The following is a 72089-nucleotide window of genomic DNA, read 5'->3' as shown; positions in this document are numbered from 1 at the left end:
ATTGGCGGTCTTTCTACCGTCTTAGTTAAAGAGTAAGTTTACAGATGGAAGCAGGAAGGTGAATTAATCGACATGTATAAGCGCGCTGATAGAAAACATCGGAAATCAGTTCTACAGAAGCGCGCAAGGTGGAGGAAGGTTCAGGAAAAGGAAAATTGTCATCCACCCGAATCCACGTGTTTCGGTTTGTCGCTTGATTAGTCTTCACGCTGCGTGTACTTAAGCTGGCCCCCTCGTTATCTCAGATGGTTGAAAGACCACACCGGAAAGGCGTTGGTACTGGTTTTGATCCGCGAACCTGGATGAATTTTTCTTAATTGCGTAGCTTTCTTATATAAGCAGCTCATCTGAACACGTAACAGCTAGCGCCCAAAACGGCTATTGGGCGAAGCTCACGCGTTTTCTTTAGAACGAGCGGGTTTTTCATGAATACCTGAAGGCACAGGGCGAATATCGCAAAAGGCAGGTGACAGAGACGTTCTATAAAACAAGCCAAACGAGAGAAATGCAGCGATTAGGCTGTCTGAAGCAGGAATTTCGTCCTCACAGGCGTTAAAGATCCAGCTTTGGAAGCCTATGGAAATGACGAAACACTTGGCTCGATTTCTTAGGCAAAAACAGTCACTAATAAAACTAAGGCACCTGTCGATATAGAGGGTAAATCATCATCATCATCATCATCATCACCACCATAATAATCATCATCAGCAGCATCATCAGCCTTTTTATGTCCACTGCAGGACGAATGCCTCTCCCTGCGATCTCCAACTACCCCTGTCCTGCGCCAAGCGATTCCAATTAGCGCCCGCGAATTTCCTAATTTCATCGCTCGACCTAGTCTTCTGTCGTCCTCGACTGCGTTTGTCTTTTCTTAGTACCTGTTCTGAAACCCTAATGGTACAACGGTTATCTAAACTTCGCATTACATGACCTGCCCAGCTCCATTCCTTACTCTTGATGTCAATTAGAATATCGTAAATACCCGTTTGCTCTCCGATCCAAACGGCTCTCTTTGTCTCTTGACATTATGCCTAGCAATCTTCGGTCCATCGCTCTTTGCGCGGTCCTCAACTTGTTCTCAAGTTTTTTTGTCAGCTTCTGAATCTCTGCCCCATAAGTCAGCACTGGTAAAATGCACTGATTGTACACCTTCCTTGTCAATGTAGTATAAGTTCTATGTAGTCCGAAAAGATCTTTTGATTGATGCCTGGCTCAACTCTCCGCACTCAGCGTAGCGCTGTTCTCGAAAGCGATTCTGGAAACACAGTCCTACCATCTCCCATGGCACCTTCTTAATCCAAAGCTTGTCATTGTTGCACCGTCGGAAGCAGAGGCCCAGTGGTTTAATCGCACGCTCCTATCGCTGCATGTGAATCGGGCAGCGCTTTACTTCCACGGTCTTTATTTTTTTCAGCCAGACACGACTTAGTTCTACAGTCTCCCACCAGAGCACGGAAAAAAAACTCAAAGCTCAGTTGGATTATTTTTTTTTTACAGTGTTGCTGTTGAAATATTGTTTAATATATTGCTTTGGAAAAGTCGTAGCAATCTGTTGCATATTTAATAATTATTCGCGTTGATAGTAAGAGTGTGTTCCTTCGACAACATACCTAGGTACATACATGCGTCTTTGTGCTACGTATGTAAAAACATAAAGGCAAAGAAAAGCTACTTTGCCATTTCATGCGCGCAATGCACCTAAAACGCAGAATTTGGCCCCGCCACTGAGAGCAAGCAACATACGTTGCTCGAACGCCGCTTATACAGGCCTCTATGATTGCTTCAGAGAAGTGAAATAGCAAACGGGGGCCAAATAAAGTAAATCTATTCCAATGTGTTTTTATTCCAATCTCTTGACGTCATATTTACGTAACCGTCGACGCAAGCATAGTTCGGTGACCCGTGGTGTTGTTTACAGAGGTCAATGGAAAGCTCTCGTAGTTATAGGACGTCACATTGGTTTGCTTCTGGAGCGAATAGCATAGCCAACCATGGCACATTTTTCTTGTCTAATTAGCGGACTAGTGCAGAGGAGTACATAGAAGTGGAGAGTGTTTCAGTGCGGCCGAACTACCGCCGTGAAAGTATAGAACCGGACGTGGTGGCAGAGCCGGCGTCGGCGATTGGTCCGCTTCGTTTTGCTTAGCTTTCGCTTTGTGGTAGAAGAATGTGGGAACATGCTATGGGAGGGCAAAAATGCCGCTTAAACGAGCCCTAAGGATAATAAAGGTGGTAGAGCAATGTCGCGTACCCGTGGAAAAAGCATGCGGATCACAGGGTCGCCAACAAGACGGAATTTCTTCGTAATTAACACGCGTAAACGCAAACTAATGAGTGCACTAGAAAACTTGTATTGCCAAGTTTGGACTGAAGTCTTTAATTTCATTCTGCATTCACAGATACAGGAGGAAATGAGTTTTCTCGGCAATCCCTCTTCCGTACAATTTTAGTCACGCACGTGGGTGCCGAATTGGCTCGAATGCATCATCTGCCACTCAAGACATGTTATTATACGTATGTAAATCCTTTCTCCACTGCAGGTCCGAGCATCCAGTGCCGAAACAATCGGCGGGGAGCCATCATCTATTCATTTCGGAACCGGTGAGTCTCCAGCTATTCCGAAAAAAATTTAATTTTGTTACGTCACTTTGCAGTGGCGAATTTTTGTGGTTTTGTGACATTTCGGGACCAGCAGACGAAGTGGGCACATTCCAAACACATTTGACTAATAGCGGACGGCTGATGGTGAAAAAGGCGCAGAATCCGAAATGGGTATTTTTCTTTTGTTCGGTCTAATCAATCATAATACGTCATATGGGTTGAAGAGTATTCCTGAGATATCACTTGACAGACAATCGAAGGGGGGGTGGCCCGAAAAAATTTCGAGCAATCGTTGAGGCCTGATTGCAAAAATGGAATAAAATTATTTGGAATATTTTCGCGATATTGCGCCCCCTGATCTTTGGGTAGGTCAGGACCAACAGAAGCGAAGACAAGCAAAATGTAAGAAATAACAAATTTGTGCTAGGCATTCCTTTCACAAAAGGATTCATCCGACTTCACTGCCTCTTAGACGAACGATACAATATTTTACCTTAACGACTTACTAATTTGCCATTTCATTTGAAGAACAACCGCATCAAAACTTCGGACTGTAAAAATACCCTTGTTAAGACAAGCGCGGTTAAAACCATTGTTCGTTCAAAATAGTATATTTGAAATACAATTAGGCCTGTTTCTATCAAGAAAACTAAGCTTTTTCCACAGCGAAACCGACAAGAACGCCTCTCACTCGCTGAAATGGCGCAGACCTCAAATCACTGAGACCGCACTCGCTTGACTCTTTGGCAAAATCTCAGAGTTTAGGCATCACCCGGGCACAATTGAAATATCGCTGGCCGTGGTTTGGGATTGGCGGCTACTTGTGGGATCTAATACCAAAAAAAAAAAAAAAAGAAACGTGGAATTTACCAGGTAATCTTTGCCAACACTGCTATGATAGCCAGGTGCTAGCCATTTAGAATCAAAGTAACCAAGTTGAAACTTCTTTGCGGCCGGGCTTTAAACGGGACATACAGTGTCATTTCGTTTTGAATACTTGAGTTTCGAAGGGCCCTCGACGCTTCGGGGGGCGCAGAGTATGAGTCAGGGCTCACTTTTCCATCGGCATCCAGATGTATATATCTGCACGAGGGACTGGTCACTCAGATGAGATTCTGCATTTTTCCCAAGACTAATGACGGGGCAAATCAGTTGCGCAATATATGCCTCCTATAAGAGAACCTAATCACTCTGTGACGCGTTCTCCTGCGTGGCGCGTTTTCTTCCACTTTCTACTGTCTTCAGTGCAGCCACATTATAGGCTGTGCATGTGGCTGTTGACATCGGGAACCCGATGTCAGCCAAGGCACATCGCCTAGGCTGAGAAACACGTTTGCGGTTCCTTCATCGCTTCGTTCTACAGTCGGGTGGCTAACAACTTTGCTATTCTTTCGCTCCTTTGAGGACACAGTGACAGTGACTCGTAGCCTCCACAAGGCGATACTATCTTTGTAAGACCATCCTTGACCACCACATGGTCTAGCTACTGGTCTCACGGAAGACTACAGATTTCGAGGCAAAAGTGGCAACTGCGACTTTGGGCTTTCGCGTATTATATCCACGGCGGACCGACAACGCGCTGCAACACTTTCTCCATCGCTTCATTCTTAAGTTGGCGTGCTTGTTTCTTTCTTTTCCAAATATTTACATATCAGTTGTATGCTTACGGTATTTCTAAAATTAAAATAATTTATGGGGGTTTACGTGCCAAAACAACGACCTGATTATAAGGCGCGCCCTAGTGGAGCACTCCGGAAGTTTCGACAGCGAGGGTTTCTTTAACGTGCACCTAATCTAAGTAGACGGGTGTTTTCCCATTTCGCCCCCGTCGAAATTCGTCCGCTGTGACAGGGATTCGATCCTGCTTCCTCATGCTTAGTAGCCCATCACCGTAGCCACTAAGCAATTACGGCGAGTGTGTCGTACTTCTATTTCTCATCCTGCACGTCATAGATAAAAGCAAGCCTTTTATCTACAACACGTAATTTCGTACGAACTTTCACGCATCTATTACCCCTGTTTTATTGTGCCTTTTTCATGGTAGATGTATATGGGTCAGGTGTCCATAGACAAGCCACACAAGAATTCACGAAAGGTTAGCAATGGTGCTGTCCGCTTTATGACTGAATACATGCAGCCTTTACAAATATATCGTCTATATATCGTTTAAGTTGTAGACTTGGCGCAGCTTTTTTTTCTTGTATCTTTTTTTTCTAAGATATCAAGTTTGATGTTATTGAAAGAAAAGGCTGATTATGCGAACGAGAAATTTGCTCTTCACATTCCGTATATTTATACATTATCTTTCTATCTCCTAACAGCTTTGACTGTAAGGCCAAATTGCCCAGAACAGGGTACTAACGAACAGGCTACGTGCCCCTCTACAAGCTCCCACATCGGTATTTGACGAAACTGCTACAATCCCTTCGTGAACTTATATTTAACGTTGAAAGATTACGCTACATGATTACCTCAAACAGGCCTAGGCAGTAGTTCATCGTGACACCTTCACTTACACGAGCATATATGTGACCTACAATCACGGCGTCTCTTACGAGATAAGATGGCGTAAATGGGATACTAATAAAAGAGGGCGCACATTGACTGCGGTGTTTTAGCTGGACTGGTGTTTGGCCTACCTCGCGTGTAGCCTCCAAATGCAGCTGCTCGGTCCAGCCACGCCGTACGTGTCGCCGTTGCTCTCAGCCTTGAAGGCGTTCAGCATCGTCGACGCGCACGGCAGCGTGTCACGTGGGTGGATGCGTAGCCTGCAGCCGAAGACGTCGAGGCGGTACTCGGCAGAAGGCACGTGGTCGCACTCGATTAACCGGCCACTCATGGTCGCGGCCGCCTCCGCTCCAAGCATACTCGGATGTTGCGCACTGCGTTGACAACACATGACGACTCTGAACACTGATGTTGAACTGCACATTCGTCAAGCAAGGCTCCGAGGAACGCTGCAGCTCGTCTCACGAAACGTGTGCTGATTTATACTAAGTAACCAGCGCCTTCCGAATCGAAACACTAACGATGTGATCACCCATCCGGTTAGCAAGAAACATTGTGCTGAATACGCACAGTAATGTTAGTTATGAAAATCCAACTGCCATGTTTTAAGATACCATAATTTATTATAACTCATCCTAACCATACCGAAAAGGTTTTATGGATTGCAAAAACGTTATTCTGTGAGTTCCAGGAATTGGTCTTTTCCGATGTGTTTAAAACTTGTTTTTAAGGCACGATCGAAAAGTGCTCAAGGAGCGGTACTCAAGGTTAGCGTTCTTTTATTCGACTTGATTTATTCAGGCACGCCTTCATTCCAACCAAAAAGAAAACGAACAATAAAGAAATCAAGCACTTTTGTTGTGTTCAATTTTGGCATTCTCTTCATAAACGGGCAAAAACCTCAACTTCTACTTTTATTCCCCGCTTTTCTCTATGTGACTTAGTGTGGTGTCGGGAAAGCCACCCTTTGGAATAAAAAAATGTCTCAATGCGCGTTTCTTAGTTATTTAATTGCCGTTTTGATTCTTACGCAATTTGTATGGTAGCAGACGGCGGCATTGTATATAAACAGGAGGTCCAATTTAGCACGCACCCAAAAATGTTGTTGCATATGTTGTTCTCGTGGCTATTATTATTATTATTATTATTATTATTATTATTATTATTATTATTATTATTATTATTATTCTATGCAACCGTGCTAATTTCTTGGCCCATAGGCTGGAACCCTTCCTGAAGCAATTCTATCCAAACAAGTGATGTCATCTAGCTGTGAGGAGAGTTGAAATCAGCTGGGAAAGCAAACCTACGAAGGAACGAATGGATAAATAAAAATGATAGACGATATATTCACGCGTAGATGATAAGATACTCCCAATTTGCGGAGGGGTTCTCTTTGGCACATATCGTGTTCTTCGTTCCTTCTCCAGTCTTTTTGTAGAAGAATAGCAATAATTGCCCTTTCCGCAGGCTTTATCTTCCTTCTCCCAGACAAGTGCCGATGCGAGACATTGCCGAATTCGCACGAATACATTCGATGCCCTGAATCCTAACTCCTTGCTTGGCCTTGGGACGTGAGGATTAAGCGATGAAATTGGCTGTATTTACGGCATATAGCGAATATGACGGACTGAGTGAGCCCACATGTTCATTTGAAGCGTAAACGAGTGTACAAAGATATTTCAAATGCGTTCGTAAAAATTTTGCACACAGTTAACGAATTCTTAACTCTGCAGCAAAAAGATTTCTCCATTTTTTTGTATGCTGTTCCTGTTATCACGGTTACCTGAAACGGATATATCTGCCCTGGGAATTTATAGCTTATCTTAAGTTGTTCCAGTATTTACTATTCGTTTGCATTAGTCCAACCCACAAATTAGCGTTGTTTTACAGAGCAGTTTCTAAAATATAATCTTTATCCACTTTATATTTATCAGCGTTTACATAACCTGACCTAACTGCGATATCGTTCTCTTTTTTTTCGTTGTAATTGCTATTGTTGAATTTAACATGGACTACTTAATTTAAGAATCGTCCTCAGAGAGTCCGGAGATTCTAACGTTCTTCATTAAAATGCAACAAAAATGAAATTCCCGATATATTGCATTCAAAGCAACAAATACTCTCCGTTCCAATGAATTTCGATTGGATCTCCTCACTTTCGAAATGAAGGATTCCAGCAGAGACAATAGCGTAGACACCTAGAATTATATAAAGCAAGGTAACATGAAGCAGCTACGCATCGTCGTGAATTTCGCGATGCATATGGCGTTTTACCAGCGGCAATGCATCGAGGATAAAATGAACTTCTGCGGTTTTACGCGCCATAATTCCGATCTGATTATAAGGCGCGGCGTAGTGCAAGAAACTGCAGATCTACAGATTAACTCTACAGCCTCCAGATTAATTTCAACCACCTGGAGATTTTTACCGAGCACCCAATGCACAGTACATGGGCGTTTTCGCATTTCGCCCCCACTGAAATTCGGCTGCCGCGTCGGGGATTTGATTCCACTACCTCGTGCTTAAAGCACAACACCAAAGTCAATAAGCAACCAGGGCTGGTGAAAATGCAGACGATAGAACGCACGTCAACGTTACGGCTAATCAGCAACAGACGTGTCAAAGCAGCAACATTTGTGGAAGTTGCATACTCTTCCTCCGAAATTGACCACGATCAACGCATAGTTGCAGGTGCTGAATAACCGCACATAGATGTGTCGGCTAATCATGCGAGAGACTAATTTAAAGGGACATATAATGAATTCGCTTAATAATCATCTGGGCATTTAAACATTGAGGTCCGCTGGAATGTGAACGCAAGTGTGCAATGTGTGCGGCTTCCGACGCATTTGATTTCTTTAAATATCGTAAATGTTCTAATATTAAGCGTACTGTTATGAAAGTGAATTCATTCCAACCATACAAAAACCGTCTGTTAGCTTAACGTGTTACAACGTGTACAATCTCGCCCATCGATCGTGTTATTGCGCAATACAAGCTGAATAATGCGCTACATAGCCAATTGCTATATCAGAGGTATTACTAACTTGTGCTACTCTGTACTCCTCAACAAGTTACACGCCGTCTTTGTTTTTTTTTTTTTGCGAGGCAAAAGAATCCGTCAATTGGATTTTGACAACAGTATAGAAAGAAAATAAAATTTGTCCACTGTGGATGTTCGCAGTGGTCCTAATATATGATTTAGAAAACATCGAATTATTCGTTACCTGTATATTAGAAGGACAACGGTGACCCTCGAGGCTACCACCATCTGGTGCCAGGCTCCTTGCACGGTCCATGCTAGTTGCATGGTGTCACACTGAGCCACGGTGTCCTCGACGCCCATATCAACGAGCGGGTACCACTCGGTCCTCGGGAACAGCCTGCTGGGATGTCCTGTGAGGCTGCCGCAACTGCGTTCGTCGACCTTGGACCACGGCTTGAGCACAAGGTCCCCATCGTCTGGGAGGACGTCCTGGATGGCCAAGTTGCCGAACACGTAGGACACGTCATCCTTGGCCGCATCTGGAAGTGCGGCGAGTGCAAACGAGGAAGGCGTCTTGCGGGATGGCGTCTCTTCCGAGATGGTTGACAGGCAGCCTTGGAGGAGACGGTGGATTTCCATGCCGCCAGGTACACCAATCCCCCTGACAGGTAGCAGGACGATGCCGTTCCTTTCTGCGCTCGTTCTAAGTGCGTCCGCCACGATGAGCTGCATCTTCGAAAGCGCGAGAGAGATTCTCCTTCGCGCGTGGGCCTCGCGTGCCAGCGCGCGAGGGCGTGCCCTCCGTGTCGTTCTTCTTTTTCCTCTCTTCCATTTCAGAACGTTGCTTAGCGAGTCATGGCGCTTTGCTGATAAATTCTATTTTGGCCCACTCGCGAGCTCTAGCCGTGAGTGAAATTAGCTGAAATAAGAATTTTTAATAAGTTTAGATTTGGGCAATATTTGTTGTATTTAATAGATAAAGTTTCAGGCTATCTAAGTCGGGAAGCACAATATCAAAGTATGGCTGTGCATATTTCTAAACATGATTGATGAGAACGGGTGTGTCCGAAAAATATACACACGCAAGTTTTACACATCTATTTATTTATTTATTCATTTATTTATTTACGTACCTACTTCGCCCATTGGGCATTACAGTAGGGAGGACAGAGAATCAATATAAAATACAAGATTGCACACTCTTAAAAGGTTAAATATTTCAGACCATGGTTACAATACCAATCATACATGTTACATTCTGAGGGAGCGCATGAGACAGCACAAAGAACAAGTTTCGCCCAGGTAACAAGATACACTCATTGTCACAGCACGCTGGCTAATATTGCAAAACATAAACTTCAAAGAAGATTTCAAATGGCGAGTGCCATTTTATCTGCAAACATATGCTTGGAGAGCAGTGGGGAATGTGACATCAGAAGCAACTTCAATTAGCTCAGGTTGCAGCAGGTTCCATTAGTGCATTGTACGGGGAAGAAAGGAGTTTTGGTATGTTGTTGTGCGCGCGCATATTTCTTTTATCTTAAGTAAGTGGTCGCGGCGCCCGGATATGTATGTTGGTGGTTGTAGATAAGTCTCTTTGTTTAGGGGTGTGCGATTGAAGACGATATCTCGAAGGAAAGAGAGGCGGGAAACGACGCGGCGTAATGAAAGATCTTTCAAACATATGTGCCGTTTTATTTCTGTGATGCTGCTTGGAAATGAGTAAATTCCGGTTATGAAACGGGCCGCACGTTTCTGTATCGCTTCTAAGCTATTCACAAGAATTTGTGTATGCGGGTCCCACACAACAGACGCGTATTCGAGTATCGCGTCCCAAAATTCAATCACCGTAGGGAAAAAAGGGAAGCGGGCGTAGTATGGGCGTAAAACATATTGGTAATTAACACAACTGCTTCGTTTTCCTGGAAGTTGCACATACTCATATTTGTTGATTTTTAAATGTCCATGTAGTATACTAAAAACACTTTGAGACGAATTTTTTGTCTTCGTACTTCTAGTATTTCCAGTTCACAAGACGGCAACATCAGTGTGATGGAATCTAAACGGCGGTACTTTGAGCATATAAAGCGCGCGGCACGACGTTGAAGTTTTTCTAACCTTGTAGTCATTTCTTTCTGATGTGGGCTCCAGGGGTGCGATCGGAGATGGTTGTTCGGCGCGTTCGTTCGGTTACCGGCGCGCGCGATTGGCCTACTCCGCGCCGACGTCGCCAGCCGCGGGGCGCCGCCCCGTTTTTGGTGGCGTCAAAATGACGACACGCTCCTGTCAATCATCCGCCCACCGAGCATTTCGTCCGAACGCGACGGGAGTTGAGAAGTTTGGAGCGATCATACGGCTTCGCATGGCGCGTCTGGTGGATTGTATTGGATCCAACAGGCGGCCTTTTCGGCTTTCTTTCGGCTGCGGAATAGCACGTTTGAATCCAATCCATAGTTTAATTCGAGAAAATGGCGCTTCCGTTGGGAACTTTTGTTGTTGCGCTGGCGTTTCTAGAGGAAGGAGGAGAGCGGGTGGCGGTGCGAAACGCGTTTGAAGAAATGGCAGAAAGTGAATTCCGGCGTCGTTTTTGTTTCTCGAAACAAATAATTCGTTGGTTGTACAGATAAATCGACAACATCATTGGTGCCAGCGAGCCACTGGAATGTTGTCGCTGCCCCTTGAAAAGTGCGCCACTCCTCCCGTCGTTTTCTTTTTCTTTTTTCTTCTCGCTGTGCGCGACACCACCTAGGGACGACGCAAAGAACCTAATAGTTATAAATTGCAGTAGTGACACGTACTACTATTTGAAAACGTGTTTGGGCTTGAGAAGATAAAATAGGTTTTTTTAGGTAACGATTTCATTCATTTGGAAGACGAGAAACATTTCGTTTTGTAGTATACTGTCTGCAAGCAGACGACAAACGACGGAAGTAAACTTCCGGGGAGGTCACCGCTTCCTGATTGGCTGCTCTCTCCGCCCTGCTGTCACAAATTTTGCATACTGCAACTTTGTGACGTTGCAGCAACTGAACAGAACGCGTATCGAACAAAATATCTCCGATCGCGCCCCAGATGGCTGAGGCATATTCAAGTGAAGGTTATAAGAACATTATATGAACACTGGCGGAATAAGTAAGAAATGTATTTAATGCACTTGATATTGCCTTTTTCTTTGAAATGAAACAAACCGCATCGAAATTATTGTTGTGGTTGCCGAGTAAAAAGAAATCTGGTAGTTTCGCACGAGGCGAAGTTTCGCTCGAGGCGACTATGTACAGTACCGACCGCCTGTCGCCTTCACGATAGCGCCGGGGCGACCGCTCTAAGCCGTGCCATACGCAGACGCCGCCAGAGGAGAACGTGCCTTCTCCTCCCTTCGCCGCTCTCCCGGTGCCTTCCGCACGATGCAAGACGGCGCGCTTGCTCCCCGCCTTCCACCCTTGAACGAGTGAGATCGAGCAACCATCTTCGGCTAATCCTTGCACGCTCTCACTCGCACCTATAGAATGCAGCTCGCGGCCACGCCGTTATGGAACTTGCACTTTATACGGGATATCATGGCGAGGGTGACTGCGGAAATGTGCCTGGAAGTGTCTATATAATGGCTTTTGCAATGACACGATGAGGGCTCCCGAGCTAAAGCAAAGGGGCGCGTTCAAAGGGGCGAAATCGTCAGGGCAGTCAAATAATGCAAGATGTCAACGTGAATTCCTCCCTGTCTATCTGCAGACTCCGCGTAGCTCCTGCAGCCTGCACCTCTTTCTAGTGACTTGTATTGCTGTGTTATTCTCGTATTGTTCAATTGTATCATTCCCCATCCAGAAGGCAAGAAGTGCCCACGCGGGCACTACGCACACATTGTTGTGCAGGAGAGCCCGCCGTCTGCTTCATCATGATCATCATCATGATCACCATCCAAAACATTTATTGGTTTCTATTTGCAGGGTCTTTTGTGGCAGTCTTTCAGGGTCTTTTTTGGCTGTCTTTAATGGGTTTAGCAGGGGTGGGACCCTTTTCCCAGTGCTCCAGCGGTTTCGGCAGTCCTGCGTGCTCGCTGCACAAGACCAATTTGGCCCTAGGAGCAGTCGCCGGCCAGGGGAGCCTTCTATTGCTCCCCACTTGGATTTATGATTTTGGCGACTGCTGTCATATGTTGGCATTCCCCTGTGATCTGATATATGGTGGCCTCCGGGTATTTAGCTGCGCATCTGGCGAGGTACACGTTTAACTGGGCACATTTAAGTTGGGCAAGGTTCCTGTCTGGAGCTGTCTGGAATCAGTGACCTCCGCCCTCGTGAATTATTTATGTGCGAGAGGATATCCTATCCTGGTTCCCCTGCAGTAGTGTGCCAACAAATCCGACTATTCATGTGGAACAGAAGGTCCACTTTCGAGTGTATATCTTTCGGGTACTCGCATTGTATACCGTTGAGCCACCCTGTCCGTCTTTTCATTCCCCGCTATTCCTGCATGCCCCCGCACCCACAGGATGTTGTGTTGGATCAGCTGTGGCTGTGTTGTGGGGAGTGTTACGCCACCCCATAGCTCGAGGAGCACACGGAGTGCGCGGTGGCCTATTCTGCTGTTCAGCAAATGTCGGCAGGCGTCTTGTGAATCAGTTGGAATGGTTAGGGATTTGCCGGTTCTGAATCCATCCGCCGCAGCTAGAGCGATGGCTCCTCAGGTTGAGTCACGCTTGTTCAGTTTATATAGCCGCTTGTAATTTCGGAAAGGCTTCTGTTGATGACCATGGCCATAATGCATCCTCGTTCGGAATATTGTGCGGCTGCGTCCACGTATACTACGTTGTTTTTGGTGGAGAACGTGCATTTAATGTCAGTGCGTTGGATGTCTTCAGCTGATGTGGTGTCCGTTGGGTTCCCTTTTTTCTTTAAGTATGCTTGCGAAACTTTCGCAGAGCTTGTAATAGAGCTTACAAAACATATTTCTTGTTGAAACTTTTTGCACGGCATATCCACTCCGTGGAACGATAAAGAAATGAAAGAAGGCTCCCCACGATTTGACCACGTGAGTCTGTCTTTTCCGTCCGCCCATGAGGTGACGTGCAAGTGATGTTAGCCAATAAAACTAGACGCGTCCCTGGGGTTAAATATCATGTCTCCATACGACTAGTTCATTTATGAGACGCGGTCGGCAGAACTCACGAAAAGTACAAGCTTGGCCGAACTCCAGGCCTCCCTAATAGCACCTCTGCTCTTTGAAGTCTCACCGTGCCTTATTCTAGCTCTCTAAAGGTACCCTACCCCATATGGAATCAACAGATAATCAAATTAAGAAAACATAGGGGAAATATTTGTTGTTTTACTTGGAGTGCAGAATTTATAGGCCAAAGGAAAATCAAAGTCGACGAAAAAACACGTAGTACGGTTAGAGTGTGTAGTGCGAATATTCAAGCGGTAGGCAGCGGTATGGGCCAGGCGTTTTCGCTCCCTCTCTCGTAATCCCTAAATCGCTTGGGAACTTGAAGGTCTCGCTTATTTAATGACGTTTCAATGTGAAAAAAAATGTTTCATAGCGATCTCGTTTAAACTACTCAGCTCATATTTAATTCTCGAGCGCTCGAAGGAGTTCTACCGTTACTTTAGTACATCGGAAGGCGCTATGAAGACGACGGAATAACCGTGGCATGACGATCCTGAAATAATGAAGACAGTATAACGAGGACAGTACGACGACGACCGCATGATGATAATGAGATGACGGCCGAGCGTGTGATGTTGTTGCCCTGACGACGAAGACATGACGATGACGGTATGACGAGAATCGGATGACGAATCGGCTATGACGACAATGGAAGGGCCATGATGTCTTCACTACGACGATATGAAAAGTACTGCATGACAATGAATGTATGTCAACGCCGAAATGACGGCGATGGCATAACGCTGGCATGTTCGTGACTGAATGACGACAGCGTCATAGCGATGAGATGATGTAGGAATGACGTCGATTAAAGGACTAAAGAGTAGTGACGATAGGATGAGGACGAGTGTACGATGATGTTGGAATCACGACATCTGTATGATGACGATGATGTGAAGAAATCCGCGTGACGAGCCTCGTTCGACGTCGTTGTAGGACGACGACGGCGTGACATGAACTGTATCATAATTACATTACGATGATTACGTGATATAGCTCGGCGACGACTTGGCGTGACGACGCCGATGGGGAAATGACGGTGTCACAAGCACGGGGAGGCGACGACGGCCCATAACCAGTGGCACACATCCCTGGAAACTGCAGACTGCACAATCTCTGGGTTCGGCACGCTTGTGCGGACAGCGCCAACGACTTAAAACTAAGAAACGAGCTAAGCAAAACTAACACTTAAAAATAACTTGCCGATTGTTATGCCCGAACCCACACCCTCCGCAGGGTACGGCTCATAACGCTCCTACTTAACTTGTTTTTTCTCACACTGTCTCTTATTACAACGGTGCTGTATGTAACTATGATGCCATAGAATTTTCGTGACCGCATACAAAACTATCATCATCAATGGCTCATAAGGCCCGTACGTAAACAAAAAATGCAATGGCTCATACCGCTATAAGCAAGAGGCTACAAGCACTCAGCAAAGTGAAGCGAACAGTTTTTACATTATTTTTAATCACGCATGCAACATACACAGTGCCATGTCGAAAACAGTCATCATCAATGGCTCATACCCCGGTTGGAAATGGCTTATACCCTCGTTAGCAAGCAAGCGAATTCAATGGCTAGTAGCCGCGTAAGGTAAATGGCTACTCAATTGCGTTGGTACTATCTGTGATGTCGATGTGGGTGATTTCAATTCTTATGTTTCGGGACGGAAATGGGAGTGATTTACTCGTTTCGTGTTGTAGGAATATCGCTTGCGATGCGACAACGATCCGGCCCAACCGACCAACCAGTGGCGTACGTGCATCGATTTGACATAATCGGTGGGCTAGACCTGCCGGTCCCGACGTGGGAATAACCGGGTGCGCGAGGAGTTCGCGTCCTCGCCAGACCTGCAATAAAGTTTCTTCACTTACTCATAGCACGTGCTTACTGTTGCGAGTATGCAGACCAGTGTACATCACAGTGACTACAAAGCCATTGCGACCGTCGTTACTAGGTGACAATCGAATATTATTCCGGCACAGTGGGTTCTTGAATAGAGTAGTCGTTATCCTAAAATTCGAATATTTTCTTTAATATTATCGAATACTTTACGTTGTGGACTGTACACTGCTGGAAAAAGAAGTGTTTGCACTAAATGTTAAAGAAAAAATCTCGTTCTTTGAAGCTAATAAACGATTATTATAGCTTTCGCGAAGAAGTAATGCCGTTGTGACGCTGGTGGGGCCCGTATCTCAGATGCCTCAGTAGTTCTCCGAGCCCACGCATAGTGGTTCAGCTATGACCCCTGCCGCCTCCATGGTGGAAGGAGCCAGTGCTGCTCCATCATCTTCAAAGGCGCTGTAGACACCAGAGCCGCAGGGCTCTAAAATGAACCAAACCCCAAGGCCTCAGACACGTGTCTCAGCGCGCAACTCTCAGTTCTCCAGCGCCTCAGAGAGAGAGAGAGAGAGAGAGAGCGATGGAAGTGATGCAAAAAGCCAGTGTTGTCGACGCCAAAGGACAAGCTCTCTCTTAAGCGCGTAAACATCAACAAGTTCCCCATAACCACGTTAAATAAGAAAGTGATAACCTAAAGGTTATCGCTCTTTTCTTTTAGTCTTCTTCGTATCTATGTGCAGCGTACTTCGTTCTTATCTCTTATTTACTGGTATTGCGATTTTTTACGTTTCAGGCTCAAAATGGATTTTATTATGCAGGGGAATTTCAGGAGGCTCTTACGACACTTAGGTGACATAACGTGCATGTTTTGTACCTTCTATCCTGTGGAATTGTGCTTACAGGAAACAAACCTAAGCGAAAAACATAACTTTTTTTAAAAGGCTGTACTGTCGTACGGTGCGACCGCACTCAGGCGAACCGCGTTTCGGGTGCTGCAGCCATTGTTCTGCAGGGTGGTATCACAGCTAGAGAAGCAGCTGCCATTAACAGTCACATAGAACCCGTTGCTGTCGCCACTTTAGCAAACAATACCATCACCATTTGTTCAATATACATTCCACCGCATTCGCAATTTACTGTAAGAGATCTAAAGTTAATTTTAAGCCTGCTCCCTGAACCTTTTTTTAATAGCGGGTGATTTTAACGCACCTAGCACGTTATGAGGTAGCAAAATAACCGATACCAGGAGAAAAACAATTGAAGATTTTATCTTGACAAACGACATATGCCTTTTAAACACTGCTGCTGCAGCCTATTGCTTCCGGTGCAACGGTGCTATGAGGTGTCTAGATCTGGCGCTGTGCTGTCCATCTCTCTTTGGCGTTTTTCAATGAAGTGCTATCGATAATCCCTATGGTAGTGACCATATGCCTGATATCATTAAGAAAATCTCTAATTTTCCTGCAATACCATTAAGATCACCCCATTGGAAACTCCATCTGGCAGATTTGCCTCTATTCACTGAAAAGGCCAGTCCGGATAACATATCAGAGGAGATAACAATAGACGAAAACAATGAAACGATTACTGCCTTTACACTTGCTGCCGCAGAACAGACAAACCCGTAATCCTCCGGCTTAAAAGGAAAAAAAAAACTAAAATTCTTGTGGATGAATTAGAGTAAAAAATCTAAAAAAATACAAATCAAGCTCGGGGTATCTTTCGATGACACCCAACAAAAGATAACCAACTCTCTTTCATAAAAGCAAAAGCGAACGCCAGGTACACACGCAGACAAGCCGAAAGGCTGTCCTGCAAAAACAATGTATCATCCATAAATAGCTCGATAACATCCAGAAGAATGCGGAATCAGCTTCGTAAGTTGACAGGCGACTACGGTTCTTACTCTATCCCCATTCTCTCAAACCCAGGCACGCAAACAGATTTAAAGGAAAAGCAAATGTATTAGGCCAGCATTTCCATGACATATCAAGATCACTAAATTATTCTGCTACATTTCAAAGATACAAGCAATCAGCAGAAAAACTGAAGCTTCCGACCACGAGAAGTTAAGAGTGATATTGTATAATGGCCAGATTAACGCTTACGGATATCAACAGAATACTCAGTACTGGCAAAAAAACAAAAAAAAAACAGCAGCTGGTCCGGACACAGTGCATTACGAAATGCTCACTCACATATCCCTTAAAGCAGTTGAAACCTTGCTTCGTTTTCTTTTACATAATCTGGGAGACGGGAAAACTGTCGAATGAGTGGAAGAAACCATAACTGCTTGCTTGAAAGCTGGAAAGCATCCTACAACAGCAACTAACTACAGACCCGTAGCTCTCACAAGCTGCCTCGCGAAATGTTGTGAAGACATTTTAAACATAACATTGACGTACGTCCTTGAAACTCCGAACCTGCTGGATAACCACCAGTGCGGCTACAAGAAAGGTTACTGTACAAGATATCACTTAGTCCGGCTAGAACACCACATTGGTGCGGCCTTTCTGCCCAAATAATACTTTCTTACAGCTTTCTTTTTTTTCGATATAGAAAAGGCGTACGAACCAACATAGACGTTTGGTATCTTGAAGGACTTAGCCAATTTGGGGATCCGCGGTAGAATGCTCAAATGTCTAGCCGATTTCATGTCCCACCGAACATTTCAAGTGGGTTTAGGAACGGTCATCTCACGCGTATTAATTCAGGAAAATGGTGTGCCACAGGAATGTGTATTTAGTGCAACACAGTTTCTGGTAAATATGTACTAGGTCAATAATGTAATTCCATCCTCTGTAATGCATTCATATTATGTTGATGATCTACAAATATCGTGTCGTGCCTCGAACTTGGCAACCTGCGAATGGCAGTTTCAAATTTCATAAAAGAAACTGACGTAGTGGGCATCGGAAAACGGTTTTCGCTTCTCAATTGAAAAAAACTGTTAGTGTTGTCTTTTTACAAAACGGAGGCTCAGAACACGATCCCATCCTTAACGTACAGGAAGCCACACTATCATAAAACAACAGCACAAGTTTCTGAACGTTTTGTTTAATAAAATGTTAAACTTTCTTGCTCACATAAACAGCCTTAAAATTAATGCAAACGTCATCAAAGTCCTGTCCCGGAAGCGCTGGGGCTCTTAGAGTTAACGCCTGCTACGCATCTACCACACTTTGGTACGTAGCATACGGTAGCATGCTATATGATTCAGACTGACAGTCTTCCATCTGACGGCTTGATCCAGTTCATAACCTAGGACTACGACTGGCTAGTGGCGCTTATAGAACATCACGTGTCCAGAGCTTATACGCTTACTTTAATGAACATCCTTTACGTCATCTCAGAGTGCTACTAACTTGTACCTACATCCTCAAAATGCAGTCCTTACCACAACACATGTGCTACAACATGGTCGCACAGTGCAACTCACGTTTACACTACATAAATAAACTGAACATGATCAGACCTCTTCTTCTGCGATAGGAGGAATACTGTCGTGTCTATGACATTCCTCATGTGCTCCTTAAGGTTGCTAAAAGACCACGACGACTACCCCCTTTGGGCGAATTCTTACATTTAAATAATTGGGCATTGGTACCTCTAAAGAAAAATGACGAACACATCATACAAGCATTGCGCGATGTCAAAATTACATGGAATTTTACACTGATGCCTCGAAAACAAAAGAACACGTGGGTGTGGGTTCCGTAACGGAAAATTGGGGAACAAGTATTTGATTACCACAGCATGCCTCTGTCTAAACAGCCGAAGTCTACGTAATATCTTCTGTAGTTAGAAAGATCATCGCATGACAAACACGAAAACACGGTCATATACACTAATTCGTTAAGCACACTGAAGTCTGTCCACGTGAAATCCGTATGTGAACCCCTGTTAGGGAAATCCTAAACATAGTGACTTCAAACAAATACAGCAGATCAATTTGGTTTTGCTAAGTACTAAGCCATGTTGGGATACAGGGTTGTGGAGAAGCGGATAGATGCGCATCAACTGCAGCGTCCAAAGGCATAACGAACACAACGCTTCCTAGTATAGATAGTATCACTGCGATTAGGAAGGCCCTGAGGTGAAAATGCGCACACAAATGGGACCATTGTATAAGCAACAAGGTACATCTTACTAAACTCCTAATTGACGAGTAGAAGTCGTGCAGACACCAGCAATGCTTGCGTGAGGTGATCTTGTGTCGACTTTGAATTGGACACACACACACAAAATTTTCTCCTTCGAAAAGAAAACCCGCTGACTTGCGAAAAATGCCATGAACCTCTTACAGTGATTCACATCCTTATGACATGTCCATAGTTTATAACAGACAGACGGAAGCTTTTACACAACCTATATTATTTACATATACCTTTACACCCTGCCCTATTACTGGCAGAAGAGCCGCTACTGCCATTTACTAACTTGTCTGACTTTTTAGAGACAACTGCCTATTTACATAAATGAATAATGTAAGGCTGGTTTATCTGCTTTATCGTTGCGTTTTCTATTGTGTTGTGACTGGCAAAGCGTGACCTGAGTAGTCTTAGCGCCATTAAACGCTAACTAACTAACTATAACTAACTAATTAACTAACTAACTAACTAACTGATTGACTGACTGACTGACCAACTAACAAACAAACTAATTACCGACTAACTAACTAACTAACTAGCTAACTTATTAACTAACTAACTAATAACTCATTTTGGGCCTTTTCCCTGACTGCATACTTAAGGTGCCTGTAGAAAAGGGAGCAGTTAAGAAGCCCGCGCCTTTTTCCTTTCCTCTGCGCCTCCGTATTTACGAAAAATTATCTATGTTGCTGTCCCGATTTTATGACCCCATATATAGGTAGGTTATAGAAATGTGTCGTTTGCAGTATATTACTGAGTACAGTGTTATAAGCTTGATGCGGTATTTTTTTTTCTTTTCTCTTTTAAATTTCAAGTTCTATGCGAGTGAAAGAAAATCCGGAATAAAGGAACCGGATATTCGCTCTTTAGTGGCGGTAGATTCAAACACTGACATTCCCTTAGCAGCTTTTGCTGTAAAGCCTAAGTACGCACAGATTGAACGCTAAAACGCATCCTACAATGCTCTCCGCAAGTCTGAACTTTGTTAGTGAATTTGGGGTAGCATCCAGAGCCTCTCTGCTGAAAGAATGGCACACTCCCGCTTGCGCTGCTCATCCCTATGTGTATGTAGTGCGAATAAATACCGGGACTCATTACATAGTCTCTCTTTTCACAGCGATCCCACAAAATGAAATGTCACTGAATGAGACAACGCTGGCCTTCCATATTTTTGCTGTAAAGGGGTTAGTCCGACCTCGCGTGCAACCACAAAGCAACCAGCTTGGTCTGGCCACGCCGTCTGTGTCACTGTTGCCCTCAGCCTTGATGTAGTTCAGCATCGTCAACGAACACTCGAGCGCGTCACGCTGGTTCATGTGCGAGTTGCAGCCCAAGACGCGGAGGCTGTACTCGGGCTAAGGCCCGGCGCCTCACTCCACAATCGGGTGATTCATTCTCGCGCCAGCATCCACGCCATGTGTAATCGGCACCTATGAACTGCGTTAACAACACATGGCGACATTAAACGCTACCTTTGAAGCGCACATTCGTCAAGCAAGGATTCGCGGTACGCTGCAGCTGTACAGGTGAAACGTCCCCTGCTTTATCCTCAGAGCGCCTTCCGAGTCAAAGTACTGACGATGTCATCATCCATTCTGGAAGGTAAAGCTAAAAATAGATCCTGCAGTTCTCGCTGCTGAACTGTTGTATTTTACCATGCCAATATGGTAAGAAATGACGATGTGCAGAATGCAGTAATCTTAGTTTTGCAAGTGCAACCGCCGTGTAGCAAAATATGAATAAGCAACTACACTGAATATTAAGAGATTTTGGAAAAAGATATTTCGTGTGTGTCAAAAGTCAATATATTAAATTCTGTTACAAACTTGATGTTAAGCCGCGACCGCAAAGTGCTCAAGAGCGATTGTATGTTATGATTGTTTTCTTAGATTTTCTTCAGTCATGGAAACGATGGAAAGGGCAGAAACTCAACCGAAGGCTCCGAAAAAAGATCGCGGAGCTCAACAAAACTATAGAAGATCACTGCCAAACCTTGAACAGACAACAGTGGGATGAGGTCTGCAATTCCGTGGATGGCCAGATGAGAGTTGGAGCTAAATGGAACCTACTCAAGCATCTGCTCGATGATACCAATACCAAGTCAAACCAAAGACAAGTGATAGCGAAGGTTCTGCACCAGGCATCGCAATCAGATACATTGCAGACCGTACTCGACAGACTAGCTCACAAGTATCTGCCACTGGGCAACTCGAGTGACGAAGACTATCCCCCCTACAAAGGCTCATCTTGCCCCGAGCTAGATAACCCCTTCAAGGCATGCGAAGTAAGGGAAGCTCTCCAGAATCTAAATGGCAGGTCTGCCCCTGGTCCTGATGGCATCCCCAACCGTGCCCTCAGAAACCTGGACGACTGCTCTATAGAATGGTTGACAGAGGAGATTAATGGAATATGGGAACGAGGGGTTGTCCCGGAGTCCTGGAAAATGGCCTCGGTCATCCTAATTCCAAAGCCTGGAAGGCCCCCGAGTCTCTCAAACCTCAGACCCATTTCCCTCACGTCCTGCGTGGGGAATGTAGCGGAACATGTCATACACAATCGAATTTCTAGGCACATCGAGAAACAAGGATTGTTTCCGTACAACATGATCGGCTTCCGTCCGGCCCTGTCAACGCAAGACGTCATGAAACTCATCAAATGTCAAATCATTGACAACACCACAAGAGATATAAGAGGCATCCTAGGCTTTGACCTGGAGAAAGCCTTTGACAATGTATCCCATGCTCACATTCTGAACTCCATCTCAGAGCTCAATTTGGGAGACGCCTTCCACAGATACATAAGCTCGTTCCTCCGGGATCGCAAGGCCACGCTCAAAATCGGTGACCTCAAGTCCGACAATTTCAGTTTGGGCCCCAGAGGCACACCACAAGGAGCGGTAGTCTCACCACTGCTTTTTAACATCGCCATGAAGAAATTATCGGAAAGGCTCTCCAACATGGAAGGGATCAATCATACCCTCTACGCTGATGACATCACAATCTGGTGCACCGGAGGAAGCGAAGGAACTGTTGAATTCGGCTTACAGGAGGCTGTAGATCAAACAGAGATGTACCTGGAAAATACGGGGCTTAGATGCTCCCCGAGCAAGTCTGAGCTCCTCCTCTACAGGCCAGTGAGGAGACGTCCCAAACCTAGAGGCTGGAAACCGTTGTCTGAAATAAACATCAAACTCCACACTAAAAGCGGCTGTACCATCCCCAGAGTAGACACCATTCGGGTCCTTGGCATGTTCATCGAATCCAATGGCAGTAATAATACTACGCTCAACAAGCTCACAGCCAAGACTGAGAACATGATGAGACTCATCAACAGAGTCTCGAATAGGCGTGGAGGCTTAAAGGAAGACAACCTCCTCCGGTTGTTCCACGCCTTCCTCATGAGTCATATAGTTTATGTGGCAGCCATGCACAACTGGTATAACTCCGAGAAGAAACGATTAAACACGCTCATCAGAAAAAGTATAAAAAAAGTACTAGGCATTCCGTTACGGGCGAGCACGGACCTCCTTTTGCAATTAGGAGTGCACAACACATTGGACGAGATAATCGAGGCCCAGGAGTCAGCCCAACTGGCCCGTCTATCCTCTACCCCGGCTGGAAAGAAGATCCTGGCAGTTCTTGGGATCAACCCTATCCTCATGAAAGAGCGGAAATATGAAATTTCAGAAAATCAAAGGAACAACATACGAGTTGCACCGTTTCCCCGTAATGTTCATCCTCAACACAACGTAGGCAGACGCAGAGCAAGAGCCCTCGCCCTCCTCAAGCGTACCAAAGACGACCCCTACTCGGCATGTTTTGTCGACGCAGCCCAATATGGACAGTCGTCTAACTTCGCCATTGCCCTCGTTGATCACAACGGACGGATAGTGAATGCGGCTTCCCTGAAGTGCTCAACACCAACCAGAGCAGAGCAGGTCGCAGTTGCTATAGCACTCCTAGACAACAGCAGATCACAAATCTTCACTGATTCGAGGTCGGTGGTCAGGGCTTTCGCTTCAGGATCCATCGCTGAGGAGGCTCACAAGATTCTCAAGAACAAGATAATCTCTCCGCACACCATCACGTGGTTTCCGGCTCACCTCGACCCCCAGCTTGACTCGTTTCCCAATCTTAATGACATTGCCCACTCCCAAGCGCGCGCACTAACCCACCGCGCGGGAGCAAGATTGAGCTCAGACTCCGGTGTTCTCGAGTTTCGGGACACTCTCACTACTTTCAGCGAAATTACTACGCACTATCACCTGGCTAGGAGGACTTATCCTTCCCCTCACTGCAAACTGGCTAGACCTCTGGCGTCCACTTTACGCATGCTTCAGACGCAGTGCTATCCAAACCTGGCCCTTTTCCACACAATCACTCCAGAGGCTTTCAGCTCTACTTGCCCCGACTGTGGGGCTGTTAGCAATTTGGCACACATGCTCTGGCGATGCCCCTCGTTACAGGGACCCAATCGCATCACGGAACAAGAATGGAGCTCTGCCATCCGGAGCTCAGAGTATGCACGTCAAACTTGGGCGGTCCAGAGAGCCCACGATGCGGCGGTTAGGCTCGGCCTACCCGTCCCCACGTGGGAGCGGCCCGCAGCTCTGCCCTAGGGCAAAGCTTCTCAGGACCTTGTTATTAAAGTTCTTTGTCTGTCTGTCTGTTCAGTCATGGACGAATTTATTCGAACCAATGAAAGAAAGTACAAAATATAAAAAAGTATCCGAATGTAATACATCTCCTGTACAATGTAATAGGCATATCGAATGCGACACGCTTTCTTCGCGCTCTTGGCACTTTCTTCTACCACCGTTTCCAGAACTTCGGTTTTGTGTTCAATTTTGGCATTCTTTGTCAAAGGGGCAATATCCTTAAATTCACCCTTTCATACCCTGCTGTTAGGACTCAGTGCGGTGTCGGAAAAGGTGCCGTGTCGGAAAAAAATTCTCTGAATACAACTTTGTTTTATTTTTTTTTCGCTAGTTATTCTTACGCCATTCACACGGTAGCAAGATTCACCCGATCGTATGCACAGGAGCAGCATTTGCGCACGCATTAGAAATCGTTCTTTTTCCGTGTTCTATATTATTATACTAAGTTTTCCAAACATTTTTTGTCACCTGCGTACACACTGGAACGAGGATGCTGGAAATTGGAAGACGCATGGTGTAACTAACACTAAGTGATAGCCTGGAACATTCGTCGATAACTACCGTACAACAAACTGATATGATCTCGATAGCATGGGGCTTGAACTCAACTGCGGAGTCAATGTCTACCCAAAATAACCGAGCCTCGGATGGAGGAAGAGAAATTGTTGGCGCTATTTAAAGCGTAGACGAAGAAACTGCTCTGTTTATGGAAAGATCGTCGTGGGCGCCTATGGCATTCTTTTTCTCTTTCTCTGGGATTTTTTTTTTTATAGCGACGCGAACTATATGGACACTCGAGGCGCATTATTTTGGTCGGCGTCCCCGTTGACGTTGTCGCGATGTTCCGTATGCAGTCTAAGGGCGACAACACCGTAGCCGCGCGTCGTGTGCTGTATGTGTGAGTGAAAGCGCGCGACGAAAGCCGACGGTGCCTTCTCAACAACGCTCGCGCGAAGGCAGAAAGCGGGGAGCAAACGCGCTGTCTTTCGTCGCACGAAAGGCCATGAGGGGATGGGAGGGAGGGAGGGGGGTGGGCGGCGTTGTGCTCTGACAGCACGAGCGCATTTCGCGACAGCGCGCAAGGGCACAACTGACGATCGCGGCTCAATCTCGCGCGCCATTTATGGAGGAAAGTTGGGAGGCAAGCGAGGGAGGGAGGGCATGTGCTACATACCCTCAGGTGAATAACAGCTAGAAACAATGCAAAGCGGCCAGCGAACGGCTAACATCAATGTAAACACAGTTTTGTGTGTTTGTGAATCCGCGCACGGCGTGCTTAAGTCCTTTTCTTTTTGGTTCATTCGAAGCTGCATAATAGTTCCTCAAACGCGTCTTTTCTTGACATAAGTGCAGAAGCATAGAATATGTCTTGGTACTATATGCATATCTTTTCGCGCTAGCAAGGACAATGAACTTCAGAGATCACGTTATCTCTATTTACCAATTTCACACTCGGTATGTAACGGGGGAAGCGAAGTGTGGAAGCACGTTGTTATTGGATGAAATTAGTCAGCTGGTCTTGTGCCAAGTACATGAAGGAGTCATAAAAAGAATACAAAGACAACAGCAAAGTGAGGAAAACGAGTAGACCTGAACGAAAAATAAACCGCTGTGATCGCCTTAGTTGTGGTGACAGCCCTGTAGCAAACATCTTTCGGAATTCCTCGTACCCCCCGGTAGAAATGCGCACTGAACTTGCCCTAATCCTTCATAATGATGATAACAAGCAACGTGTCATTGCCTTTCAGAATAAAGCGAACGAGTGGTTTTTCAACGAGAACCTGTAACTGGAGAGGAACAACAGGAATACTGAAAACGAAGTTACTCAAAGAATCACAAAAAAAAACTAGGAACCCAAAATGTTTTCGAATTCCCAGCTCTCCCAAAAAAACGCAAGTAAATTTAGTATTCGATAAGTTAGATCACTCTGCCAGAAGTACTAGAAAGCATGAAATACCTAGGACCTTACCCTTTCGTATTTTGCCACCGAAATCCACGGACCATTTCGTTTTCTTCGTCTACAGATTACACATAGGCATATCGGTGAGAAGTTCAATTGAGAATAGATTTCTATGAAGACCATCGAAAGCAGTGCTTAAACAACTAAACCCCCATAATCACATTAAATATATTTTTAAGTCATCATTTGAATAATTCAAGCCATTTGGTGGCCAATAGCTTCGACGTAGCCAAACTCTTCGCCCCCGCTATTTGTAATTAAACGACGAGGATGAAAAGAACGTTACAAAGCGCTGCTGTTTCTATTCCTTAACACTTATATAGTCTTGACATGATCTTATTTTATTTTAGATGTATCAGCCACTTATTGACAAATCCCCCGTGGTGGGCATGTGCGATGTTAATGAAAGGATCATCATCTTGGTCATCATTGATTGAACTGCGCCACGTCCGGGAACAGCGCTGTCGCGGACGTCATTCCTAAGCCCGCACTCGATCACGGGTGCCGCTTACGTTGTCAACTTGATCACGCCTCACTTCCACCGCGACTGAGAAGCTGTATGGATCCGAGACTTTCTGTTCGTGCCTTGGCTGAAGGGCCACTTGGGCCAGCAGCCACTCGCCTTTACCAGCGTGGACGCTGCCGCTCGGCAGCAGATCGCTGTTCAGCAGAACGCGAACGGGAGCCACAACTGCTGCAAGGTGTGCGCGTTGCTAGAAGGCTATACAAACGTGGGGAGTAACATCGCCTCCCGTATTGACTACCATTTGCATGTAGTGACGTTGTCATCTGAAACAGGAGACCTGAGTGTCGTCGTATGTGAGCGCTGGCCCACGGCTGTGGGGTTTGGCAGCTTCTTGTTCTCCATCACACCGGCACGTCACTTGCCTAAGCAACTGAACTCCAGCCTCGTTGGCACCATGGTGCAGGTGTCGGTACTGCACCCGCCTGCTCAAGAAGGAACACTTAAGATACTCAAGGAGGATGGTTAACGTACTTTGTCGCGCACAAGCGTAACCAGTGCACTTAGCGAAGCGTTAGTTTTGTTCGCTGCCGGAGTGGTTGGACTTATCAAAGCGACTCTCTTTGAAGGCGGCACTGCACGATGCCACTTGAGTTGGGAACTGCAGCCCATTCGCGGGCCTTGGCAACGAACTAGATGCGGGTTACGCGCCATGCAAGCGCTGCTGGTCTGCTGGCGGCGCACAAGCCTTCACAAAACGCTGTACATATCTTTATGGAATATACGTTTGTGTTTGAGACTGTATGTTCTGCTTGTTTGTATATGTGATCACTGTGTACATCGTAATTATCATCCTGCACCTGGAGAAGCATGCCAAATGATAGGCCAGACTATTATCTCCTCCCTGTGGTTAATATTTGTACATCTCCCTTTCTCTAATAATTCGTACGAATTCAAGTAAATATTTGCTCAATAACTAAGTAAGCAAGGCGTCCTTCACCCACTGGAAACATGGAGATCACATTCGATGAGATCCGTTTACATTTGCAGCAAAGACGCTCGTGTCCTCAGATTTAGCTGCACGTTAAAAAACTTCGAGACATGAAAATTAATCTCAACTCACCCACTGCGGTGTGCTTCATAATAACAACGCCGTATAAGCATGTGAAACCCAAGAATTCTTGTTGCGAATTTTATCCACAAGAAGGTTTGGAGTATAAGGTGATGTGAACCCATGTTCGCACTTGTGATGTCAACTCGCGAAAGCAAAAGAACAACGTCAATCAGCAACTGATTTCATACTGAACACTGACAACAGCGTGCCTGATGACTGGCAGTGGCAGTCATGACCGATGTTCTTTTTGCAGCACACACACTACCAACGTAAACAGCATATTCACAAATGAATGACCGAGTGCTTGGATGTTTTTATTGGACACTTGGACGTGCTTGCCTGACAGCTGAATGTATTTTCAATTCTTAAATTTCTGTAGCGATTTGGTTGTCTATAATCCTTGCACGCACGTAATATAAATAAAGGCAGTCGTGCCCGAGCGGTGAAGGTGATGGACTAAAAAATAATTTGGGGCTCCCGCCGACGTTCAAATCCGGTTGACTGCGTGATTTTTACCTTCCACCCTGCGTTCTATCTTGAGCAGTTTTGAAGGTGATGCGGGTCTTGTCCATTTAGTTGTACTTTTCACTTTAAATATCACTCATGAAATGCCGCAGTTTAGGCGAAGCATCGCTTGCGATATAAAAACAATAATCCCACGAATGAAGGTTCCTAGTTTAATAGACACTATAAACTACATCAATCATTTTCTAACTTACCAAACAGTCATGGTGGGACGCCCATAGGGACAAAGATAAGCCGACGATAGTGATGCTCCTAAACACGCCAGCGTATTCGCAGCACACACTGCCACAACGCCGGCGTGATAAGGTGCGCCGGTAGTGGCGAGACAACGCTTCCTGCGTCCTCTGGCTTCACCCCGTCTCGGAAACCTGGACTACGCGACCTCCAACGCTAGAACAATTTCGCCTCGCCCTTAACTTTGGAATTCCCCGCTGAAATCACTTGTAACGTGCAGCGCGCAGGACGCCTATTCGCTAAACAGAGAAGAAGCCCGCGCGGACTGGTCTCCAGCCCCTTTGCGCGGTGTCAGGAGACTTCAGAATATGGCGCGCAGGAAGACGGTGAACATCAAGACAGCATCCTTCTCACCTCACTTAGAACTGAGGTGAAACAGCACGAAAAAGACGAGGACACAAGGAAACAAATACCACAGACAAGCGCTGCCCCTCACCTCACATTCGCGAACTTGCCCTCGCACCCGCAGTCATGCCTTCGCCGCATATCTCGCCCCACCCGCACTGTGACCGCTCATTCTTGTCGAACATGGACTTTATACAGAACATCAAGGTGGAGTTGAAATGCGACAGGAGTGTCCATATATAATCCCGATCGCAACTATAAAAAGAATTGACTCTCCATTCCGGCTTTGCGAAAGTGGAAATCCAGCTAAGCTGTTAGAAACCACCACCAATGCATGTGCTGAGGAGGGTATGGAATGCTTTATTGCTCAGTTCTTCCTGCGGCGCCTATTCAGCCACAGGGCCAATAGGAGTAGCGGCAGCAGGCCTCCGCAGGTTGTATTGCCATTTCTTTTCCCTTTGAAGCTCCGCGTATTCACGTTGCTTATCGGGAGTGCTAACTGTCCGTTGCCTACCCAAATCGGTTGTGCGACAACAATGAAATAAGTTGCAAGGCCTTTTCTTTTTGTGTATATGGAAGGATAGTGACGTCACACCCCGCGTCGCAAGCTACCGTCGCGGCGGCAGCTTCGCAAGAGTACGCTTTAACGGGAAACGAATGCGGGGAGCGCTACGTCTTTTGCATTGTAAGTAGGAGCGCCTCATCATCAATTACGTGGTTTGGATGCTTCTTTTGTGCTTGTTCTTTTTCGAAACGAATGGTGTGTTGTATGTCGTATGCGTGATATTAAAGCTTGTATCCACTTCTCGCTTCAATCGCTGAAGGTTTCTTTAGAGCGCAGCTCTAAGGTGCCTGTTGCTGCGTTGAGTGTCGGCGTGCTGGGCGTAACTGCAGCAGGGGGATGAAAGACGGCGATAGCGCATAGAGCGCGAGGAGGAAAGCAGAGAGAGAGATTCTTGGTTTGGGAAGGAAAAACATGGGGTAAAGTGTAGCGCAGTAACTGTCTCTCAGATGAGGACACCTCAACCGCGCTGCACAGGTGGGAAGGGGAATAGATAGAAGGGTGAAAGAGGGGCGGCGGCGGCGGCTAGAACGCCGTGCGCGAGCAAGTCGGTGGCCTTCGCTTATGAGGCGCGGTGACGCGCCTAGTCGTGACGGAGCAATGCTTCCTGCGCGGCGAGAGCCGCGTCACACATTTGACGAACGTTGCCGTTGATGGCTGGGCACTGGACGAGCAGGGCCCGCAGTGCAGCAGCGAGAGCGGCTATTAGCGCGTCTCTGGGGTCGCTGTTCGCAGCGGTTGGAGGGCCGCATGACGGCTCAGCTGCGGCTGTCTGGTTGTTGCGGCCGCGCAGGGCGTCACTGTACGATCGGCCCTGCGGGGAGCGAGCAGACGTAGACGGAGCGGCCGTACGCGGCTCGGTCGGTGCGGCTCCGGCTAACTCAAGCGTTTTTTTACGCGAAAGGGGCCGCTGAGACGAAGACAGCAACACGGCCGCCTTTCTCTCGCGCTGCCACTCGGGACAGCTCGGTTCCGTTGAGGGGTGACGGCCACCACAATTAACGCAGCGTGGTTTCTCGGCGGGGCACTCTCCTGTGGCGTGCGACTCACCGCAGGGAAGACAGCGGGCGTCGCGGAAGCAAGTGGCGCCGGCGTGGCCGAAAACGCCGCAGCGGTCACACTGAAGTGGTCGGGGCAGACGGGCACGAACGGCGCGGAGCTGTTTGAAGAGCCGCACGTTCGTGGGTACGACGCTCCCGACAAAGGTAACAGTGCAGAGGACGAGGTGCAGCCGAGCCTTGAAGCGGAAAGAGGGGGATGAGAGTATGGCGAAAGCGTGAGAAGAAAATCGTAGTGCCGCACACGACGGGCTCTGCTGAGACGACCGCCACGTTATCGCGCCAGAGTAGCGCGCCGTTGACTGTTCACCGATCACGTCATCGAGAAGGCATACGTCGAGCGCGTCCACAGATACTATATATGGAAGCAAAGCGCTGCATGAGCGGAGGTCCGTCTGTGGCGACTGCTGTGACTCGCACCCACGCGTCACCCACGCGCTGCCTCGTGATCTCCCGATTAGCGTGGCAGTCTCGCCACACTTTGATCCGTTTGCAATGTGCCGCACGATACATATTGACCGCGACAGCCACGCTACCCACAGCGTTATCTTGCTAATATAATCGCTGTACCTATATAATTATAATAGAGAAGTGGTTCTTGGGGGGAAGGAGGAAAGGCTAGCACTATCTTCTGCAACCCATGCGGGAGCACGCCTCAGCACAAGCAGGGTGGGGGAGATAGGATTAAAAGAGAGAGAGAGGGTAGGAGGGAGAAAGGTAGAGGGTCGTTCCAGCAGCACCATGCAGAGGGCCGTGGGTTCGACCGGAGGAGCAGGCTAGAGGTAGACCGTATAGGAGGTGGTGGGATGGCCGTTAGGCTATCCGTCTTTGTAGAAATTTCATGTAGTCTCGCCGAGAGCCCCGGCGAGTCGTGGTAGTCGACGACACTTAGGAAGGCTGGTAGCTGATTACGACAGGGGAAGAGAATATCTTCGTGTCGTGAACATGGGAGCCCCAGGCGGTGGAATTCCTGCAGAAGTCGGCCGCGGTGCTACAGGTGAGCAGGGCAGGCCAGCAGGAGGTGCTCCAGAGTCTCTGGTTCACCACAGGAGGCACAGGCTGGCGAGGTGGCTTGCCCAAGGCGGTGCCGGCGGGCTGCCGTCCACTAGCAGCCCACTCGCAGTCGGAGCAGCGACGAGGCATCCCTTCTAGGGAGGCCGTGCTGTGGAAGAGGCCGTGGACGCCGGCCCAGGGATACCCGTTTGTCCGGGTGGCAGGCGATGACGTGCCGGCGCAGCCTGTGTCTCGAGAAGTCTGCGGCCGTTACAGCAGGGCTGACGGGGACGCTTGTGTGGTGGGCACTTTTTGCAAGTGACCGCCTCTTCATTGCCTGGGATCCCCACGTGTGCCGGATCCCCACAATGCAGGGATAGTGAGCATCCTGCGTCCTGATGGGCCGTCAGTCTTGAATAGAGCAGCGTAACCCCAAGGCTATCCCTGTCAGGGTTCTGCAGGCAGAGCATCGCCGCCTTGTAGTCGCACAAGATGGCTGCCGGGGTCGCTGGGAGCTCCTCTGCCAGTAGGTCAACAGCAAGGTGGAGTCCTGCTAGCTCTGCGGCGGTAGATAATTATAATACAAAATACTCACAAGCATACTTCATTCATCTATAGAGCTGCGCTCAAATTTCGCATTAGGGAGTATGGTAATCATCGGTGAAATTTTTTTTTCTCGTGAAGACAGTGTCGCCAAAAATCCCGGAAAACTAGAGGCTAATGTCTTCGGCGTACGAAAAAAAATATATCAGCTGCCGCTTTTTCTCGCACCCTAGCCAAGATAGCGCATCGCCCAAGATAGCGAACGCCGATAGCTCGGGGTGCGAAATGAAGAGAGTGTGTTGAGGAGTGTGCGGTCTTCAGTCCACGACTACCGCGGCACCGCCTTTTCCCGCGCCCGCCACACAAGCTCACTTTGGTCACGTGAGTGAGTAAGTGAAGAAGCATTTATTGCAGGTCCGGCGACGACGCGAACTCGTCGCGCACCCGGCTAGTCCCACGTCGGGACCGACGGGTCTAGCTCACCGGCCCGGTCGCGGGCACGCCGGACTGCCAGGATTTGCTTTTCTAGAGCGGGGCTACGCAGAAGCGAGTCCCACTCCTCCTTGATGAACTTGGGGTATGTCGACCCGCATTCCCAAAGCATGTGCGCTAGAGTGGAGGTCTGCCCGCAGGAGGGGCAGGCGTCGTCGCGATACACGTCCGGGTAAGCCTCGTGGAGAACGGACAGACACAGATATGTGCTGGTCTGCAGAAACCTAAGCGAAACGGCTTGCGCCCTATTCAACTTAGGGTGAGGGGGCGGAAAGACCCTTCTAGACATGTAGAAGAATTTAATAATCTCGTTGTGAGTAGCGGGAGCGTCCCTGTGGCCGTAGGGTGGAGTGGAGTCGGTGCTTCTTGCTGCAGAGGAAGCGCGGTCGGTAAGGTCACGCGCAGCCTCGTGAGCAGACTCATTGAGGTTCGGGGGAGCACCCTCGACCGACCCTACGTGAGCGGGAAACCAGTGGATTGAATGATGCGTGAGAGAATATTGACTCGAGCTTCTAAGAAGACGGGCAGGTTGCTTGGGTGCCACTATACGAGTATGGAGTTTGTGATGAGGGAAGAAAGCGGGTGAGGGGGCCGAGTGAATGTGTGCGTAAGAAATGCACGGTTGTGTGAATAAATGATTGGGTAAGTGTCATAATGTGGACATTTGTAGGAGTGCAGTGTGGGAGGCATTGTGGGAAAGAGGATTACATAGGAAAGGGGTTTGTAAATGTCGCCAAGGGACGATCTCTTCTTCAATAAATTTATTAATTTATTAAATTACTGGGTTTTACATGGCAGACCCACTTTCTGCTCATGAGGCTGGCCATAGTGGGGGATTCCAGAAATTTCGACCACCTGAGGTTCTTTAGCGTGCACCTAAATCTAAGTACACGGGTGTTTTCGCATTTCGACTCCATCTAAATGCGGCCGCCTTGGCCGTGATTCGATATCGCGACCTTGTGCTTAGCACCCCAACACTATAGCCACTAAGCAACCACGGCGGCTCGGTCTTCTCTTGCGTGACAGATCCTGAACGCGGGAATAAATACTTCCAACGTGAGGTCTAGGATACGCCACCTAAGAAGCGAAATCACGCATTACAGGCTAAAAAGACTGCTCAACGAAGTTGTTCTTTTTTTTCTCCAGAGGGGAAAGAGAGTTCCTGTTTTATAATCGCTGATAATAACGTTGCAAAGAAAAAAGCCTTGACTACGACGCATGTTGCGCCGCTGACGGTTCTTTGATGGACGATGGATGGATGGATGGATGGATGGATGGATGGATGGATGGATGGATGGATGGATGGATGGATGGATGGATGGATGGATGGATGTGGATGGATGCTATGAGCGCCCACTTTGGAACCGAGCGGTGTCTTGCGCCACCAAGCTCTTGCTATTAAACTGCCTAGTATCCTAACCAAGTTAAAAAAGAAAGATTAATAAGAAGAAAAACCTCTATGCACTTCCACAAGCACATTTTCTGATCCCCTATTGCGAACTTTGCTTTTGTACGTCTCCGTTTTTTGTCGTTTCCCTACTTGTCTTCCACCAATCTTCCAATCGCCTCTTACTAATCTTTATTGTGGACACGTTTACTTTTATCCTGCTCTCGCTGAACCCAAGGGCTTCAAGGAGGTCAGTGGTGCCTAAATTGACCTCTGGGCAAACTTATTCACATTCTAATAAAACAAGCCCGATCATTTCCCTAGCTTTACCGCAGCCAAGCACATGCTTATTCTTTCTTCTTATATCGCGCTTTATAGGTGTGTGTTCTAAGGCATCCAGATCTCGCCGCGAAAAGTAATGACCTTCCCTTTGAGTCATCAGAAATTGTTTCATTTGGTATTTGACATTTGGCACCCAGCACGCCCCCTGACTCCGTCACCTTTCCCCATGGGCACATGAAAACGCTGCTGGAAATTGTTTTAATAGCTTCAGTGCAACATTAAGCGGTGGGATGGGCTGAATTTTGCTGACTTAAACTACGATGGTAAATAAATGACAAGGTAGAATGTAACCGGTTTATTGCACAAAACACGTTCGCTGGCAGCGCTATAGAAAAAAATAAAGGCATTTGACGCTGCAGTTTCAATATTGGCGAGATCCAAGCTGCAGAATGGCAGGATGCATGAGCTGGGGGGCAGAAAATGACCAAAAGGTATAAATGCTGGGCATAAAAGAAATCGTGCCGTGCCTCCCTTTCACTACGCCACAATTCTCTTTATTTTGGACACTTGAAGAAATTTGCTTGAGGTAGAAAAATATTCCATACCAAAATATCCCATGCTGCTTATATGACCCGATGCTCAAAGCTTCGCACGTGTTTTTTTGCCGTCGATTTTCTGCTACATGGTTTTATCCCAAGCTGTCTTATGGAAGAGATACTTGACGTTCTTAAGTTTGTGAAAAAATCTGCAATACTGAAAATTTTCACCTGTTGCACAAATGTCCCGTAGGCGATACCAATGCGAACAAAAGGCAGCAATGACAATGACAAGCAATGGCTTCGATGATAAAAGATAGTTCATACTACGAAAAGTGCAGTGACGTCTTTGTTTATCAGTAACTGATGCTGAACTCTTCGTTAAGCTACTGTGAGGGCGTTGGTTTCGTTCCCTTCGATGTAGTGAATTTGTGATATTTTACAGGACGAACAAAATGACAAGTTCCCTTGACGTGACAAACTTTCCAATTGCTTTATCGCCACTTCAACCAATCCGATCACACAGATTACAGTCTATACGGCTGCATTGCCGAACTTCGTTTCTGTGAATACGAATATAACGATATGGACCGCCGCGCACGCTGGTCTTGCCGGAAACGAAGCGGTTCACGCCTGCGCCCGATGATTTACGGTCCGGGCGCAGGCATTAGATGAGCCAGACTGCGCGGTATCGCCTTCCAGCTTTTCACGACATCTGTAGCTGCTACCGCCTAGAACGTTTAATCTTCCCGCAGCTAATAGACAAATCCTCGCGCAGGTGCGAGGTGCTGTGGCGACAGCGCCACTGACACCTTGCCCTCTCCTTCACCTCATCGACTCGTCTCCCTACCGCTCATCCAGCTGTAAATTTTGCTCGACAACCCAAGCCAATTTTAATCCCATCATGTGGGGATACCCGAAGAACCCCCCCACCCTTGTTCCTCCGTAAATTAATAGGCAGCGAAGAGGAGGGGGAGGCTGCCTTGCGATGCCCCGGGCGCGATATCTTGGGCTCTTTGAGAAGGTTGCGAGGGACTATCATGCGTAGCAGCCTCCCCTTTCGATCCCTCTGCCCCTTTCCTTCAAAAAAGAAAAAAAAAATAGTTTTCATCTCCCCCCTCCCACCACCGCCACGACGACGTCAATGCAGTATAAGCTTCACTTACGCGAGAGCAATAAGCGCAAGTGGAAGACATTTGTAGGTGGATTAAGAGCTCTCCTTATCGAAATGACGAGCATACCCAAAAGTGTGTGCTTGAAACTGGCAAGTTTTTATGTTCCCTTGCATGTCATGAATTACAACTGAAAGAATTCACGGATGCATGCTCCGAGCTACGCACAGGGTTTCGTAAAGTGAAGAAACGGTGTCGGAGCTCACCTGCTGGCACAGTTTAACACAAGTTAAAAGAAATTGTGCACACCGCACGCACTGTGGGAGTGGATGTGAGCGAAGCTCTCCGTGCTGGATGCTGCGATTGACGATCATTAGGGGTAATCTTTACGGTTAAGCTTAATTTCGTCGATGTTTACTCTAACACGAGATGGGTGAGTAGATAGTAAACGTTACCTTGCGGGCACCACTGCGGTTTGTCTGCGTAGTACACAGAACATGCATGGAGAGGTGTTTGTTTGAGGCGTTTTTTGCGCCATTGTTCGTGACCTCTGAGAATGTTAGCCTTGTCATTGCTTCACACGGAAAATAGCATCGTGGCAGAAATGTTAAATTGTATTTGAATTATGGGGCTGTACGTGATAAAACTATAATCGGATTATGAGGCAAGCCTCAGTGGCAAACTCTGAAGTAATTCTGACCCCCTAGTGTCTTTAATGTGCCCTGAAATCTGAGTGCGCGAACGTATGTGTATATCACTCCCGTGGAAATGCGGCTGCCCTGGTTGGGATGGAATGCGCGATCTTGCGCAATGCCATAGGCGTATAGCTGCAGAGGCGGGCACAGAAGTGTTGATTTCACGCGCGACCCTTTCCGTAGTTTCACCCCGAATCCACAGTACCTTATTATGGCTTTGCGTCAGTAGGCCGTGCATCATTTGTCCGCTTGACATATTTGCATGGTGTTTAGTTTTCAGAAATAGAAGAAACCGTATTGGACCTTGAACCTCAACTTACCAGTTTGCCCGTAACTGCTGTCGTGTGTAGTGGTCGCGCTTCCTCGCCTTTACACTTCGCCTTTTTCCTCTCCCGCCCTCCCCCTTCCAGTTATATATATATGGGTACAGCATGCGAAGAGTGGCAACGCAGTCATTCACTCGCTTCACGACTGCATCGGTTCTAACAATACCACCTGGAAGAAGTTAACGTCGAAGCACTGCCTGGTGTCTGCGGCCCTACGTCATCGAATACAAGATGTGGACGTGCTCGGCAAGGTGCGCTGCAGTGACCATAGGATGGTAAATTAGCCTAGACCTGAGGAGGGAACGGAAGAAACTGCTACATAAGAAGCCGATCAATGAGTTAGCGGTAAGAGGGAAAATAGAGGAATTCCGGATCGAGCTACAGGTCAGGTATTCGACTTTAACTCAGGAAGAGGACTTAGTGTTGAATATATCAACCATAATCTTATGGACATCATTAAGGAATGTGCAATAGAAGTCGGCGGTAACTCCTTTAGACAGGATGCCAGTAAGATATCGCAGGAGGCGAAATATCTTATCAAGAAACGCCAATGTATGAAAACCTCTAACCCTACAGCTAGAATAGAACTGGCAGAACTTTCCAAGTTAATCAACAAGCGTAAGACAGTTGACATAAGGAAGTATAATATGGATAGAATTGAACATGCTCTCAGGAACGGAGGAAGCCTAAAAGCATTGAAGAAGAAACTAGGAATAGGCAAGAATCAGATGTATGTGTTAAGAGACAAAACCGGCAATATCATTACCAATATGCATGAGATAGTTCAAGTGGCTGAGGAGTTCTATAGAGATTTATACACTACCAGTGGCACCCACGACGATAATGGAAGAGAGAATAGTCTAGAGGAACTTGAACTTCCACAAGTAACGCCGGAAGAAGTAAAGAAAGCCTTGGGAGCTATGCAAAGGGGGAAGGAAGATGGGGAGGGTCAGGTAACCGCAAATTTGTTGAAGGATGGTGGGCAGATTATTCTAGAAAACCTGGCCCCCTGTGTACACAATGCCTCATGACTTTGAGCGTACCGGAATCTTGGAGGAACGCTAACATAATCCTAATCCGTAAATAAGGGGACTTAAGACTTGAACAATTACAGACCGATCAGCTTACTGTCCATTGCCTACTAAATATTTGCTGAGGTAATCGCAAATAGAATCAGGAACACCTTAGACTTCTCTCAACCAAAGGACCAGGCATGATTCCGTAAAGGCGACTGAACAATAGACCATGTTGACACTATCAATCAGGTGATAGAGAAATGTGCGGAACATAACCAATCCTTATATATAGCTTTCATTGATTACGAGAAAGCGTTTGATTCAGTCGAAACCTCAGTAGTCATGGAGGCATTACAGAATCATCGTGTAGACGAACCGTATCTAAAAATACTGAAAGATATCTATAGCGGCTCCACAGCCACTGTAGTTCTCCATAAAGAAAGCAAAAAAATCCCAATAACGAAAGGCGTCAGGCAGGGAGATACTATCTCTCCAATGCTATTCACAGCGTGTTTACAGGAGGTATTCAGAGACCTGGATTGGGAAGAATTGGGGATAATAGTTAATGGAGAATACCTTAGTAACCTGCGGTTCGCTGATGATATTGCCTTGCTTAGTAACTCAAGGGACCAATTGCAATGCATGCCCACTGACATGGAGAGGCAAAGCAGAAGGGTGGATCTAAAAATTATTCTGCAGAAAACTAAAGTAATGTTTAATAGTCTCGGGAAGAGAACAGCAGTTGACAATAGGTAGCGAGGTTCTGGAAGTGATAAGGGAATAAATCTACTTAGGACAGCTGGTGACGCCGATCCGGATCATGAGACTGAAATAATAAGAATAAGAATGGGCTGGAGTGCGTTTGGCAAGCATTCTAAGATCATGAACAGCAGGTTGCCATTATCTCTCAAGAGAAAAGTGTGTAACAGCTGTGTCTTACCAGTACTCACCTACGGAGCAGAAATCTGGAGGCTTAGGAAGAGGGTTCTACTCAAATTGAGGACGACGCAACGAGCTATGAAAAGAAGAATGATGGGTGTAACGTTAAGGGATAAGAGCGAATTGGGTGAGGGAACAAACGCGAGTTAATGACATCTTAGTTGAAATCAAGAAAAAAAAATGGGCATGGGCAGGATATGGTAATGTGGAGGGAAGATAAACGATGGTCATTAAGGGTTACGGAATGAATTCCAAGGAAAGGGAAGCGTAGCAGGGGGCGGCAGAAAGTTAGGTGGGCGGATGAGATTAAGAAGTTTGCAGGGACAACATGGCCACAATTAGTACATGACCGGGGTAGTTGGAGAAGAATGGGAAAGGCCTTTGCCCTGCAGTGGGCGTTACCAGGCTGCTGCTGATGATGATGACGGTGATGTTGTTGTTGTTGTTGATGATGATGATGATGATCAGAGTTAAGAGGAAGCTTTAGGTGGGGCCCAACTCCGATGCTGCCTATTCAAATACATGTAAAACGCAAAAAACTTTTGTGAGATAACTACCGGACCGATTTTATTGAAATATGTTGCATTTGCGAGAGAAAGTTGGTCTAGTGACTGTTGGAAGCAGAATTTTGTTTTAAAGCCTGAATTTTGTTAAATACACGCGCGAAGTTTATTAGCTCTGCACCAAGAACAGATATTGCGGCTCTGTAAACGGCATCCATTAGATCATTCAAAGCGGACAAATTTGTTATGTCAATTTATATTTTACAGGTATTTGTTCCGTTGTTTACAAGGGTTCTGCAAAAGCTGCACTTCAATATTACTGAATTTCGTTAAGGTCGTGTGTAACCTACCAATTTTGTGCGCTTTAGATGTACTATCGGATGGAATTCAAGGAATTGTGTTAGGTTTATGTTTATGGAATTGAGTTAGAGTTGTTAACCTGACAGTTTTGTTTTCCGAAAATTTTGAATTGATGCCAATCTTTAATAAAAAGATTGACGACCTTAATAAAAAATTCTAAATAAACAGTCACTAGATTTTAAGTTTTTTTTATATGCAACAAAACTCGCGAAATTTGGTGCCGTGGTTGCCGAGAAAAACGAGTTCTCCCTTTACATGTATTTAGAAACGAGCATCAGAGCTAAAGCTTCCTCTTAAAGGAAAACGTAAGCAGGGGTGAAACTCATAATAATAATAATAATAATAATAATAATAATAATAATAATAATAATAATAATAATAATAATAATAATAATAATAATAATGATAGTAATAATATAATAGTAATAATAATAATAATAATAATAATCATAATCCGAGTAATCTTATCCCGTGCGAACGTACAGTCCGCAAGTCCCTCTTAAGTGTGAGAGATAGGAACACATTTCTCTGTATGCATCAGAGTATGTGTTCGTATTTTGCAGCTAACCCCAAGCAATCCTTAAAAAAAGGAAGGCTGAATCCTGGCACCTTTAGAAGGACTAGTTTCGAGCAACGTGGCGGGCAATTCCAGCGAGGCCTGTGCTTCCGCGTTTTAGATTACATTGCGGGATATTACAGCCGTGCACATGAACCCAACCACTTGTCTGTTCTGGCCACCATGTAACGAAGAAGGCTTGTCGAGATCACCTCATAGCTTTTGAACGGAATAGCTATGAAAAAAAAAGGGAGAATGACGATCAGAAATAGAGTGGAGGGCTCATGCAATTTCGCCCATTACCATCACTCAAGGAATCAACATAGAAACATATTTCGATCGCAAAATACTGTATTCTAAACACGCATAACAATACTACTTTCACATAAATACACTGAAAAAAATATAAAATGTTACGAAAGAAATGTGCACCCACTCCCGGCAAGCGGCGCCACAGTTCCGTTGCACTATCGTCGCGGGATAGCGACACGGCGACTAGCTCGCAGCGGTTGCCGAGGACGTCCTCGCCAAACCCTGCGCAAGGTGGCCATCTGGTGAACGCAGTGCAGCCAGCAGTGCGTTGACATACGTCTGGTGTGGCCATCGTGCCAGCGATCCGAGTCCACTTTGAAGTCGCTGGTCACGTGGTCAGGAGAGAACGCACGGTCAGCGACTCAGCTTGGATAAGAGCAGCTGAGGAGGCTGTAAGGCCGCCTGCAGAGCTTGGGGCTGTTGTGCCGCTGCAGCTGCGACGAGGTGCAGCCGAGCAGACGGCAGCGACCCGTGCGGCGATGGAGGAGACGACGGGCGACTCCTGTCGGGATTGTCGCACTGCCGTCTACTCCGTTCGGGCCGAACCTGATGGAAGAAGGAAAACGATGTCGATTCTTTGTGACTCAGCCACGAGGAGAGTCAATGTCCTCTTAGCAAACGAAAAATTTAAAAAATTGTTACAGCAAGTGTACGTATACTCTATCCAGGAAAAGAACATTTTGATGGTTTGAGCTCGTGTGAAGCTACTAATGATGTGTTCTGCGCAATTAACCGAATATACTTCAAAGTAGCTATGATACTTTTCAGAACATTTCTCTTTTACACATCTAGGAAAGAAGGTTTGTCTATATGAAGGTCTGCCAAAGGAATCGTTATCTGCTGACGAATCTTTCGAGAGCGTGCCCGTAGAAGAAGAGACAGGGCTTGTAATGCACAACAGCAGCGTACGAAAACACGGATGAGGTCGTATACTATTCGAAATACTTCAACCACTCCCTCCCCTAACCGTAAACGGTGAAATAAAACGCTATGTGTAATGCTTTCTGCGATATATATAGCGTATTTGCAATGGAAGAAAAATAGGCGTTGTAGAGCTTTGCGGACATGGAAACTCAGTTGTCGGAAGCACGCAAGGTGGTGGAAGGCTCATGAAAGAGAAAAGTGTCATCGACCTGAAATTTCGAATTTTTTCAGAATTAACAAAATTGGTGGCTGAATAAAATTTCGCTTTCTGAAATCTAGTATTCACTGTTCCTTTTAAGTTCAACTGTTGTATGACGCTTTAAATGAGACCCTTTAGCATTTTTCTGAAACAAAACTTCTCAGCTTATGAAAAATTCATCCTGGTCCGGAAAGATCGACCTCGTGACCAACGCCTTTCATTAGCGGTCTTTCTAACGTCTGACTTAAAGAGTAAGTCAGCAGATGAAAGCAGGAAGGTGAATTAATCGACATTTATAAGCGCGTTGACAGAGAACATCGAAAATCAGTTCTCCTGAAGCGCGCAAGGTGGAGGAAGGTTCATGAAACGGAAAATTCTCATCCACCCGAAACCACGTGTTTCGATTTGTCGATTGATTAGTCTTCAGGCTGCGTGCACTTAAGCTGGACCCCTCGTTATCTCAGATGGTTGAAAGACCACACCGAAAAGGCGTTGGTACTGATTTTATCCGCGAACCTGGACGAATTGTTCTTAATTGCGAAGCTTTCTTTTATACGCAGCTCATCTGGACACGTCACAGCTAGCGCCCCAAACGGCCGCTGGGCGAAGCTTGCGCGTTTTCTTTAGAACGAGCGGGTTTTTCATGAATACCTGAAGGTACAGGGCGAATATTGCAAAAGGCAGGTGACAGAGACGTTCTATAAAACAAGCCGAACGAGAGAAAGGCAGCGATTAGGCTGTATGAAGCTGGAATTTCGTTCCCACAGGCGTTAAAGATCCAGCTTTGGAAGCCTATGGAAATGACGAAACATTTGGCTCGATTTTTGAGGCAAAAACAGTCACTAATAAAACTAGGGCACCTGTCGATATAGTGGGTAAATCATCATCATCATCACCAACATAATTATCATCATCATCAGCATCATCATCAGCCTTTTTATGCCCACTGCAGGACGAATGCCTCTCCCTGCGATCTCCAATTACCCCTGTCCTGCGCCAAGCGATTCCAATTAGCGCCCGCGAATTTCCTAATTTCATCGCTCGACCTAGTCTTCTGTCGTCCTCCACTGCGTTTGTCTTTTCTTAGTACCTATTCTGTAACCCTAATGGTACAACGGTTATCTAAACTTCGCATTACATGACCTGCCCAGCTCCATTCCTTACTCTTGATGTCAATTAGAATATCGTAAATACCCGTTTGCTCTCCGATCCAAACCGCTCTCTTTCTGTCTCTTGACGTTATGCCTAGCAATCTTCGTTCCATCGCTCTTTGCGCGGTCCTCAACTTGTCCTCAAGTTTCTTTGTCAGCTTGGGAATCTCTGCCCCATAAGTCAGCACTGGTAAAATGCACTGTTTGTACACCTTCCTTGTCAATGTACTACAAGTTCTATGTAGACCGAAAAGACCTTTTGATTGATGGCTGGCTCAACTCTCCGCCCTCAGCGTAGCGCTGTTCTCGAAAGCGATATTGGAAACTTAGTCGTACAATCTCCCATGGCACCTTGATAATCCAAAGCTTGTCATTGTTGCATCGTCGGAAGCAGAGGCCCAGCGGTTTAATCGCACGCTCCTACCGCTGCATGTGAATCGGGTAGCGCTTCAGTTACAGGGTATTTATTTTTTTCGGCCAGACACGACTTTGTTCTACAGTCTCCCACCAGAGGACGGAAACAAAAACTCAAACCTTAGTTTCGATTATTTTTTTTACAGTGTTTCTGTCGAAATATTGTTATAAAATATTGCTTTGAAAAAGACGTAGCAATCTGTTTCACATTTAATAAATATTCGCGTTCATAGTAAGAGGGTATTCCTTCGACAACATACCTGGGTACATACATGCGTCTTTAGACAAAGAAAAGCTACTTTGCCATTTCATGCGCGCAATGCACCTAAAACGCAGAATTTGGCCCCGCCACTGAGAGCAAGCAACATACGTTGCTCGAACGCCGCTTATACAGGCCTCTATAATTGCTTCAGAGAAGTGAAATAGCAAACGGGGGCCCAATAAAGTAAATCTATTCCAATGTGTTTTTATTGCAATCTCCTGACGTCATATTTACGTAACCGTCGACGCAAGCATAGTTCGGTGACCCGTGGGGTTGTTTAGAGAGGTCAATGGAAAGCTCTCGTAGTTATAGGAGGTCACATTGGTTTGCTTCTGGAGCGAATAGCATAGCCTACCATGACACATTTTTCTTGTCTAATTAGCGGACTAGAGCAGAGGAGTACATAGAAGAGGAGAGTGTTCGCCCTGAAAGTATAGAACCGGACGTCGTGGCAGAGCCAGCGTCGGCGATTGGTCCGCTTCGTTTTGCTTAGCTTTCGCTTTGTGGTAGAAGAATGTGGGGACATGCTATGGAAGGGTAAAAATGCCGCTTAAACGAACCCTAAGGATAACAAAGGTGGTCGAGCAATGTCGCGTACCCGTGAAAAAAAAGCATGCGGATCACAGGGTCGCCAACAAAACGTAATTTCTTCGTAATTAACACGCGTAAACGCAAACTAATGAGTGCATTAGAAAACTCGTAATGCCAAGTTTGGACTGCAGTCTTTAATTTCATTTTGCCTTCACACATACAGGAGGAAATGAGCTTTATCGGCAATCCCTCTTCCGTATAATTTTAGTCACGCGCATGGGTGCCGAAATGGCTCGAAAGCATCATCTGCCACTCAAGACATGGTATTATACACATGTAAATCCATTCTCCACTGCAGGTCCGAACATCCATTGCCGGAACGATCGGCGGGAAGCCATCATCTGTTCATTTCGGAACCGGTGAGTCTCCAGCTATTCCGAAAAAAAATGTAATTTTGTTACGTCACTTTGCAGTGGCGAATTTTTGTGGTTTTGTGACATTTCGGGATCAGCAGACTTAGTGGGCACAGTCCAAACACATTTGACTAATAACGGATGGCTGATGGTGAAATAGGCGCAGAATCCGAAATGGGTATTTTTCTTTTGTTCGGTCTAATCAATCATAATACGTCATATGGGTTGAAGAGTCTTCCTGACATATCACGTGACAGAGAATCGAAGTGGGGGTGGCCCGAAAAAATTTCGAGCAATCGTTGAACCTGATTGCAGAAATGGAATAAAATTATTTGGAATATTTTCGCGATATTGCACCCCCTGATCTTTGGGTAGGTCAGGACCAACTGAAGCGAAGACAAGCAAAATGTAAGAAATAACAAATTAGGTCTAGGCATTCCTTTCACAAAAGGATTCATCCGACTTCTCTGCCTCTTAGACGAACGATACATTATGTTACCTTAACGACTTACTAATTTGCCATTTCATTTGAAGAACAACCGCATCAAAACTTCGGACTATCAAAATAGCCTTGTTTAAAAAAGCGTGGTTAAGACCATTGTTCGTTCAAAATAGCATATTTGAAATACAATTAGGCCTGTTTGTATCAAGAAAAATAAGCCTTTTTCACAACGAAACCGACAAGAACGCCTCTCACTCGCTGAAATGGCGCAGACCTCAAATCACTGAGAACGCACTCGCTTGACTCTTTGGCAAAATCTCAGAGTTTAGGCATCACCCGGCCACAATTGAAATACAAAAAAAAAAGAAACGTGGAATTGACCAACTCATCTTTGCCATACACTGCTAATATAGCCTGGTGCTAGCCATTTAGAATCAAAGTAACCAAGTTGAAACTTCTTTGCGGCCGGGCTTTAAACGGGACATACAGTGTCATTTCGTTTTGAATACTTGAGTTTCGAAGCGACCTCGACGCTTCGGGGGGCACAGAGTATGAGTCAGGGCTCACTTTTCCATCTGCATCCAGATGTATATATCTGCACGAGGGACTGGTCACTCAGCTGAGTTTCTGGATTTTTCTCAAGGCTAATGACGGGGCAAATCAGTTGCGCAATATATGCCTCATATAAGAGAACCTAATGACTCTGTGTCGCGTTCTCCTGGGTGGCGCGTTTTCTTCCACTTTCTACTGTCTTCAGTGCAGCCCCATTATATGCTGTGCATGTGGCTGTTGACATCGGGAACCCGATGTCAGCCAAGGCACATCGCCTAGGCTGAGAAACACGTTTGCGGTTCCTTCATCGCTTCGTTCTACAGTCGGGTGGCTAACAACTTTGCTATTCTTTCGCGCCTTTGAGGACACAGTGACAGTGACTCGTAGCCTCGACAAGGCGATACTATCTTTGTAAGACCATCCTTTACCACCACATGGTCTAGCGACTGGTCTCACGGAAGACTACAGATTTCGAGGCAAAAGTGGCAACAGCGACTTTGGGCTTTCGCGTATTATATCCACGGCGGACCGTCAACGCGCTGCAACACTTTTCTCCATCGCTTCATTCTTAAGTTGGCGTGCTTGTTCTTTTCTTTTCCAAATATTTACATATCAGTTGTATGCTTACGGTATTTCTGAAATTAAAATAATTTATGGCGGTTTACATGCCAAAACAACGACCTGATTATGAGGCACGCCCGTGGAGCAATCCGGAAGTTTGGACCGTCAGGGTTTCTTTAACGTGCACCTAAATCTAAGTACACGGGTGTTTTCCCATTTCGCCCGCGTGAAAATTCGTCCGCCGTGACAGGGATTCGATCCTGCTTATTCATGCTTAGCAGCCCATCGCCGTAGCCACTAAGCAATTACGGCGAGTGTATGGTACTTCTATTTCTCATCCTGCACGTTACAGATAAAAGCAAGCCTTTTATCTCTAACACGTAATTTCGTACGAACTTTCGCGCATCTATTACTCCTGTTATATTGTGCCTTTTTCATGGTAGGTGTATATGAGTCAGGTGTCCATAGGGAAGCCACACAAGAATTCACGAGAAGTTAGCAATGGTGCTGTCCGCTTTATGACTGAATACATGCAGCCTTTACAAATATATCGTCTATATATCGTTTAAGTTGTAGACTTGGTGCAGCTTTTTTTTCTTGTATCTTTTTTTTCTAAGATATCAAGTTTGATGCGATTGAATGAAAAGGCTGATTATGCGAACGAGATATTTGCTCTTCACATTCCGTATATTTATACATTATCTTTCTATCTCCTAACAGCTTTGAGTGTAAGGCCAAATTGCCAAGAACAGGGTACTAACGAACAGGCTACATGCCCCTCTACGAGCTCCGACATCGGTATTTGACGAAACTGCTACAATCCCTTCGTGAACGTATATTTAACGTTGAAAGATTACGCTACATGATTACCTCAAACAGGCCTAGGCAGTAGTTAATCGTGACACCTTGACTTACACGAGCCTATATGTGACCTACAATCACGGCGTCTCTTACGAGATAAGATGGCGTAAATGGGATACTAATAAAAGAGGCCGCACATTGACTGCGGTGTTTTAGCTGGACTGGTGTTTGGCCTACCTCGCGTGCAGCCTCCAAATGCAGCTGCTCGGTCCAGCCACGCCGTACGTGTCGCCGTTGCTCTCAGCCTTGAAGGCGTTCAGCATCGTCGACGCGCACGGCAGCGTGTCACGTGGGTGGATGCGTAGCCTGCAGCCGAAGACGTCGAGGCTGTGCTCGGCAGAAGGCACGTGGTCGCACTCGACGAACTGGCCACTCATGGTCACGGCCGCTTCCGCTGCACGCGTGGTCGCATCTCGCGCACTGCGTTGGCAATACATGACAACAATGAACACTGCTGTTGAACTGCACGTTCGTCAAGCAAGTCTTTGAGGAACGCTGCAGCTCGTCTCACGAAACGTGTCCCGCTTTATTCTAAGTAAACAGCGCCTTCCGAATCGAAACACTAACGATGTGATGTGACATAGGAATGTTGGTTATGGAAATCCAACTGCCATGTATTAAGTTACGCCATAATTTATTATAACTCATTCTATAGCCATACTGAAAAGGTTTTATGGATTACGAAAACGTTATTCTGTGAGTTCCAGAAATTGTTATTTTCCCTTGTGTTCAAATCTTCTTTTAAGGCACGACTGAAAAGTGTTCAAGGAGCGGTACTCAAGGTTAGCGTTTTTCTATTCGACTTTATTTATTCAGGCACGACTTCATTTCAACAAATAAAGAAATATACAAAAAATAAAAAAAAAGTGTCCTGACACAATACTTCCCAGGTGCACTGTGATCACTACATCGTGCACCACTCGCTTTACTGTCCGTTTTTCCTGCTGTAGTTTCAAGCACTCTTGTTGTGTTCGCTTCATAAACGCATTCGCTTCATAAACGGGCAAAAACCTCGACTTCATACTTTGATTCCCCGCTTCTCTCTATATGACTCAGTGTGGTGTCGGAAGAGCTACCCCTTGTGACAAAAAATGTCTCAATGCACGTTTCTTAATTATTTATTTGCCGTTTTGATTCTTACGCAATTTGTATGGTAGCAGACAGCGGCATTGTATATAAACAGGAGCTCCAATTTAGCACGTACCCAAAAATGTTGTTGCATATGTTGCTCTCGTGGCTATTATTATTATTATTATTATTATTATTATTATTATTATTATTATTATTATTATTATTATTATATGCAACCGTGCTGATTTCTTGGCCCATAGGCTGGAGCCCTTCCTGAAGCAATACTATCCGACGAAGTGATGTCGTCTAGCTTTCAGGAGAGTTGAAATCAGCTGGGAAAGCAAACCTACGAAGGAACGAATGGATAAATAAAAATGATAGACGATATATTCACGCGTAGATGATAAGAAACTCCCAATTTGCGGAGGGGTTCTCTTTGGCACATATCGTGTTCTTCTCTACTTTCCCATGCTTTTTGTAAAGGAATAGCAATAATTCGCCTTTCGGCGGGTTTTATCTTCCTTCTGCCAGACTAGTGCCGATGCGAGACATTGCCGAATTCGCACGAGGCCATTCGATATCCTGAATTGTAACTGCTTGCTTGGCCTTGGGACGTGTGGATTAAGCGATGAAATTGGCTGTATTCACGGCATATAGCGGAATACGACCGAATTTGTGTGCCCACATGTTCACTTGAAGCGTAAACGAGTTTCAAAACTATTTCAAATGCGTTCATAAAAATTTTTAGCACAAAATTTACGATTTCTTGACTGCAGCAAAAAGATATCTCCCTTTTTTTGTATGCTGGTCCTGTTAGCATGGGTACCTCAAACGGATACAAAATGTGCCTTGTGAATTTAGAGCTTATCTTAAGGTATTCCAGAAGTTACGATTGGTTTGCATTAGTCCAACTCACAAATTAGCGGTGTTTCAGAGAGCGGTTGATAAAACATGATCTTGATCCGCTTTATGTTTATCACCGTTTACGTAACTTTAACGAACTGGGATATCTTTTTTTTTTTTTTTTTGCAGTTAGAGTTGTAATTGATTTTCCTGTATTTAACATTGACAACTGAATTGAAGAATCTTCCTCAGAGATTCCGGAGATTCTAACGTTTCTCATTAAAATGCAACAAAAATCAATTTCCTGATATATTGCATGCAAAGTAAAAGATATTCTCCATTACAATGAATTTCGATGGTATCTCTTCTAGTTAAACTTACTCCAACGGAATGGAGGATTTCAGCAGGACAATAGCGTAGACACGTCGAATTATATAAAGCAAGGTAACATGAAGTAGCGTCGTGATGTTTGCGAGGCATGTGACGTTTTACCAGCGGCAATGCATCGAGGATAAAATGAAATGCTGCGGTTTTACGGGCCATAATTCCAATCTGATTATAAGGCACGGCGTATTGCAAGAAACTGCAGATATACAGATTAATACTACAGTCTATGGCTTAATTTCAACCACCTGAAGATCTTCACCGAGGGCCCAATGCATGGTACATGGGCGTTTTTGCATTTCGCCCCCATTCAAATTCACCCACCGCGTCCGGGATTTGATTCCACTACCTCGTGTTTAGAAGCACAATGCCGAAGCCGCTAAGCAACCACGGCTGGCGCAAACGCAGAGGATAGGACGCTCGTCAAAGTTACGGTTAATAGGCAATACACGTGTCAAAGCCACACCCACAATTCGTGGAAGTTGCATACTCTTCCTTGTAAACTAATAACGATCAACGCATAGTTGCAGATGCTGAATAACCGCACATAGTTCTTCCGGCTAATCATGCTAGAGAATAATTCAAAGTGGCATATAATGAATTTGCTTAATAATCATCTGGGCATACAAACATTGCGCTTCACTGGAAGATAAACGCAAGTGTGCAATGTGTGCGGCTGCTGACGCATTTCATTTCTTAAAATATCGTAAATGTTCTAATATTAGGCGTACTGTTATAAAAGGGAATTCGTTCCAACCATACAAAAACCGTCTGTTAGCTTAACGTGTTACAACGTATACAATCTCGCCCACCGATCGTGTTATTGCACAATACCAGCTGAATAATGCGCTTCATGGCCAATTGCTATATGACAGGTATTCCTGATTTGTACTACTCTGTACTACTCAACAAGTTACACGCTATCTTTGTTTTCTTTGCGAGGCAAAACAATCCGTCAATGGGATTTTGACAACAGTATAGAAATAAAAGGAAATTTGTCTGTCCACTGAGGATGTTCGCGGTGGTCCTGATGTATGCTTTAGAAAACACCGAATTGATCGTTACCTGTGTAATAGTAGGCGCATGGTGAACCTCGAGGCTACCACCGTCTGGTGCCAGGCTCCTTGCATGGTTACTGATGCTTGCATGGTCTTACACTCAGCCACGCTGTCCTTGACGCCGATGTCAACGAGCTGGTACCACTCGGCCATCGGAAACAGCCTCCGGGGTGGTCCTGTGTGGCTGCCGCAAGTGCGTTCGTCGACCTTGTACCACGGCTTGAGCACGAGGTCCCGATTGTCTGGGAGGACGTCTTCGATGGTCAAGTTACTGAACGCGTAAGACATGTCATCCTTGGCCGCATCTGGAATTGCAGCGAGTGCAATCGAGGAAGGCGTCTTGCGGGATGGCGTCTCTTCCGAGATGGTTGACAGGCTACCTTGGAGGAGGCGGTGAATTTCGATGCCGCCAGGTACACCGAAGCCCATGACAGGTAGTATAGGACGATGCCGTTCCTTTCTGCGATGGTTCTAAGTGCGTCCGCCACGATTAGCTGCGTGTTCGAAAGCGCGAGAGAGATTCTCCTTTGTCGCGTGGGTCTCGCGTACCAGCGCGCGAGGGCGTGGATTCCGTGTCGTTCTTCTTTTTCCTCTCTTCCATTTCTAAACCTTGTTTAGCGAGTCATGGCTCTTTGCTTATAGGCTCTATTTTGGCCCAGTCGCGAGCTCTAGCGGTGAGTGAAATTAGCTGAAATAAGAGTGTGCAAAACCGAGAGCCAGTAAAAAAAAAATGTAGGGGGGGGGGGGGGGGGAGACACAATGGCGCGTTTGCTGGCTATTCGGATTTCTGAACTGAAAGACTTGTAAAACTCTGAAATGCATTTATGAGACAATCGCCGTACAGATTTGGGCAAAAGTTGTTGTATTTAAAAGATGAGGTTACAGGCTATCTATTTCGGGAAGCACAATATCAAATTATGGCTGTGCATATTTCTAAAAATTATTGATAAGAACGGGTGTGTCTAAAAAATATACACACGCAAATCTTGCACATCTATAATTCTCCAGCAAGAACAGACAACGCACTTCTATCAAGTGCATTTCTTAGAGCACATAAAGCGGGAAACGTGATATATGAAAACAGAGTCTACGTGAAATTATTAGTGTCTTGCGAAATTCATAATAAAAATAGTGGTATAGTTCAGAAAGGTTTGTCATATATCACGTTTATCTGCTCTATGCGTATTATTAGGTGTAGTTTAGTGATTGGTAATATTATTTTTCAATACTGAATTACAGAGTTGTAAACATGGCGGTTAGCTTTCTTGTATTTTAAAACATAGAACATTATTATTTATCTATTTATTTATTTCTTCATACAGTCAACCCTCTGCTGAGGGTTCTTACAGGTAGGGCTTTAAATTCAGGCAGACCATATACACAGGTGCATCAAGCGGCAGCGGAATCACAAAAATACATGCTTCCCAATTTTTTCAAATTGACAAACATCATTGGCTTTCGTCACAAAGCTTAGTATCAGTTCCCAAAGTTCAATCACGGTAGGGAAAAAAGGGAAGCGGGCTTAGTATGGGCGTAAAACATATTGGTGATTAAGACAATTGCTTCGTTTTCCTGGAAGTTGCACATACTCATATTTGGTTAAAAGGTAAAAAACCCGGGGCACTTCGCCGACCAAATAAAGACTTAAAAGAAAACAAGACGTTTCGGCTCCCCCACGGGAGCCTTGTTCACAGGTAAAATAAACGAAAGTGCTCGAGCAGCTCGCTTAAATAGTCTAGAACACGTGACGCAGGCTGAGCATGCCACTTCAAGCGGCCACGCAATCGACTGGGGGAAGGCACGTGTCCTTGCCAGGGAAAAAAGGGCTATCTCGACGCCTTTATCTTGAGTCGCTCATGATCCAGACTACGCCACACACTCTGAACAGGAGCGATGGCAATCTGCCGTCAGTGTATGCGCGCTGCCTGCGTCACGTGTTCTAGACTATTTAAGCGAGCTGCTCGAGCACTTTCGTTTATTTTACCTGTGAACAAGGCTCCCGTGTGGGAGCCGAAACGTCTTGTTTTCTTTTAAGTCTTTATTTGGTCGGCGAAGTGCCCCGGGTTTTTTACCTTTTAACCATGTTTCATCCCGACCAGACGGGCTTCCGTCAGACACTGAACTTCATACTCATATTTGTTGATTTTAAATATCCATGTAGTATACTAAAAACACTTTGAGACGATTTTTTTTTTGTATTCGTACTTATAGCGTTTCCGGTTCACAAGACGGCAACATCAGTGTGATGGAATCTAAACGGCGGTACTTTGAGCACATGAAGCGCGCGGCACGACGTTGAACTTTTTCTAACCTTGTAGTCATTTCTTTCTGATGAGGGCTCCAGATGACTGAGGCATATTCAAGTAAAGGTTATAAGAACATTTTAAGAACACTGACGGAGTAAGTAAGAAATGCATTTGCTGCATTCGATATTGCCTTTTTCTTTGAAATGCAACGTACCGCATCGAAATTAATGTTGTGGTTGCCGAGTAAAAATAAATCTGGTAGTTTCGCACGAGACAAAGCACCGATATTGATAGCAAATTATTAGACTGCTATACGGAGGGAAGATAGTACTTTTATCGGCCGTAAACTTGTAAACATTCGCATATAAACTAAATTAACAAGGATGGTTTTATGCGCGCACAGGTAAACACGAAGACATCTCACTAGATGACCGTGGACACTCGCTGTCAAAATGTTGGCGTCACGACTAGCAGCATATGCAGCGAGCGAATTGACTCTAGTGCTGTCTCTCACTTCAACGTGCACAAAGCAGGGCAACCACCATGCACACGAAACTATCAGCCAACGGCACACCTACGACGATGAACCGACCGCCTGTCACCTTCACGATAAGGCCGGCGCGACCGCGCTAATGCGTGCCATACGCAGACGCCGCCAGAGGAGAACGTGCCTTCTCCACCATTCGCCTCTCTCTCGGTGCCTTGCGCACGATGGAAGACAGCGCGTGCTCCTCGCCTTCCACCCTTGAACGAGTGAGATCGAGCAACCACCTTCGGCTAATCCGCGCACGCTCTCACTTGCACCTATAGCATGCAGCTCGCGGCCACGCTGTTATTGCACCTTGACTTTATACGGAATATCATGGCGACGGTGACGGCGGAAATGTGCCTGGAAGTGTCTATAGCTTTCTTCCACCAATCTTCCAATCTCCTCTAACTCATCTCTATTCCGGACATGTTTACTTTACCCGTGCTCTCGCTGAACCTAAGAGCTTCAAGGAGGCCAGTGGTGTCTAAATGGACCTCTATGCAGACGTCTTCTCATTGTAATAAAACATGCTCCATCATTTCCCTAGCTTTATCGCAGCCCAAGCACATGTTTCTTCTTCCTTCGTATATCTCGCTTATAGGTGCTGCTTCTATGGTATCCTGACCTTGCCTCGAAAATTAATGAGCTTCCCTTTGAGTTATCATAAATTGTTTCATTTGGTATTTGGCATTTGGCACCCAGCACGCCCCCTCATGCCGTCACCTTTCCCCATCGGCACAGGAAAACGCTGGTGCAAATCCTCTTAATAGCTTCACTGCAAAATTAAGCGACGGGATGGGCTACCAGTCCAAGGTAACGTTTATTTGCAACTGCACATCGTCTTCTGAGACATGACTACCGGTTCCAATAATAATGTATATGTAGAAGTCCAATGAATGTTGTTAGTGACAGGCACTTTCTGTCCTCGTTAAAAAAAAATCGAATATGAAATAAAAATAAATTTCGGGGTCGTATGTGCCCTAACCATATTGTCATTACGAGGCACGCCATAGTGACTCTAAGAGGTCGATAAATTTTGAGTACCGGGGGTTCTTCAACTTGATCCGAATGCGCGGTACCCGGGCGTTGTAGCATTTTGCTCCCATCGAAAGCTGTGCACATCAAACTGGCAGTGATATAATTAACAGTTGGAACGTGGAAGCATAGTGACCACCGTACATTGAAAAGAAGCACGTGCAGGTGAAATTCCTTTAAAATGAATGGCTCGGTGGCCTGGTAGCCATAGTTAGTGAACTAAGCAGAAATCATGTGAAGCTTATGAATAACATGTGTTCAAAGGGGCCGAATTTTAGTCTTGTCGATTGAACTGCATACAAAAACAGAATCTGTGACAATAATTATTCTCGTAGCTTCTATGGGGAATTGTCAAATGCTAAAAACCATACAACCAAGTGTTCTGCCTAGATAAGTGCGCGTGTAGTCAGGAAGACGAAGCTTATATGAGAGGTTTGTCTAGAGAAGCTGAGTACATTGCTGCGACTCACCTGGTCTTCTGATGAGGAAGCTTCGGTCGCTTTCTCATGCGCTTTGAGCCGCTATCGAAAAGCACTTTCATAAGATTTTATGGCGCTGGCGTGACTTAAATCAACCCAATCTTCCAGTCAGGGACGCTCGAGATATCGGGAGAATTTTTTCACGTTGATATAGGACTCATCTTTGCGTCAGGCCCGAAATTTCAATCCAAACCCCGTGTTTGCTGATATATGGCCAGGAAACCAAGCAAGCCAAAAGTCGAATCTGCTGACGGGATCGCCAGGTGACGAGAGTTCGCTGGTCATTGCTCTGCGCTTTTTGGAGACGAGAGAAAAATGTAAGCTTGCCTTCATCCGCTTCCGACTCCATGTCACACGTCGAAGCGGTTCAGACTCCGCGTGTTGAGAGCGAATAGCGACACGTCAGCGCACTATGACGTTGCAACAGCAACTGACGTTTGTGCCCCCAGCCAAGGGTGTTTTTTTTTGTTACATGCTGTCGTGGAAGTTATGTCGCAAAATTCAAGTTGGACCACCGCCACTTTAGTAGGAGACGGTGAAACATTGACTTATAATGAAGAAAACAAATCGCTTTCCTCACAGTCCCAATAGGAGTTTAATATGATTATTGTCCAATGCAGATAAGAGGTCAACGTACATATCTCCATTACTGGTTTCACGATGAAGTCTGACTCTCGTGAAAAATTTTATTGGGGTTCTTGCATCATCACTCAGCAGAAGATAATGCTTTAGTCGAGAATAGCCAGCTTTTATTTCATAAATAACCTCGCATTAAATGAAGAGCCAATGCACTTGATCTGTATGCGGACATCAGCCTACAGGGCCCTAAATGTTTTAACGTTTTAATGTTTAACTTGTTTAGCGATAAGCTGGAAGCATGTAGTACCAAAACGTCATAGTTCTTTCCTCATTCTTGGCAATACTTTTACATGTTTGCGGTCCTACAAACTACACAGCAGTAAAAGCGGACAGCAAGGGTTTTCTACGTAAGCGCTACATACTAATTCCGATGAAAGCAAGCAGAAGCACCTGATTCTGAAAATCAGACGAGTTAGGTTCGCATCAGTAGAAATTTTGCTGACATAAGCTACGATGGTAAATAAATACGAAGGTAGAATGTAACGGGTTTATTGCACAAAACACGTTCGCTGGGAGCGATGTAGAAATAAAAACGCATTTGACGCTTCAGTTTTAATAATGGCGAGGTCCAAGCTGAAGAATGGCAGAATGCACGAGCTGGGGGACAGAAAATCACCACAAGGTATAAATGCTGGGCATAAAAAAAATCGTGCTGTGCCCCCCTTTCACTAAGTCACAATTCTCTTTGTTTTGGACACTTGAAGAAATTTGCTTGAGGTAGAAAAATATTCTATACCAATATATCCCACACGGCTTATATGACCCGATGCTCAAAGCTAACCACGCGTGTATTTGCCGTCGATTTTCTGCTACCTGGGCTGATCCCAAGTTGTCTTATGGAAGGGATACTTGAAGTTCTTAAATTTCTCAAAAAAGCTACAATACTGAAAATTTTCACCTGTTGCAAAAAAGTCCTATAGGTGATTCCAATGCGCGAGAAAGGCAGCACGCTTCGTTGATAAAAGACAGTCAGTTCTTACTATGAAAAGTACGACAACTTTGTTGATAAATACTTTATGCTGAAGCCTTCGTTAAACTACTGTGAGGAATTTGGTTTAGTTCCCTTCGCTGCAGTGAACATGTGATATCTGACAGGACGAGCAAAATGACAAGTTCGCTTGAAGTGACAAACTTTTCCAACTGTTTATCGCCACTCCCACCAATCCGATGACACATATTGAAGCGTATACGACTGCAATGGCGCACTTCGTTTCATTGAATGCGAATATAACAATATGGACAGCCGCGCACGCTGGTCTTGCCAGAAACGGAGCGGCTCACGCCAGCGCCCGAGAATTTACGGTCCGGGCGCAGGCATTAGATGAGCCAGACTCCGCTGTCACAGAGGCTACGTTAACTGCGCGGTATAGCCTTCCAACTTTTCGCGACATCTGTAGCCGCTACCGCCTAGGAGCGTTTACTGTTCCCGCAGCTAATAAACAAATGCTCGCAAAGGTGCGAGGTGGTGTGCGAAGTGCGGAAGCCGCACTTACGCGAGAGCAATTAGCGCAAGTGCACGATATTTATAGGCGGATTAAGAGCTCTCCTTACCGAAATGACGAGCATACCCGAAAGTATGTGCCTGAAACTGGCGACTTTTTATGTTCCCTTGCATGTCATGTATTACAACTGAACGAAATCATGGATGCATGCTCCGAGCTACGCAGAGGGTTACGTAAAGCGAAGAAACGGTATCGAGTTCACCTGCTGGCACAGTTTAACACAAGTTAAAAAAGAACAATCATGCAGATCGCACGCACTGTGGGAATAGATGTAAGCGAAGGTTTCTCTGCTGGATGCTTCAATGGACGGTAATTAGGGATCATGTTTACGCTTAAGCGTAATTCCTTCGACGTTCAGTCTAACACGAGATGGGTGACTTGTTGTTAAACGTTACCTTGCGGGCACCAGTGCTGTTTGTCTGCGTACAGCACAGAACATGCACGGAGAGGTGCTTGCTTGAGGCGTTGTTGTGCTCCACTGTTCGTAAACTCCGATAAGGTTAGCATTGTCATTACCTCACACGGAAAATAGCATCGTGGCAGAAAATTTATATTGTATTTGAATTATGAGCTTTACTTGCCAAAACCATAATCGGATTATAAGGCACGACTCAGTGACAAACTCTGAAGTAATTCTGACTCCCTAGAATCTTTAAAGTGCCCTTTTACCTTGATGCCCGAGCACATTTGTATATCACCCCCGTGGAAATGCGGCTGCCACGGTCGGGATGGAACCCGCGATCTTGCGCAATGCCATAGGCGCACAGCTGCAGAGGCGGGCACAGAAGTGTTGATTTCACGTGCGACCCTTTTCGTACTTTCGCCTTTCTGCCACAGTACTTTATTCCGGCTTTGCGTCAGTACGCCGTGTGTCATTCGTCCGCTTGACATATTTGCATAGTGTTTAGTTTTCAGAAATAGGAGAAACCGTATCGGACCTTGAACCTAAACTTAACAGTTTGCGCGCAACTGCTGTCGTGTGCAGTAGCGCTTCCTCGCCGTCTCACTTCCCCAGTCCCTCTCCCGCCCTCCCCCCAATTATATATATATATATATATATATATATATATATATATATATATATATATATATATATATATATATATATATATATATATATATATATATATATATATATATATATATATATATATATATATATGTATATATATATATATATATATGTATATATAGGTTCCGCGAGCGAAGAGCGGCAGCGCGTGCATTCACTAATTTCGCGACTACGTCGGTTTTACCAATACCACCTGGAAGAAGACAACGTCGAAGCACTGCCTGATGTCTGCGACCCTACGTCATCGAATGGAGCCGATCCAAATAACGCACCTCGCCTTGGCCGTCAGGCTTGTGAAACGTCCAATAGTGCACGCAGTAGGTTTCGTGCGTAAGATGAGCCAATTCGCTTGTTGGATCAAATTGTCTACAATTTCTCGTGCTCTCCAAAATCGCGTCACTGCCCATCTGCCCATATGATTCGAAAAAGGTTCGCATTTTATTATTGGCGTTACATTATCATCGACATGCCTAAGGAGTGTTGTGTTAGCAAGAATCGGGGAAAACACGACGGAAAATGCTAGGTGCGCGCGTTCAGCTTTGCTTAGTATAATCGTCGGTACTGTAAGTGGATACGCTGTATATACAACAAGATCTCAGACCATCTCCGCACTACAGGGCAAGTAGCGTCAAATCCTTTTTAATTAGGCTTCACTCAAACGGATTTTAAACATTGTTCGTAGACTATCTAATCGCAACGAAACAATGACTTCTAGCGAAAGTATCGCGTGCCGAGCAGAAATATGTTAATTACATTCAGGTAACATACTTTACACATGAACACACGGTACCAGAGTGAGAATGAAGGCTACTTGATGTAGGAGCATATTTGGACCAAATACAGAACATAAATGTCTCGCAAAGGCATCAGCAGTGTTCGAGACATCGGCATTTTCATCATCACTACATACGTCTTGGGCTCTCTTTGTTCAACAGTGAGAGCACACGTTGCTCCAGAAATATCTTGATTTACCTCTGTTGCTGTCTTCAGCACGTTCAATGTGGATGAATTGATTCTACAATAAAATTGCAAAGGTAATGAAACGCCTAAATGCAAGCTTCTACATATCTAGGCCTTATATGCCTCGCTTTTCTGTGGGCATGGTCTCTCAAACTTATTGTCGTTTATAGTACGTTACAAAACAAGTGAATAATTTTGAGCTGTTTTGTCGGTACAAATATGCGCAAGCCAACTTTCATGACCTTCGTAAACCAGTTAGACCAACATTAGTTGTCACATATCTACGAACGTTCAGTGCTAGTTTGGAAGATAGTGGTACAAGCCGAGGGAAAAGTTCCCGCTGCGCTTTGTGTTCTTATCGGAAAGGATAATGCATTTGTGAGCTACCAGAGTTAGGGGAAAACTTAAGCAGGGGTGAAACTTGTAATAAAAAAAATAATAATAATAACATGGGTAATCATGTTCTCGTGCTTCTACTTCATCTTCGCAACCATTAGCTCATCAGAAGTTGCCGTCCGCAAGTCCCTCTTAGGTATGAGCCATTCGAACACGTTTCTCTGTATGCATGAGAGTATGCGTTCGTATTTTGCGGGTATCCCCCAAGCAATCCTTAAAGAAGGAAGGCTGAATCCTGGCGGCTTTAGAAGGACTACATTTGGAGCAACGCGGCGTGCAATTCCAGCTAGCCCTGTGCTTCCGTGGATTAGATTACATTGCGGGATATTACAGCCGTGCACACGAACATAACCACTTGTCGGCCCTGGCCACCATGTAACAAAGCAGCCTTTTCGAGATCACGTCGTAGCTTTTGAACGGTATAGCTATGAAAAAAAAAGCATAATGACAGTGATAAATGGAGTGCCATGGCTCATTCAATTTCGCCTATTACTATCGCCCACAAATGCCATGCTCAAGGAATCAACATAGCAACATATTTCGATCGCAAATAGCTGTATTTTAAATACATATGACAATACTACTTTCGCACAAATGCACTGAAAAAAATGTAAAATGTTACGAAAAAAAAGTGCACCCACTCCTGGCAAGGGGCGCCACAGTTTTGTTGCACTATCGTCGCGGGACAGCGACACGGCGACTAGCTCGCAGCGGTTGCTGGGCCCGTCCTCGCCAAGCCTTGCGCAAGGTCGCCATCCCGGGAACGCAGTGCAGCCAGCAGTGCGCCCGCATACGTCTATTGTAGCCATCGTGCCAGCGAACGCAGTGCACTTTGATGTCGCCGGTCACGTGGTCAGGAGAGAACGCACGGTCAGCTACTCAGCTTGGATAAGCACAGCTGATGTGGCAGTAAGGCCGCCTGCAGAGCTTGCGGCTGTTGTGCCGCTCCAGCTGTGGCGAGGTGCCGCCGAGCAGACGACAGCCACACGTGCGGCGATGCAGGAGACGACGGGCGACTCCTGTCGTGATTGTCGGACTGTCGTCTACTCTGTTCGGGGCGAACCTGATGGAATAATAAAAGATGCCAATTGTATGTGACTCAGCCACGAAGAGAGCCAATGTCCTCTTTCCCAAACGAAAAATGTAAAGAATTGTTGCAGCACATGAACGTATACTCTATCGAGGTAAACATTTTCCTGGTTTGTGCTCGTGTGAAGCTGCTAATGATGAGTTATGCGCAATTAACCGAATATACTTCAAAGTAGCTATGATCCTTTCAATCTCTTCAGAACATTTATGTTTTACAAATCTAGGAAAGAAGGTTTCTCTATATGAAGGAGGTCTGCCAAAGGAATAGTTGTGGGCTGAGAAAGCTTTAGAAAGCCTGCCTGTAGAAGAAGAGACAGGGTTTGCAAAGCACAACAGCAGCATACGCAAACATGGATGAGATCGTATACTATTCGAATTACTTCAACCACTCTCTCACCTAACCGTAAAGGATGAAATAAAACGCTATGTCTAATGCTTTCTGCGATATGTATAGCGTATTTGCAATGGAAGAGAAATAGGCGTTGTAGAGCTTTGCGGACATGGAAACTCAGTTGTCGGAAGCACGAAAGGTGGAGAAAGGCTCATGAACGAGAAAAGTGTCATCCACCCGAAATTTTGAATTTTTTTTTCAGAATTCAAGAAAAGGGGAAGCTAAAAAAAATTTGCTTTCTGAAATCTCGTTTTCACTGTTTTTCTAAAGTTCAACTGTAATATGATGCTTTACAGCAGACAATTCGCCGTTTTTCAGAAACCAAACTTCTGAGCTTATGAAAAGTTCGTCCCAGTCCGGAGAGATCGACCTCCTGACGAACGCCTTTCATTGACGGTCTTTCTACCGTCTAAGTTAACGAGGAAGTTAGCAGATCGGAGCAAGAAGGGGAATAATCGACATCTCCAAGCACGTGGACGCTGAACATCGGAAATCAGTTCTACTGAAGCGCGCAAGGTGGAGGAAGGTTCATGAAAGGGAAAATTGTAATCCACCCTAATCCATGTGTTTCGATTTGTCGATTGATTAGCCTACATGCTGTGTGCACTTAAGCTGGACTCCTGGTTATCTCAGATGGTGTAAAGACCACCTAGAAAGGCGTTAGTACCGGCTTTGATCCGGGAACCTGGACGAATTTTCCTTGAATTGCGAAGGTTTCTTTTATAGGCAAAACATCTGGATACGTAGCAGCTAGCGTCCAAAGCGGCTGCATGGCGAAGCTTGCGCGTTTTCTGTAGCACGAGCGGGTTTCTCACGATTACCTAAAGGTGTAGGGCAAATATTGGCAAAGGCAGGTGACAGAGACATTCCAGAAAACAAGCCAAACGAGACAAATGCAGTGATTAGGCTTTGGAAAGTTGCAATTTCGTTCCCATAGGGGTTAAAGATCCAGCTTTGGAAGCCTATGCAAATGACGAAACGTTTGGCTCGATTTTCGAGGCAAAAACCGTCACCATAATAAAACTAGGGCAGCTCTCGATATATTCGGTAAATTGTCGTCGTCGTCGTCGTCGTCGTCGTCGTCGTCGTCGTCATCATCATCACCATCATCATCATCATCATGATCATCCTTTTTGTGTCCAACTGACCAGGAGAAATGCCTCTCCCTGCGATCTCTAATTAGCCCTGTCCTGCGCCATCCGATTCCATCTAGCGCCCGCAAATTTCCGAATTTCAATACTTGCCTTATCCTTCTGCCCTCCTCGACTGCGTTCCCCTTCTTTTGCTACCCATTCTGTAAATCTAATGGCCCAACGGTTATCTAAGCTGCGCACAACATGACCGGCCCCGCTCCATTCTTTACTCTTGATGTCAATTAGAATATCGTAAATACCGGTTTGCTCCCTGATCCAAGCCGCTCTCTTTTTGTCTCTTGACGTTATGCCTAGCAATCTTCGTTCCATGGCTCTTTGCGTGGTGCTCAACTTGTTCTCAAGCTTCTTTGTCAGTCTCCATGTCTCTGCCCCATATCTCAGCACTGGTAAAATGCACCGATTGCACACCTTCCTTTTCAATGTATTATAAATTGTATGTAGTCTGAAAAGACCCTTTGATTGATGGCTGGCTGAACTCTCCGCACTCACCGTAGCGCTGTTCTCGAAAGCAATTTCGGAAACACAGTTGCGCAAATTCCCATGGCACCTTCTTAATCCAAAGCTTATCATTGTTGCACCGTCGGAAGCAGATACCAACCGGTTTAATCGCACGCTCCTATCGCTGCATGTGAAGCGGGTAGCGCTTTACTTCGACGGTATTTATTTTTTTCAGCAAGAAACGACTTTGTTCTACAGTCTCCCACCATAGGACGGAAAAGAAACTCAAACTTAATTTCGATATTTTTTTACAGTGTTGCTGTTGAAATATTGTTATAAAATATTGCTTTGGAAGAGACGTAGCAATCTATTGCACATTTAATAAGTATTCGTGTTTATTTTAAGAGCGTATTCCTTCGCCAACATAACTAGGTACATACGTGCGTCATTGTGCTACGTATATAAAAAAATAAAGACAAAGAAAAGCTACTTTGCCATTTCAAGCGCGCATAGCACCTAAAACGCACAATTTGGCCCGGCCACTGAGAGCAAGCAACAGACAGTGCTTGAACGCTGCTTATACAGGCCTCTATAACTGCGGCAGAGAAGGGAAATAGCAAACGGGGGCCCTATAAAAGAAAATATATTCCAACCTGTTTTTATTCCAATCTCCTGAAGTCATATTTACGTAACCGTCGACGCAAGCATTGTTCGGTGACCCGTGGCGTTGTTTACAGAGGTCAATGGAAAGCTCTCGTAGTTATAGGACGTCACATTGGTTTGCTTCTGGAGCGAATAGCATAGCCAACCTTGGCACATTTTTCTTGTCTAATTGGCGGACCAGAACCGAGGAGTACGTCGAAGTGGAGAGCGTTTCAGTGGGGCCGAGCTACCGCCGTGAAAGTATGTAACCGGACCAGGATGGAAGTGCCGGCGTCGGCGATTGGCCCACTACCCTTCGCTTAGCTTTCGCTCTCTGGTAGAATAACGCGGGGACGTGCTACGGAAGGGTAAAAATGCCACTGAAACGAACCCTGAGGGTAACAAAGGTGGTAAAGTAATGTCGTGTACCCGTGAACAAAAGTACGCGGAACACGGTGTCGCCAACAAAATGGCACGCGTAAACGGAAACTAATGAGAGCGCTAGAAAACTCGCAATGGCAAGTTTGGACTGCACTCTTCAATTTCATTCTGCATTCACAGACACAGGAGAAAATGAGTTTTTTTTCGGGAATCGCTTTTCCGTTCAATTTTAGTCAAGGGTGTGGGTGCCGAAAGGGCTCGATAGCGTCACTTTGCACGCAAGATATCTTATAATACACTTGTAAATCCAATCTCCACTGCAGATCCGAGCAACCAGTGCCGTAGGTATCGGCGGGCAGCCATTATCTATTCATTTCGGAACGGGGGAGTCTCCAGGTATTCCGAAAAAAAAATTTGTTACGTTACTTTGCAGTGGCGAATTTTCGTGGTTTTGTGAGTTTACGTGACTAGCAGGCGAAGTGGGCACAACCCAAGCACATTGGAGCCATAGCGGACGGCTGATGATGAAGAAGCGTAGAATCTGAAATGGGCATTCTTCTTTTATTCGGTCTAATCAATGATAATACGTCATATGAGTTGAAAAGTTTTCCTGACGTCACGTGACAGACAAACGAAGGGGGGGTGCCTCCCCCCCAAAATTCGTACCAATCGTGGAGGCCTGATTGCAGGAATGGAACAGAATAATTTGGAATCATCATCATCATCATCATCAGCCTGATTACACCCACTGCAGGGCAAAGGCCTCTCCCATACTTCTCCAACTACCCCGGTCATGTACTAATTGTGGCCATGTTGACCCTCCAAACTTCCTAATCTCATCTGCCCACCTAACTTTCTGTCGCCCCCTGCTACGCTTCCCTTCCCTCGGAATCCAGTCCGTAACCCTTAATGACCATCGGTTATCTTCCCTCCTCATTACAAGTCCTGCCCATGCCCATTTCTTTTTCTTGATTTCAACTAAGATGTCATTACTCGCGTTTGTTCCCTCACCCAATCTGCTCTTTTCTTATCCCTTAACGTTAAGCCCATCATTCTTCTTTCCATAGCTCGTTGCGTCGTCCTCAATTTAAGCAGAACCCTTTTCGTAAACATCCAAGTTTCTGCCCCATACCTGAGTACTGGTAAGACAGAGCTGTTATATACTTTTCTCTTGAGGGATAGTGGCAACCTGCTGTTCATGATTTGAGAATGCCTGCCAAACGCACCCCAGCCCATTCTTATTCTTCTGATTATTTCAGTCTCATGATCCGGATCCGTGGTCACTACCTGCCCTAAGTAGATGTATTCCCTTACCAGTTCCAGTGCCTCGCTACCTATCGTAAACTGCTGTTCCCTTCCGAGACTGTTAAACATTACTTTAGTTTTCTGCAGATTAATTTTTAGACCCACCCTTGTGCTCTGCCTCTTCAGATCAGTGTGCATGCATTGCAGTTGGTCCCCTGAGTTACTAAGCAAGGCAATATCATCAGCGAAGCGCAAGTTACTAAGGTATTCTCCATTTACTCTTATCCCCAATTCTTCCCAATCCAGGTCTCTGAATACCTCCTGTAAACACGCTGTGAATAGCATTGGAGAGATCGTATCTCCCTGCCTGACGCCTTTCTTTATTGGTATTTTGTTGCTTTCTTTATGGAGGAGTACAGTGGCTGTGGAGCCGCTATAGATATCTTTCAGTATTTTTACATACGGCTCGTCTACACCTTGATTCCGCAATGCCTCCATGACTGCTGAGGTTTCGACTGAATCAAACGCTTTCTCGTAATCAATGAAAGCTATATATAATGGTTGGTTATATTCCGCACATTTCTCTATCACCTGATTGATAGTGTGAATATGATCTATTGTTGAGTAGCCTTTACGGAATCCTGCCTGGTCCTTTGGTTGACGGAAGTCTAAGGTGTTCCGGATTCTATTTGCAATTACCTTAGTAAATACTTTGTAGGCAACGGACAGTAAGCTGATCGGTCTATAATTTTTCAAGTCTTTGGCGTCGCCTTTCTTATGGATTAGGATTATGTTGGCGTTCTTCCAAGATTCCGGTACGCTCGAGGTCTTCGGAATAGTGTTGCGTTGCGGTCCAATTTGGAATAGTGTTGCGTTATTGCGCCCCCGCATGTTCGGGCAGGTCAGGGCCAAATCAAGCGAAGGCAAGCAAAGCGAAAAAATAACAAATTAGTACTAGGCATTCATATCTCAAAAGAACTCGTCGTACTTGTAAGAGATCGCTCTCTCTTAGGTGAGCAATACATTTTTGCGCCTTACCGCCTAAATAATATGCCATTTCATTTAAAAAAGAACCGCATGAAAACTTCGGGTCATAAAAATGTCGTTTTTTAAGAAAGCGCGGGTAAGAGCAACTTTCGTGCAAAATATTATATTTGAAATACAAGTAGGCGTTTTAGACACCGAAACCGAAAAAAACGTCTCTCACTCGCTGAAATGAAGCAGACCTCAGATCACTGAGGATGAGCTCACTTGACCCTTTGGCAAAATTTGAGAGTTTAGGCATCACGCGGGAACAATTGAAATATGGCAGGCCGTGGTTTGGGACTTGCGGCACGCGCCGTCACCTTAAATTCCAATTGCGGGCTCTAATACAAACAAAAAGAAAAAAACACCCAGACTATTACCGGCCAATCTTTTCAAATACTGCTATCATAGCCTGGTGCTATTCAATTAAAATCAACCCAGCCAACTCGAAACTTCATTGCAGCTGGGCTGTAAACGGGACATACAGTGTCATTTGGTCTTGAATACTTTATTTTCGAAGCGACCTCGACGCTTCGGGCGGTACAGAGTCGGAGTCAGGGCTCAGTTTTCCATCGGCATCCAGATGTATATATCTGCGCGAGGGACTGGCCACTCAGCTGAGTTTCTGGATTTTTCTCAAGACTAATGAACGGGAAAATCAGTTGCGCAATATTTAGTATGCTTGCTAAGGGAACCAAATAACTCTGTGTCGCGTTCTCCTGGGGGGTGCGTTTTCTTCCACTTTCTACTGTCTTCAGTACACCCACATTATACGCTGTGCATGTGGCTGTTGACATCGGGAAGCTGATGTCAGCCAAGGCACATAACCTAGGCTGACAAAGACGCATGGGCTTCGTTCATCGCTTCGTTCTACAGTCGGGTGGCTAAGAACTTTGCTTTTCTTTCGCTCCTTTGAGGACAGAATGACAATGGCTCGTAGCTTTCACAAGGCGGTACTTTTTCTGTAAGACCATGCTTGACCACCACATGGTCTAGCGACTGGTCTCACGGAAGAGTACAGATTGCGAGGCAAAAGTGGCTACAGCGACTTTGGGCTTTCGCGTATTATATACACGGCGGACCGACAACGCGCTGCAACACTTTCTCTATAGCTTCATCTTTAAATTGGTGTGCTTGCTTGTTTTCCTTTCGAAATATTTACATATCAGTTGTATGAATATGGTATTTCTAAAATAAAAAATAACTATGGGAATTTACGTGCCAAAACAACGATCTGATTATGAGTCACGCCCCAGTGGAGCACTCCGGAAATTTGGACCGCGTGGGTTTCTTCAACGTGCACCTAATTCTAAGTACACTGGTGTTTTCGCACTTTGCCCCCGTCTAAATACGTCCGCCGTGGCCAAGATTTGATCCCGCAACCTCATGCTTAGCAGCCCAACACCGTAGCCACTAACCAATTAAGGCGAGTGTATCCTACTTCTTTTTCTCATCCTGTACGCTTTTATCTATAACACATAGTTTCGTACGAATTTTATCGCATCTATTACTCCTGTGATATTGCGTCTTTTTCATGGTAGGTGTATATGGGTCAGGTGTCGATAGAGAAGTCAAACAGTAAACAAGCCCGCAGCCCCTTGCCTTCCTTCTCGTCTTCGAATTCACAAATTGTTACCAGTGGTGCTGTCCGCTTTATGACTCAATACATGCAGATTTTAGAAATATATCATTCATATATTACTCAGCTACGAAGTTGTAGACTTGGTGCAGCTTTGTATCTTGTATCTTTTTCTAAGCTTTCAAATTTTATGTGACTAGGAGAAAAGACTGATTATGCGAACCAGAAATTTGCTCTTCACAGTCTGTATATTTATACATTCTCTCTCTATCTCCTCAATCCTTTGACTGTAAGGCCAAATTGCCCAGAACTGGATGCTAACGAACAGGCTGCATGCCCCTCTACAAGCTCCGGCATCGGCTTTTGAGGAAACTGCAACAATCCCTTCGCTGAACGTATATTTAACGTTGAAAGATTACGCTACATGATTACCTCAAACAGGCCTAGGCAGCAGTTCATCGTCACACCTTGAATTACACGAGCATATATGTGACCTACAATCACGGTGTCTCTTACGAGATAAGATGGCGTAAATGGAATACTAATAAAAGAAGCCACACATTGACTGCGGTGTTTTAGCTGGACTGGTGCTTGGCCTACCTCACGTGTAGCCTCCAAATGCAGCTGCTCGGTCCAGCCACGCCGTACGTGTTGCCGTTGCTCTCAGCCTTGAAGGCGTTCAGCATCGTCGACCCGCACGGCAGCGTGTCACGTGGGTGGATGCGTAGCCTGCAGCCGAAGACGTCGAGGCTGTACTCGGCAGAAGGCACGTGGTCGCACTCGACGAACTGGCCACTCATGGTCGCGGCCGCCTCCACTCCACGCATACTCGGATGTCGCGCACTGCGTTGACAATACATGACGACAATGAACACTGATGTTGAACTGCACATTCGTCAAGCAAGGCTCCGAGGAACGCTGCAGGTCGTCTCACAAAACGTGTCCTGCTTTATACTAAGTGACCAGGGCCTTCCGAATCGAAACACTAACGATGTCATCACCCATCCGGGAAGCAGGAAAAATTGTGCTGAATACACACAGTAATGTTGGTTCTGGAAATCCAACTGCCATGTATTAAGACACAGCATAATTTATTCTAACTCATCCTAACCTCACTGAGAAGGTTTCATGGATTGCCAAAACATTATTCTGCGAGTTCCAACAATTGCTATTTTCCCTTGTGTTTAAAAGTTGTTCTTAACGCGCGACCGAAAAGTGCTCAAGGAGCTGTACTCAAGGTTAGCGTTTTTTTATTCGATTTTAGTTGTTCAGACACGACTTCATTCCAATCAATAAAGAAATTTACAAAAAATAAAAAAGTGTCCTAACACAATACTTCCCAGGTGAACTGAGATCACTACCTCCATGCACCACTGGCTTTACTGTCAGTTTTTCCTGCCGCTGTTGTGTGTTAAACTTTGGAATTTTTTTCATAAAGGGGCAGACGCCTGAACTTCGTCCTTTTATACCCCGCCTTTGTCTATGAGACACAGTGTGGTGTCGGAAATGCTACCCCTTGTGAAAAAAAATGTCTCAGTGCACGTTGATTAATTATTTATTTGTGTTTTTCATTCTTACGCAATTTGTATGGTAGCAGACAGCGGCATCGTATATACACAGGAGCTCTAAATTAGCACGTACCCCAAAATGTTGTTGTATATGGTATTCTCGTGGCTATTGTTATTATTATTATTATTATTATTGTTGTTGTTGTTGTTGTTGTTGTATGCAACCGTGCTAAGTTCATGGCCCATAGGTTGGAACCGTTCCTGAAGCACTCGAGCTCTTTGGCCATATCAGGCCCTTGCGCCAATAAAAACTACACATTCATTAATTTCCTGAAGCAATACTATCCAACGAAGTGATGTCGAGCTGTGAGGAGAGTTTAAATCAGCTGGTAAACCAAAACTACGCAGGAACGAATCGATAAATAAAAATGATAGACGCTATATTCAGCCGTAGATGATACAAACCTCCCAATTTGCGGACGGGTTCTCTTTGGCGCATATCGTGTTCTTCTCTCCTTCTCCAGGCGTTTTGTAAAAGAATAGCAATAATTGCCCTTTCCGCGGGCTTCATCTTCCTTCTGCCAGACTAGTGCCGATACGAGACATTCCCGAATTCGCACACATCCATTCGATGCCTTTGCTCTGGCTTGGTACGTGAGGATTAAGCGATGAAATTCGTTGTATTTACGGCATATAGCGGAATACGACCGACTGAGTTAGACCACATGTTCATTTGAAGCGTAAACGAGTTTAAAAACTATTTCAAATGCGTTCATAAAAATGTTTAGCACAATGTTTACGAATTCTTGACTCTGCAGCAAAAAATGTCTCGCTTTTTTTTATGCTGTTCCTGATAGCACGGGTACCTGAAACGGATAAATGTGCCCTGTGAATTTATAGCTTATCTTAAGTTGTTACAGTATTTACGATTGGTTTGCATTAGTCCAACTCACAAATTAGCGCTGTGTTACAGAGCGGTTTATAAAATATAATCTTTATCCGCTTTATGTTTATCAGTGTTTACGTAACTTTCACGTACTGCGATATCGTTCTTTTCTTTTTTTGGAGTTAGACTTGTAATTGATTTTCCTGAATTTAGCAGTAACTACTTAAAGGAAGAATCCTCCTCAGAGAGTCCGGATATTCAAATGTTTTTCAATAAAATGCAACAAAAATTAAATTCGCTATATTGCATGCAAAGCAAAATATATTCTCCGTTCCATTGAATTTCGATTGGTTCTCCTCTATTTAAACTTACTCTAACGGAATGGAGGATTTCAGCAGGCAGAATAGCGTAGACACCTCGAATTATATAAAGCAAGTTAACGTGAAGCAGCTATGCATCGTCGTGAAGTTTGCGAGGCATATGACGTTTTGCCAGCGCCAATGCATCGAGGATAAAAGAAATTCTGTGGTTTCACGTGCCATAATTGCAATCTGATTATAAGGCACGCCACAGTGCAAAAAACTACAGATCTACAGATAATTTCTACAGTCTACAGATTAATTTCAACCACCTGGAGATCTTTACCAATGGCCCAATGCATGGTACATGGGCGTTTTTGCATTTCGCCCCCATTCAAATTCACCCACCGCCTCCGGGATTTGATTCCACTACCTCGTGCTTAGAAGCACAATTCCAAAGCCGCTAAGCAACCACGGCTGGCGCAAGCGCAGAGGATAGGACGCACGTCAAAGTTACGCTTAATAAGCAATACACGTGCCAAAGCCACACAATTCGGGGAAGTTGCATACTCTTCCTCTGAAACTGATGACGATCAACGCATAGTTGCAGATGCTGAAAAACCGCACATAGATGTGTCGGCTAATCATGCGAGAAACTAATTTAAAGGGACATATAATGAATTCGCGTAATAATCATCAGGGCATCTAAACATTGCGCTCCGCTGGAATATGAACGTATGCGTGCAATGTTTCCGGCTGCCGACGCATTTCATTTCTTTAAATATCGTAAATATTCTAATATTAAGCATACTGTTATGAAAGTGAATTCATTGCAACCATAGAAAAACCGTCTGTTAGCTTAACGTGTTATAACGTGTACAATCTCGCCCACCGATCGTGTTATTGCGCAATACCAGCTGAATAATGCGCTACATGGCCGATTGCTATATCAGAGGTATTCCTGATATGTACTACTCTGTACTCAACAATTTACATGCTGTATTTCTTTCTTTACGAGTCAAAACAAGATGTCAGTGGGATTTTCACGACAGTATGGAAATAAAATAAAATTTGTCGGTCGACTGAGGATGTCCGCAGCGGTCCTGATATTTGACATAAAAAAACACCCAATTCATCGTTACCTCTGTATGATTAGGAGCACGGTGAACGTCGAGGGTACCACCGTCTGGTGCCGGGCTCCTTGCACGGTCCGTGGTACTTGCATGGTGTTACACTGAGCCACGGTGTCCTTGACGCTCATGTCAACGAGCGGGTACGACTCGGCCCTCGGGAACAGCCTCCTGGGTTGTCCTGTGTGGCTGCCGCAAGTGCGTTCATCGACCTTGGACCACGGCTTGAGCACAAGGTCCCGATTGTCTGGGAGGACGTGCTGGATGGCCAGGTTACTGAACCCGTGAGACACGTCATCCTTGGCCCCATATCGAAGTGCGGCGAGTGAAATCGAGGAAGGCGTTTTGCGGGATGGCGTCTCTTCCCACATGGTTGACAGGCAGCCTTGCAGGAGACGGTGAATTTCGGTGCCGCCAGGTACACTGATACCCATGACAGGCAGTATAGGACGATGCCGTTCCTTTCTGCGATGGTTCTAAGTGCGTCCGCCACGATTAGCTGCGTGTTCGAAAGCGCGAGACAGATTCTCGTTTGTCGCGTGGGCCTCGCGTGAGAGCGCGCGAGAGAGTCGCCTCCGTGTCCTTCTTCTTTTTCCTCTCTTCCATTTCTAAACCTTTAGCGAGTCATGACACTTTACTAATAGTCTATAGTTTGGCCTACTCCCGAGCTCTAGCTGTGAGTGAAATGAGCTGAATTAAGAGTGTGTAAAAACCGGCCGCCAGTAAAAAAAAAAAAAGTGGAGGGGGGCGACAGAATGGCGCGCATGTTGACTGTTCGGATTTCCGTATTGAAAGACATGTAAAACGCTGAAATACTTTTTGAGACAACCGCTGTACAGATTTGGGCAAAATTTGTGGCATTTAGTAGATAAAGTTACAGGTTATCTAGTTCAGGAAGCACAATTTCAAATTATTGCGGTGCATTTCTAAATATGATTGATAAGAACCGCTAAGTCCAAAAAGTATACACACGCAAATTTTACACATTTATATTTCTCCAGCACGAACACACAACGCACTTCTATCAAGTGCATCTCTTAGAGCACATAAAGCGTGCAAACGGGATGTATGAAATCATATTCTATACGTGAAATTTTTACAATGTTTACAAGTGTGTTGCGAAAGTCATCATAAAAAACTCAGAAAGGTGTGTCATAGATCACGTTTATCTGCTCTAGCCGTATTATTAGGTGTAGTTTAGTGATCGGAAATATTGTTTTTCATTGCAGAATTACAGAGTTGTAAACATGTCGCTTGGCTTTCTTGTATTTTGATAATATCTCACAAAATTGATATTACCTTTTTCTTTGAAATGCAACAAACCGCATCGAAATTACTGTTGTGGTTGCCGAGTAAAAAGAAATCTGGCAGTTACGCACGAGGCGAAGCATCGATATCGATAGCAAATTATTAGGCTGCTATACGGAGGGAGGATAGTAAGTACTTTTATCGGCAGTAAACTTCTAAACATTCGCGTAGTGACTAAATTCACAAGGATGCTTTTATGCGCGCACAGGGAAACATGAACACATCTCACTCGATGACCGCGGACACTCGCTGTCAAAATGTT

The 72089-nt window shown here is 45.4% G+C and overlaps 2 protein-coding genes across 2 annotated transcripts; both read right to left on the bottom strand.

Annotated features, from left to right (window-relative positions):
• Positions 1–15468: 15468 nt before the first annotated feature.
• LOC129380907 (uncharacterized) lies at positions 15469–50604 on the bottom strand. The gene is made up of 6 exons (XM_072289031.1): positions 49901–50604; positions 46715–46957; positions 30168–30354; positions 29750–29931; positions 26710–26822; positions 15469–15590 (listed from the first exon to the last, which is right to left on the bottom strand). The coding sequence occupies exons 1-6, from the start codon at positions 50320–50322 to the stop codon at positions 15469–15471; spliced, it is 1269 nt and encodes a 422-aa protein (XP_072145132.1). The 5' UTR covers positions 50323–50604.
• Positions 50605–59232: 8628 nt separating this feature from the next.
• LOC126548039 (uncharacterized) lies at positions 59233–67535 on the bottom strand. Its single transcript, XM_050196120.3, has 2 exons — positions 67297–67535; positions 59233–59814 (listed from the first exon to the last, which is right to left on the bottom strand). Exons 1-2 carry the CDS (start codon positions 67521–67523, stop codon positions 59631–59633), a joined length of 411 nt encoding a protein of 136 aa, XP_050052077.2. The 5' UTR covers positions 67524–67535; the 3' UTR covers positions 59233–59630.
• Positions 67536–72089: the final 4554 nt, after the last annotated feature.

Source organism: Dermacentor andersoni, chromosome 1 (genome assembly GCF_023375885.2).
Source record: "Dermacentor andersoni chromosome 1, qqDerAnde1_hic_scaffold, whole genome shotgun sequence".
NCBI classification, from domain to species: Eukaryota; Metazoa; Arthropoda; class Arachnida; order Ixodida; family Ixodidae; genus Dermacentor; species Dermacentor andersoni.
This window is presented reverse-complemented; position numbering and strand designations above follow the sequence as displayed.

Bases quoted from the DNA above. Each gene is read 5' to 3' on its own strand.
- LOC129380907 (XM_072289031.1), bottom strand. From the start codon at position 50,322: ATGGGCTTCGGTGTACCTGGCGGCATCGAAATTCACCGCCTCCTCCAA. The intron at 30,355-46,714 runs GTAGGCCAAACA...TTCCGCTTCAAG, and splicing joins ATTTGGAGGCTGCACGCGAG to GCTCGGCTGCACCTCGTCCT. The intron at 29,932-30,167 runs GTGAGTCGCACG...CGCTCCCCGCAG, and splicing joins CGCCCGCTGTCTTCCCTGCG to GGCCGATCGTACAGTGACGC.
- LOC126548039 (XM_050196120.3), bottom strand. From the start codon at position 67,523: ATGCGTGGAGTGGAGGCGGCCGCGACCATGAGTGGCCAGTTCGTCGAG. The intron at 59,815-67,296 runs GTAGGCCAAGCA...TTATTCCATCAG, and splicing joins ATTTGGAGGCTACACGTGAG to GTTCGCCCCGAACAGAGTAG.